The sequence below is a fragment of the Lagopus muta genome, chromosome Z (assembly GCF_023343835.1).
Source record: "Lagopus muta isolate bLagMut1 chromosome Z, bLagMut1 primary, whole genome shotgun sequence".
NCBI classification, from domain to species: Eukaryota; Metazoa; Chordata; class Aves; order Galliformes; family Phasianidae; genus Lagopus; species Lagopus muta.
In genome coordinates, this window is record NC_064472.1 from 17,484,186 (window position 1) to 17,556,274 (window position 72,089).

The following is a 72,089-nucleotide window of genomic DNA, read 5'->3' on the forward strand; positions in this document are numbered from 1 at the left end:
TGGTAAACATTCAGAGGAAATTGTCAGGAATGGTGGTCTAATCAGATGAAATGATGTGCCCTACTATTTGAGAGCTCAGGTTCCTCACAGTACAGATAGGAACTCTTATTGATTGCTTTTACCTCCTACTGAATTTTCTAGATCTTCCTTGTTCCTGAACCTGATGGCACATAGGCAGCCTGCGTCCTTGTGCTAAGTCAAGGACATAAGTGTCTCCCAGCATTGGTTTCTTCATAGGACAGAGGCCACAGCATTTGATCCCACATCTTCCCATGTGGATGAGAACCAAGAATCAGGTGTTCTTGAAGGCAAATGACCATATAGGACAAGGATATCCTGGAAGGGCCTGCAAGCAGGAATAGAAGGTAGGCTTTGCAGCCTAGGACACAGCTAGATTGAACTGCATTGTGCAGGGGTGTGTAGCAGTTCTGTGCAGTGCTGGCCTCACTATTTTCCAGCTTCAGTTTCTCCCATTGCAGGGAACATAGCTGAGCACTCAAATGAGTTCTGGGTGAGACTCCAGTGTGAAATCAATGTGAGCTGCCAATTTCTCAGGAGGTCACTGTAGACTTTCCTTTATCTGAACAGAAGGGCTTCCTAGCTGCTCAGCATCTGAAATAAACATGAATGTTACTGCATTAAAAATAGCAGATGCCAGTTTCAGATATGTTGTATGTAAAGTAAAATCCAGGAAGATGCACTGATTAGTGTACAATGAGAACCAGATTTCCTTTCAGAGATTATATCGTTGCGTAGTCTGGACTCTTAAGGTCATCTCCATCTGGGAAGTGGTATAATTCAATTAGAAAATTCACTTTGGCCTAAGACCTCATTTATCTCTTGGAATTAGTGCAATAAATCACAGATTTGTGAGCAACAGTACAAGACAGTTTTTCTGTCCTCCACCTTTCTCACTGATCAGCCTGACAAGGGTGCATCTGTCTCCAAGATCTGGCATTGATCTTTGTTCTCCTAGAGATCTGGCTGCAAGAGTGGGAGTAGGAGCCAAGTAGATGATGTAGAAATAACACCAAGTAGGAAACAACTAATTTCCATGCAATTGGAAATGCATGTGCAGAGAGCAACCATGTGTAATGTGGAAATGTGTTTGTGAATATTTCAGTCACCCTTCTTAATCTGAGTTTCTTACTGGCAGTGGGCCTCTGCTGAACAGTAGTGTCATGGAAGCTGAGCTTAGTATTCAAGATCAGTTGAAAAAGTACAGCAATGCAAGTTTTCTGCCAGTTCTAATAAGAGCTTAGCAGTTAAGCATGGAATTCTCTACACACATTACATTTTGGCAGTGAAGCAATTGTTTTGTAGAGAAATTCAGGAAAGTGGAATTATTCAGCAAAGCACCTCTATAGCAAGCACATTTTCTCCTTCAGGGACTCCACAAGAGGCAACTCAATTGGATTTTGGTTTGGGAGTACCCTTACGGCCACATTCTCTTGTTATGGCTAAGATTACCTGCTTTGAGGGTGGCATTCAACATCCATCTAGGCATATATAAAATACCAGCTCACAGATAGAGTCCTGAATAGACTCAGGTGAGTGAAAACAGCTTAGAAAGGAAATAAGACTGAAATTAGTGAGAAGCAAGTCAGAAGATATATTGTAAGTATTGGTAAACTCATAAGGACCATGAAGAGATCTGTAGTTAGACTGCTCTCTCTTATATATTATATATTACTTGTGGATTTCTTCACAATAAGATCTTATGTATGCAGAAATATGTAGATATATTTAAGGAGTGACTGAACAAATTCACAGAAGAGAAAAGCATCACAGGTTATGTTTGAATAATTCTTTGTCTCTGGATATCCACAGATTTTTGGGCCCCAGGGGAAAATGTTATATATGCATCCTTTCTTGATTTACCTTTTCAGTAGTCATTCAATATGGGCCACCAGTGGACACAAAATAATGCCATAAATGGACCTCTGTGCCAGTATGATGCATATTACATATCTCTGTTCTTAAACTGCAGTTACATTGGTCTTCTGGAATTATCCTACCCTTCACAGATGAGCATATCGTAAGTGCACTCACTGTTGAAGAGTGCATCTTAGTAAATCGGTGCTAATTCGGAAGAAATTGGAAGAATTTTTTATGCTGCCACTGGGAACAACGCTCTCAAGGGTTTTAAAACTGTCACCCAAGTGATAATCTTCACATTAGCACTGACTGCCATATATGAGACATTTTTTTTAATAAATGAGGCTGTTTACTCAGAAGGAAACATGTCTAGACTAAGAAAAGCCTTGTGAATCTTTGCAATAAATGTAATGGCTGGGCATACTTATGTTCAAATTGCACTCCTTGCTTTGTCAATTTGTGTACTGCTTGGAAATCAATATGCCACTCTGTCTAGATAAAAGCTAAGTGCAGATAATGGATTAATCAGATTATTGAGCTGTAATGACAATGTCCCAAGAGAGCACAGATGCATAAAGATGCATGTAAGATTTTGGACTGCCCAGCAACAACTGAAAATACTTTTATCTTTAATATGCACACTGTGATATTTTTTAACGCATTAATTCAGAATATGGTTTAAAGTGGTGTTTGCAGTGAGTGAACACTCTTTGTTTGGTCTAGTTTTGGTTTTTTTTGAACATTGAGGAAGATAAATAACATCCCTCTATATCATTCAGTGTATGAAAATCCCAGCCTTCCCGAATTAGCACTTTGTTTTCACAGTTATATGACAATACGCATTCTTTTCCTTATTTTAAGTAATTCAGATACTGTATTCTGCAAATGAGCAAGTGCGTTCTGCAGATGAAACCACAGACGTCATTTAAAAGCATGTTCCAATACTGTTGTCTTGTTTATCATTTTTAATTTATGATCAGTGGACTCTTCTGTGAGATTCACAAACAGAAAAGCAAGCCAATAGGCAGCAGGCTTAGATTCTCTCTAAATGAGCTGCAAGTCCGCTTGGAAAGATGGGAGGTCTGCAAATCAGAAAATCTAGTAGGATCAAATTGTACTATCTCAGATGTAGCTTAGTAAATGCTTTATTTGCTCCAAAAGCAGAGTCAGTTTTGTACCAGGCGCCAAGGAAGTGACTTACTCGCTATTTCAATACTACTGCAACTACAGAGTAGCAGGAAGTGTTGCACTGTGCTTTTGTTAAACATTGCTCAATATAGAAAGCTGCATATGGAAATTGATTCCTTCCTCATGTTTTAGCTGTTAATGCATAAAACAGTGCAAACATTAATGACCTAACGTCTGGACAAGGAAATTTCATGCTCTCTCACTTCTTTCTTTCAGTTTGGAACTCATGGGTTTTCTTGTTCACACTGCCTTGAAATATCATAACAAGTAGAAGAAAGAAAAATAAATTCAGGCAGCCAGTATAACATATAGCATCTTCTGTTTACAGCCTCTGACATACCTGATATATGCACAGCCAAAATCTAAGCCTTGATAAATGTGAAAGCACGTTGAATAATAATTAAAATTTTTTTAAAAATTATGAATAATTCATAAGGAGAGGAATTCCCATATTGGTCAGATGAATTATGCACAATGAATAATTCATCCAACTCCATTAAATAATTCTACATCATTGAATCCCCTATTCCCAGCTGCCCAGACGTCTCCTTTAAAATCATGGTCACTCTGGAATAATGTGTGGTATTAGCTTTGAATATTTAAACCGTATTTTTAAACTTCTAAGTTTAATGACTAAGGACAGAATAGGCCAGTATGGGACCAGGAACTGCATGTATGTTGGCCAGGCTATTTCCACTGAAGTGAAATAATATTAATTCCCCAGGATGTGGAGAATTGTCTGACGTTCTTCATTTTCAAGCATAGGTGCTCATTTCTATTACCAGAACTATTAGATCATACTACAGATGTATCTGATCAATCAGTTCAGTTCTAGTCAACTAAAAGACAAACCTCTTTGTTTCTACAGGAAACTATCTGTTTTTCTCTGCCTGCGTACAATTACACTGGAAGTAGTGCCAGAGTAATGCTTTTGCTTTTGTTTTGGTGATGATGATGGTGGTGTGGGGAGAGCAGGTTAATGAGCACCTTGCTAGGAAAATGAATTTAGTGCAGACAGCCTCAGCCGCACTTGCAATATGTGGCAACTGATAGGACTTGACGTGTATACTGTCAGATGAACAACTGACCCCAAGGATTATGACATTTCATTTAAAAATATATCAGACCAAAGCAAGTAGGTTAGTAAGCAGTTCCTGTTTGCAAGCACAGGAGTCTTTTCAACCTTACTCAGCAATCTGTGTCAGACACTGGATGTCTGTGGTCATAATATCAAATTCCTGTTTATTTTCAGTGACTCAGCTGTTTCACTTTTTTTTTCTACTCTAAAAAAAACAAATCATTTCACAGGCCTCATTTTCTTTAGATATTGTATTTGTCATGAGATACAGAGCACAAGTCAATTCTTGTGTTCCTCGCTCCTCAGGTCATGATAACCCCTGATTCTTTTCTATCTCTTTCACTCTTTAGAATATACCTGAAACTGGGCTTAATTCTCAAATGTAAAAAAGTGCAAAAGCCATTTCTTTTTTGTATAATGCAAGAACTGCATGTGAGAAGTAAGCATTTAGTTCAACGTCTTCTAAAGGGAGTCTAAACAGTACATGGGAACATATGCATTTTTTGTAGGATTGGCTAACACAGCACATTTTAGTAAGATATGTATAACTGCAAAGCCACTGGGATTATATATTCTCTTCCTCTGTCACTTGCAGCCCTGTTCAAGCACTTTCTTAGTGTCTTTTGCAATGTGAATAGTCTTTTTTTTCTCTCTCTCTTTTTTTTTTCCAATAAATGGAGTCATGGCCTAGTTTTATAAGAGGACATGTCCCTGGGGAATTTATTCACCAGAAGGAGATGAGGCTATTGTTTGCTGGGCCTTGGCAATACCAAACAAGTAGATGATACAGCTTTGAGCCACAGGGCTCTGCTGTTTCTGTGTCATCCAGAGTAGATCTCCACTGCAGAGGAGACTTTTCAGAGAGGCTTAAGAATTTGCAGCTTACATTCTTACTTGAATACTAAGTCAAGGAACTTAGGTTTGTTGAAAAAGTTATGTGAAGGGGTTTTGTCTCCTGTTATGCTGTGTACTGCAGCTAATACTGCACTGAAACACAAGGCAAACATTTTGCTAATTAGGACAGTGCCATAGGTTGTTCTTTGCCACTGGCACTCAGTGTTTTTAGATCATCAGAATCATCCTCAGTAAGGTTTTGGTTCAAGACAACAAGCTGACTCCCTGTAATTCCTAGACAGTCAGTTTTCCTTGTCAGTTTCCTAGGCTACCAACCTTTCCCAGAGAAGTGAGTGACCCAACTGTGGGCATCGTACTTGGGAAGGCAGGAGAGGTTAATAGAACATGGGCTCTCCTATGAGATTTGGCTCCTGTGCCAAGTAAAGATCTCTGCCACATTTGATTTACTTGCACAGGTGCAACTACTAAGCTGAGCTCTTACTTGATTTCTATAATTGTGATCTTCAGATTTTGACTATATCAAAATATGGTGTCACTGTGGTGAATGATGACTATGAATGATATATTATGGCTTTTAAATCTACTCCAGAGATTTGCAGTACAGCCAGTTAGACCCAATCACTGTACTACCTTGCTCTCTACACATCTCCTGACCTAAAATTGGGTCAAATTTGACTTTTCCATCTTTCATCTGAAGCTGACACAAATGATGTGAGACTTCCTTCCTTCCTTCCTTCCTTCCTTCCTTCCTTCCTTCCTTCCTTCCTTCCTTCCTTCCTTCCTTCCTTCCTTCCTTCCTTCCTTCCTTCCTTCCTTCCTTCCTTCCTTCCTTCCTTCCTTCCTTCCTTCCTTCCTTCCTTCCTTCCTTCCTTCCTTCCTTCCTTCCTTCCTTCCTTCCTTCCTTCCTTCCTTCCTTCCTTCCTTCCTTTCTTCCTTCCTTCCTTTCTTTCTTTCTTCTTTCTTTCTTTCTTTCTTTCTTTCTTTCTTTCTTTCTTTCTTCCTTTCTTCCTTTCTTCCTTTCTTCCTTTCTTCCTTTCTTCCTTTCTTCCTTTCCTTTCTTCCTTTCTTCCTTTCTTCCTTTCTTCCTTTCTTCCTTTCTTTCTTTCTTTCTTTCTTTCTTTCTTTCTTTCTTTCTTTCTTTCTTTCTTTCTTTCTTTCTTTCTTTCTTTCTTTCTTTCTTTCTTTCTTTCTTTCTTTCTTTCTTTCTCCACCTGAACCAATAACAGCATATGCTGATCTCAGGAGCTTCAGCACACAGCTTTATGGGCAGCTAGGACAGGAAAATGGAACTTGCCTTTGGAAAAAAATAAATAGAAGCATTGTCGTATGCTTGTACTTTTGGAATGAAAAGTAAAACTCATTTTTCCTGCATGGGAAGAGAGAACAAATGCAGCATGAACCAATGAAGCCAATTCTGATGATCTTTTATGAGTGGCCTGCATGTACAAATGAATCATTCTTACTAAAACTGGCAGGTTAGTTACTGGTTTTTCAAATTTTGCTGTTCAGCTCTTCAGGCACAATTGTGGCAAATGTTTTTTTAACAACCTGCTATTGTCAGAACACAGCAAAGAGGTGCAGGTTTTAGAAACAGGGAATGACATGACAATAGGCCTTTTTGGTCATTATCTCTTTGATCAACAAGGGTCCTCTAAATACAAATAAGTTTTAACATTTTAAAAACAGAAAAGGAATACCTCACCCTTTAGGGGTTATTTAAGCAGCTGGGAAAATTTCTTGTCACGATCATTTCCAGTCTCATTTCTTTCCCCTCTGTGTTTCCCTTACGTTCTTTAACCCCACTTCCAGTAATGGAAAAATAAAACTGAGAAGAAGAGGTGCCTGTGAAACAACCAGGAAAGCAAAACACCATGTGGGTGGAAGATGGAGGGAATCCATGACAGTGGATTCATCTTGCAGTCTGTAGCCTGCTCTTTTCAGACTGCTCAGCAAGAGGCCACGTTGCCCAACCTAGCTCATTTCAATGCAAGAAAAACTATGACTATCGCAAGCAGGAAATGTTGACATCATAGAATTATTAAGAAAACCTGAATGTTAGTCATTCTCCAGGCCAACCACATCAGAGGCAAGGTCACACAAGCATTATTCAGGCAAATGCCAACTGCTCTTTTGTCTTGGCAAGACTGACAATCAGACACTGACTTTCTGTTGATATATTAAATTAAACAACATTTTCCTTGAATGCATTGGAAGGAAGCATGTTGAGCCCATAGTGTGGTTGTATGTTGTGATTAGAGAACAGATTTACTGCAAGGAAAGTGGCATTGCAGAGAATTGTGAGGACAGATTAAGACAAGTGTGGGTATCTTCTTCCTCCAGTTGCTTTCATTTATATACGTCTAATTGAATTTAAAAGCCCAGGATGAAACATTAATCCTGCGATCAAGAATTCTTTCTTAATATAAAAAAAATTGAACAATAAAGTGTCTTTAATCCTATTCAACACTTCTGTAAATAAAATCCATCACAGAGATAGCAGTAACAGGATGCATGGAGGACTGAATAAATGAGGATTTTGTGGCATGAACCAAGGAGAGCAAAGGAAGAGTGAGCTGCTTGTTATGGGGAGGATAAACAATGCAAGAAGAGAAAAGAAAAAAGGCATTAGCAGATGTGCAGACTTACAGGGCTTTGGTGTCATGAGTGGGCCCTTCCATTTGTGGTGGGAAAGGAGAGGGAGAGCGTTGCCACAGGCTGTGGGACCACCCGTGTGTGGCACAGTGGTGTGCTCCTGAGCAGAGCTGCAAAGGCCAAGCAGCTCAGCCTCCAGCTCTGCCTTTGCCTCCAGTCCTTGCAAAACATCCTGCAGGGACCTCTGCTTTCTGATCATTTTCATTCTCACTCATATGTAACCCTATTAACAACAACTCATTTTCCATCATCTCCACTTTCTCAAGACAGGAATATGGCTGATTTTCATCACATTATACAAAATAAAGATCTCTAAGAGCCTTTTAAGGAAGTTAACCTACAATGCTTCTGACAGTTTAGTGGAGGTGAAGTTGAAGATTCTTGCTCAGAGATGAAAAAAATGGAGGCAAAGAGAAGATAAGCGTTTATTTAGTCACTATTTTTTTGGCATCTTCATTTCTTAGGCTAATTGGTTTTTGATACATTCATATTTAGGTCTTGGTGCGAGTAAATGGTCCCTCCACTAGTACACCTTATCTGAAGACATGGATGAAATCAGTAACTGTTAGAAGTCAGAGTTTCTAACATGTAGATCTTCTGTCTAACTTGCACTTATTACCTATTTCCTACATTTCAGAGCAAGTGTTCACATAGGAACCAACGAGCCAGATATTCCAGCCCTTGTATTTAAACTAAGAAAATGTTTGGCTTTTATACTGAACTAAAATGTGAGGAGTATACCATCAAAATCTGAGTTTCTTCCCTTTTGTTCCTGCATGCTGCTAAGCTGGAGTCCTTGAATAAAAATATTCCTTTTATTTAATAAAGGACATTAGTACATGAACTTCATCTGAAATAAGTGTGAATGAAATAAAAGCTTATGTTTTTCCATAAAAACAAGTCACCAGTATTTTCTAGGTAACTAAAGGGGTATTTGTCATGATGCAGAGATCACAGACAGGACTAGCCACAAGCGTGTCATTCAGTATTAGCTGTGATGTTGAGAGAGGAAAGTCAATCTGCCTTTCACATTTTAAAGCTAAAGGTCAGATTTGAAACATTTTCAGTTATTAGTAAAGTTAAGGTTCTTGGCCTCAAAATATAAACACTCTGCTCTGAATATATATGCCAAAGTATACAGTTCTGTGCAATCCAAGCTCTTCAGTATGTTGAAAAATAGCCCAGTTGGGATTGCTTATCTTTATAATTGAACAGCAAACAGGTTCCTTCTGGATAGTATTACTATCAAATGACTCTGAAAAGCAAAGACTACTGAATTACTGAATCTAATTTAAATTCTACTCTTAGAAAATGTAGAAAACTCACTACAAATCTGTTCCTGCTAAATATATTTTTTGCTCTTAATTTGTGATTTAAGCTTTAAAATAATTATCTCATTGTTTTCACCCTGACAGTTCAGCTATCACAGTTAAAAATAGCAGTGAATAGGAATACTTGAACTTTAAAAAAAAATTCTGTTTTCCTTTTATTTTGTCTCTTTTAATATGAAAGTGCATTTATTTCCAGGCAAGGAATCTTAGAACAGGCACACAGCACCTGTTATGTGAGGCTCAATATTAGAAATACAGCAATACCAAAAAGATTGTGGACACTCAAGTCACTTCTGTTTGCAAACAAAATAAATCAAACAGAAATCCTCCATAGTTTAATGGTCTAAAAAAAATTAAATTAACCCCTTTCATTATGGAAAGGTTACTAAGACTGCATGTGCCTCAGAGATTATGGCCTTTTTACCAATTACTCTGGTAATTGTCAATGATATGGACACCTGTTCTCCGGACACACAGCTCAGACCACCATGTTCATTTCATCTGGGACACTAAACAGCAACCAGATGGCTGCTGATTTAAGTCTTCTAGGAATTTGAACCTGAAATGGGAAACTGTTCTCAGTTTCCCAAAAAAATGAGCTGCATACATATGGTGAAATTCCAGAACAAAAGAGCTACGTTTTCCTCCTGAGATTTCCTTGCTTCACTCTCTAAGGTAACATAGTAACGACATCAACATCAGTCCTACTAACAATAAATAAACTCTTTCCAGAATAAATGCAAATGTCGTTATGAAAAGGAGCATAAATTTCTTCTGTATATGTGTGCTGAAACAACTGAAGTGCATCCACACGGGGCAGAAGGAGAAGTATGTCATGTTGGACTTCGGCACAATGCATAGGCTGCACTTGGCTCTTTCAGTACAAGTATAAGTTAACAAAAGGCTAGCTAGTATTAGGCAACCCTTCCCTTTCTGCTTTTTCCTTCTACACTTTTAATCTTCAAATTAAAGCCTTACTAGATGGAAAAAAACTTCAGGGATTACAATGACTGGATGCACTGTGGCTGATATTTAAAATCTAAGGCAACTTCGATAGGCACCAAAATCTCGAGAAGAATATGTATATAACTGCTAAATTCAAAGATGTAATGAGCATACTGCTCCTTCAATGACTTCAGGGGACTTGAGGCAAGTGTTAGCCTGTCAGAGCAAAATGTGAGTTAGGCCAGAGCCCAATGAAAAGCTGCACTTTTGACCTATTGCTTCAGATACACTTCACCAATACATTCAGATAGGCAGTTCCCATCATCCCTGGACATAGAGGCTGAAGATGATCAGGATGGACGAAAGTGCAGGGTCAGGAAGGAGGGATGTGTTTGGGCATTAGACATGCCAAATTTTTAACTTCCCCTTCCTAAGACAGATGAGGTAGGCACAATGTCTTTGCTGGATTGCTGGTATACTTTTTCTACCTTACCACAAGGGTATTTTTGTTCTGATTCCCATTATTTCTACTCTTAATTTCTTCAATCAACTCCAAATTTTACTGTGGGTTTATTTATTTATTTTTGGTAGCATAGCCTGCGGTCACAAATCTCTTCTCCAGAATTGTAACCACTCGGCCATCACCAAGGCAGACCTCAGACATCTTTTCCTGTGAAAAAGTAAAACCAAAAATTAATAGTCTTCAGAGATATAGGTTTGATTTTCTCAAGTATATCCTCCCACCAAATCACTTCTATTTAGGTTTCTTTTCTACTTATATTGCTTTTCCAAACATGCATATCAGCAGTAGGAAAACTGCTCCTTTTTGCCCCCCTTGATGCATCATTGGGATAACACTTCATCCTTAAGCCACTTGGATGTTCTTCTGCTCATAAGACCAACAGTTATCCTTGTCTTTGATCTAATGAGTAGCGTTTCAGACCAGGTTTTCTGCTGTCATCTGCAGTCATTTGCACTTTCTGATCTATGTCACTGCTTTCCAGAAAGCAAACTTTACTCTGACTTACAGTCCTCCTTCATATACCATTGTGGTTATAGGTTATTCAGAAATGTAGTCTCTCATTACTGCTGAAGTGCAGCAAAGGATGCCAAAAGAAAAGGAGTAGAAAACAAAATCAGCAAACAAAAACATCCTAAAAGTATATATATATATATATATATATATCATAAAGAGGATGGTGAGGAGGAACTGCAAAAGCATGCTAACAGAGTTTATTTTTGACAATCACAAAACACATTTTAAAGCTTTATTCCTTACTCTTTAGCTACCTTTTAAACACAATTTTAGCAGATTGTTTCCATGTAGCTGAGTTACACAACTCAATCTTTCAACATATACAACACTTGAAAACTTCTTTGTATTCCCAAATTGTTCTTTCCTTTTAGCCTGGTTGTGTAAGGGAACAACCCCTGTGCAACTGTACCATCTGCTTGCCTTCTACCCCAAAGTCAGCGATACAGCCAACTGCTACATCCAACTTCATAAGGGATGCAAGGTCTGTAAGACTTGACATTCTTACAAGTTCTGTGAAAGCTGGCAGCTGGAAAGAGGAAAGAAGCCCAATTCAGTGTCTCCAGATGAGGGAAAGACAAGCACAATCCTGCATCTTCTCTGTTTGAAGAAAGAGCAGCTATCTGAGCAGTGCATACACATTTTTTTGGCTGTTTTGTTAAGGCACACAGTGATGAAACTGCGTAAGATGTGTATGAAGGAGCTGAAGGTGAACCTGAGGAAGAAGGGGCTAAAACACAGCTCCATAGGAAATTAGGTCTCATCTGTCATGCTGATAATCTTATTTCAGTGATTCCCTTTAAGGATAAGACTACCTTTTTCACAAAGACAAGGAAAGGAACATACTGATACTCTTAGCCACAGTGTCAGATCACCAGTGGTTTTAGCTAGATAACAAACAATGAAAAGGCATATCAACACAGGTGAGAAAATGGAAAACCCCTTGAGATTCCACAAAACTCAATGAAGAGGTGTCGGCATTATAATGATACTGTCATGGTTTTATGATTTTCGGTTATCCCACATCATAACATCACGTAATGCACTGGGGGTTTGACTGCTGATGCTCAAGTTCTGGGTGCCTGCCTGGAGGAGAAGAAGAACTACATTCCCCAGGGGGCTTTGCAGAACTCCCAGCAAGGTCACTTGATGTTCTCTTCTTCGCCTGCACTTCTTCACCTGCTCTTCTCCGTCTGCTCTTCTCTGTCTCTTTCTCTTCATTGGCTCAACTGGACTGCACTTCTCACCTCAGCCTTGTGGTGAAGCCTATCCACCTTTCGGACATTCTCTCTCTCATTATATTTTGATTTATTAGCTTCAATTCCATTATATCACATTATTTTGCTGATACTATATTTAGTAAATTAGTTTGTTTCACTCAGATCATTGCTGCTGTTCTCAATTATTTTGGGGTCCCCTGTTCCCTTTTCCGGAGGCGCGGATCTGAGGATCCCTCCGCCCTGCTAGTCACAAACTGGGTCGAACCAGCCCGTGAACTGTTGACAGACACACTTTTTGTGCCACTTTGTCACATCTCACACAATTGTTACCATACACAAAACTGGCTATGTATTGCACATAAAATATTTGAGCCAATGCAATTTCATGCCAGCTTCCTGTTAAATACTGTTCTCAGTATGCTTGAAAAGGGGCCTTTCTTTCCATCTCTGTGCTTAGCAGTGTTGTTTGCCGTTCATTTGTAGCTTAGATATACAGCTGTTTCTATCACTTTCAGATTAATAAACAGGTTCTGAAATACTGTGACATTAGAAAACTGACAACGAGTCATTAAGGATATTGAAGATAAACCTAGCACCCTTTTAATATTACTTCTGCACTCAGAAAAACAGTTTCTATTAAGATAGAGTTGCAGCAGTGCCAGGCAGTGTCTGAGAAGGCTGTCTCTTCCATTTTTTAAAAACAGGCCAAAATACACTCATATTTTCTTTTAAGGTGGGCCCAGGGCAGCTCAAAACCAGCATGGATTATACAAAACAGTGTGGTTTTTTGCATTGTACACATCTGAGAATCTGCTCGGGTAGATTCACATCTGCTGCCAGCTGAGCAATTTTACTGGGTGTTAGAATAACATTAGGAGCTGGTGCAGCAATGGGAAAACAACATGTCAAGAAAGAAGCAAGCATAGCTGAATGTAACTCATTAAAACTGGAAAACAAAGTAAGCATTGTCACAAAAGCAATGGGAAAACATGTCTGTTGAGTAGCTGCTGGGTAACAGCAAAACGTCAGAAGAATGGCTTTACTTGAGACTGTCATGATATGATTTCTGTGAGACTGTTTATCTGAAAACAGAAAACAAAAACATCAAAAGCTGTAAAACAATGGGTAAAAAAGCCCCTGTCGTTAACATCTAAGGGCAGTTCTCTGGAGAGGAAAATTTATGCACAGCCTTTGTCAGAGCAGATTTGAATGCTCAGACACCAGCACTCCGGGAGTCAGTGGCAGTATATAACGTATTAAAAATAAAATCTGCTAGCTAGTCGGTTTGCAGGAGGTGGGGGGTCACACCTTTCCCAGTCAGAGATGAAGGCAATTTAAACTCAGATTTCCCTAATGATATATGAGTGCCCCACACAATAAACGTATGGAAAATCATCCTTATCTGGCAGAGCTTTGCAAATACAGTGGCAACTTGGGTTTTTTTTAACCCTGCCAACGTGCTGGCTGGAGCGGAGGTCCAAGATTTTGCTTTCTCTTCAGCTGCTGCATTTATATTGCCACTGGCAGAAATAGGGTTGTTAACAGATTTGGGAATGTGTTATTGTTGCCTAGTCCCATTGTCACTGCTGCACTGGTGGTTAAACTTGGCAGAATTATGCAAAACTCAGGTCACTTTCTATGCTGAATTGCCAGTCCTGGCCCCAGCCCAAGGCATGTCCAAGGGCCAGCAGTGTGAGGATGGCCTCCAGCCATCTGGATGTGGCCCACCTGTGTGCAGCGCTGAGGTCTTCATGTGGGTCACTCTCTGTTGGGTGACAACTAGGCAGGTGTACTGACACCCAAGTCCTTCTTTGTGATTTACCTCCGTATGAAAGCACTTGCTAGATGTTCCTCCTCTCTGTTTCTGTCTGTGGCTAACAGGAAGCAGGTGCCAGTAGCACTCACACCTCACACCTGCTACACCTCTGTGACAGATCTCTCTGAGCTGAGAACCCAGCGAGGTTACTTCCAGCCAGTCAGTCCCAGCTGGCTGTGTAGCTGTGTACCTTTCATATACTCATGTCATCTCCAAAGCACTCAAGAGTCCTGTGGTTTTGCCCTGAACATGTGAGAAATCAAATATAAATTACCTTCATGAGGTACTTGCTAGATCCACCTTCGGCATTTCTTAGGCTTGTCTTTTCAGTGTGGACACCAAAGCCCATTTCCAGCCCCAGTTGCCCTTGATTCCTACAGGAGGGCAGTCAGTCACAGCAGAATTGGCTTTTTGGAAAACACACGTACACACACACAAACAAACAAAAAAAAAGCCCAAGAGGAAGTTAAATGTCTCACAGGAACTGGGTAAGTCTGCGTTTCATAGAGAACTGCCCTCTGGTCACAGCTGTCAGCCTGAGAATTCCCCAGCAGGGCGAAAGTGGTGGTCTACAAAACCAGAGCAAAGGAGCTCTGCACTATGGCCCATCCAGCACCTCCACAGAAGAGGGCTGCTCCCGGGAGCTGAGGAGAGGCAGAGAGGTCTCCAGGAAGGCTTGACATAGAGCTATTAAATGTCTGAGGTGTGCCAGGACCGAGGTGTGCCAGGACCTAGGTGTGCTGCGGCCATGCTGGGGTTGGGGGAGCACTGCTTCCTGGCAGTGGCAATACAACAGGAACATCCTCAACCCACCATTTTATATTTCGAGCATCTTGGGAAACCACAGAAATGGACATAGGGTATAGTGTGTCTCTAAATGTAACTTGTAGATTCGGACTAGAGTAGGCCACAGCTCAGGACAGTGGTGACCAGTAGTTACTAACCCACAAATCTCGTGAGGCATGGACAGAAGCACAGGGCTGAGGCCAGATCCTGTATTCGAAAGTGAGGACCAACAAGCAGACCTCCCAGAATCCCAGGAATCAGAATGAAGGGGAAGGACTAAATGATCCTAAAGTCTACAACCAGGGGAAAGGTGATTTAGAATCAGAAAACACTGATACTTAAGTTGCAGCATTCCTAACAGAGTATAGGGCCTTGGTTGCATATGCCTGACTGATTAAGAGGTGCTATGAAGCAAGTAACTCATCTTCCAGCTGATTTATAACACTTCTGCTTACTTTGCCCCTGATCTTAGTTCTAGCACTGATTTTTAATTGTTTTATGAAGCCATGTGTAAATGAGAATGTTCCTCAACCTACTTCCATTGTTTTCCAGAGGCTAAGCTCAGGTCCATCTTTATTTGTGTTAGTTGTGTGCTCTGAGGCAGAACCATGTCACCATTCTTTCACATACCTTTAAGCATTTGCAACTAACTAGAGTTACCATTAATCATTAATTGTGATTACAGTCAGAACCTCAGGCAAGTTCACAGAATCACAGAACGGCCAGGGTTGGAAGGGACCTCAAGGTTCATGAATCTCCAACCCCTCTGCCTCATGCAGGGCCACCAACCTCCCCATTTAATTCCAGACCAGGCTGCCCAAGGCACCATCCAATCTGGCCTTGAACACCTCCAGGGACAGGGCATCCACAACCTCTCTGGGCAGCCTGTTCCAGCACCTCACCACTCTCTCTGTAAAGAATTTTCCCCTGATATCCAACCTAAATCTTCCCTCCCTCAACTTAAAACCATTTCCCCTTATCCTGCCCCTTCACCCTGCTCCCTTCTGCAGTTTGACCAAGAGAGTAAGAACATGGTAGCTCTGTTTTTAAGGCAATATTCATGCCAGCAGGCTTTAACATCTCTGTTATTTCCTGGCTAAATCTGCTCAGCAAGACTGGGCAATGGTTATATAACGAAGAATCTTTGTGATTTGATCTGATTTATCCCCACCACTGGACTTCTTGACAGCCAGCCATCTTCTAAGTCTACATTCAGTATGTTCATGCCATAGCAAGTTTAATTCTACTGAATCTCCTACCAGCTGTGAAGAAATGCACAAAAAAAAAAGCCAATTGAACTTCTCTCCTTGTATGGCAAGAGAACTTGTCATCTCACTTCTTGTTCTTCTGGCAGAGAGGAGACTTCTTTAAACCATGTGGCATGTCATAATCATGTGGCACTTCTACATCACTTCTGCCTTTCAAAGAAGCAAGTTTGCTTCTAAATGACCTTGTGTGGTTTTCATGTATTTCTGTCTACCCCAGTGAACGTGTCTCCGTCCTGTCCTCCTGGCTCCCCCCACATTAACCAACATCTTCCCCAGTACTTCCTGATAGCAAAGCAGCTCTCCTGGAGACTTTGCATATCTGAAATCAACTTTGTACATTTCTCTGACCTACTTATTTAACCTCATTTATACATATTTGAACCTGTATATGATACGTGCACTTTTGATATCTCTGATTATTTTAAAATTCTGTCTAGAATCTCATTCAGACACATTTTCCTGTACTATACACGAAAATTGCTATGTAATGAGTTTGGTAAGTCACATGCTATAAACTACACCACTGACTTATTCTGAGCTGTTTGCTTGTGCTCTTTCAGAAAGTTCTGACGCTCAGTTATATGCCATAACAATGCTCAGTTTTGATTTTCCCCCAGTGTTGGAGATCTGATGCTCTTCCCTCTGCGTGGCCTTGAAAACATGATGCAGCTAAAACTTCAGTCTGCAAACAACTTCATGTTTAGGCAGTGGTTACCAGCATGTACAAAGCATTACTGCAAAAATAACCAAGAAGCAAAACTGGAAATGAGGAATTGAGCATGCAAAGCAAGTATTTCACCATACCACGTTTCCCTACAAACAGATGTGAAACTATAGATTGCAATGAAAGAACATTCTGGTCCAGGACTGGATTTGGGGTAGGCAGGCTCTGGCAGAAACGACTATTTGAAACAAGTGAAGATAAACAGTTTCTGCTGAGTATGCCAGAACAATTATTTTTAGCATCTTTAATAATATTCACAGAAAGTATTTCACTATAACATCAAAAGGGTAGGCTTGAAAAAAAAAATGGTGCAGACAGGATGTATGCCTGTAGCTTAGCACACTGCAGTAATTCACTGCTGGACTTGGTCTAGGAGGTCTTAATAGGCTGCTGCAACGAATGTTGTAGCTGGGACTTACGGGTTTCTGTGTCAAGATGCTGTGTCATGGCCCAGGGGAAGCTGCTCCCTTGCTGCCACCAGAATTTCTGACATTTCAAGCTACAGAAACAACAACAGACCATCCCAGTTCTGATTAAAGACAGATCAAAATCCGGTTAAAGAAATCATTTAGTGCAATACGGGGTAATATTATCTTAATTTATTATCCTGAAATTGGGAAGCAGTTTTAGCATGCAACAGATAGAATTTTAAACTGCATGGCTCCTCACAGAGCCAGCCAAATGCACACTGCCTTATTCTCTAAGGCAAGCATAAGGTGCTTACATTTTTACCGTATCTGGGGCACACAATTAATACTAAAACAGCTCTGTAATTCAGCATGACTGTTGCACACGGCTGACAGGTATCAAGAGGCTTGTTCTACTGCCTTTTGGAACAGGGACAAAACAGCACTAATATATTAACATTTAAGAAACTGGTACTTCAAGATATTCTAAGCATGTGTAGTGAAATGACATAAAACTTCTTTAAACCCACCCATTGCAGTGCTGTTTCAGAAAACTCAAATCACAGAATCACACAGGTTGGAGAGGAGCTCAAGAGATCAGAGTCTGATCCCCCTGCAATAGCTGGTCCCCTACAGCATGTCACACAGGCAGGCATCCAGATGGGTCTTGAATCATCTCCATAGAATGAAACTTCACAAACTCTCTGGGAAACCTGTTCTAGTTTTCCATCACCCTTATGATAAATTTCTTCTGCATGGTAGTATGGAACTTCCTATGTCCGAGTTTTAGGTCATTACTCCTTGTCCTATTGCTACACATCTCCAAGAAGAACCTGGCCTCACCCATTTGCTTCCCACCTCCCTTTAGATATTTATAAACATTAATCAGATTCCCTTTCAGTCTTCTTATCTCCAAGCTGAACAGACCCAGGTTGCTCAGCCTGTACTCACACGAGAAATGCTCCAGGCCCTCTATCATCTTTGAGGTCCTCTACTGGACTCCTTCTGGGATATCCATCTTTTCTGAACTGGGAAGCCCAGACATGGACAAGGTACTCCAGATGTGTCCTCCCCAAGGCAGAGCAGAGTGAGAGGTTCACTTCCCTTAACTTGTTAGCCACTCTTTTTAATGTACCTCAGGATATCTTCTTGGCCACCAGGACACACTGCTGGATCATGGCCAACCTGTTGTCCATCTGGAAACCCAGGTTCTCCTCTGCAGAGCTCCTCTCCAGCAGCTCAGCCCCTGCCCTTTACTGATGAATGTGGTTATTCCTTCCCAGGTGCAAGACTCTACACTTGCTCTGATAAACCTCATCAGGTTCCAATCTGCCCAACTCTGCAGTATGTGCAGGTCTTGTTGAATGGTAGCACTGTCTGCCAGAGTGTCAGTCATTCCTCCCAGCTTTGCATCATCAGCAAACTTGCTGAAGGTGGACTCTACTCATCTCTTCATCCAGGTCACTGGTGAAGATCAGACTCAGCAATGACTGCTGGGGAACACCACTACTTACAGGCCTCCAAACGGACTCTGTACCTCTGATGACCACACTCTGAGCTCTGTCAGTCAACCAGTTCTCAATCCACCTCACCATACATACATCTATCCCACACTTTCTAAGTTTCATAATAAGAATGCTGTGGGAGACGGTGTCCACACTTTGATGAAGTCAAGATACACAACATCCACTGCTCATCCCCACCTTCTCAGCTGCTGAGGACATCACAGAATGTTTTCTCACAGCACAATTTCTCCTTGGTGTATCTATGTTGACTACTCCTGATAATCTTCTTGTCTTCTGATTGCTTGGCAATGGCATGCAGAACAAGCTGTCCCACTGCCTTATAGGAATGGAGGGGAGACTGACTGGCCTGAAATGAATCAATGTTAATGTTACTTTCATGCCCATGTTGAACACAGCCCAGAGGACACGTGATGAGGTAAGATAAGATAAACCATTCTCTGACAGAGGCTATTCTGCCTTGTCCAGTGGAAAAGCTTACATTACATTAAGGCACTCTTTTTTTTTTTTTTTAATAGGACTCTGGTTACGATACTAAAGTAAAATCCACATGTAATTATCAATTATAATATTAAAGAGAGCATTTTATACAAAACCCAGCAATCAGTGATACAATATACTTCTCCACAGAGAGTTCTCATCCAAAAGTTCAATAGTATGGCAAGTATTATGGCACGGTTGTGTAACAGCAGCACTGGGAGAGCAAACTAAATGCTGGTATACATCACAATCAGGCCTTTAGGTTTTTACTAAAGAAAAAATTAACACTTTAGAAACAGCCCTGTTCTTAAAACACAGCTCATAGTGCTCATTCTACTTGAAGTAAACTTCTGTTGTCAGGCAAGAGCAATTCTGAAAGAAAAAGAAAGTTCAAAAAAAGAAAAAAAAAGAGTTTAGTTCATTATGCTTACACAAAAACTCAGCCATCTCCTCTGTATTTTTCTATTATTTCTTGCTCAGAGAATACAAATACAGATATGCAAAGGGTCCATCCAGTTTTCAAGTTCTAATCGCATTACTGTTTTTTTTATTCACTTGATAATATGTTGTGGCTTCATTTTTTACCATTACCACCACTGCAGTAGCCCTATCTTCCATCTCTATGGCACAACAAGCACAGCCACCTCCTTACCTGTCTTTACAATGATACATAGTTTAAAAAGTCTCTTAGGCACATATTTCATCTCTTTTTTTTTTTTCAGCTTGTCTACACTGTGGACTCCAGTAACAATATTTTGATACCGCACTAAAAGCATGTAACTTCATTCCATGGTAGGTGTAACTTCATTCTGGAGTATGACACTTCTTTTTCTGTTGACAGGAGGGTCTCAACCATAGGGAAATGTGAGACATGCTTCTTTAAGTGTCATGGAACTACTGGATTATAACTCTTAATTATTGTTTTTTATTATTGGAGTGGAGCCTTGGAGTAGATACAAAGGAATTGAGTTCCTGCTACTGGCTAAATGGCACCGGAGGAAGGGTATTGCAAGTGCTCTGCTGACAGCTGGAATCTGGAAGAAGTTGCTGTTTGCTTGGTGATAGCAAATAAGGTCTCAGGAAGTGGCAGGAGACTACAACTGCACCTCCACAAAGATGCTAGGGTGTCCCTGCAATGGCTGACAGCACCACCTCTTTGCTGACAGTTTCTAAAATAGTAGCAAAGGTTTTTTGTTTTTGTTTTTAACTAGAAAGGCCTATACTGCATGCTTGTAAAGTCCATCTGGGACATCTCAAATCCCAGGCTTTTACACTGATGGTAGAAGGTGACCTCAAGCCTGCTCACAGTGGCATCAAGGAAAAATGGCAAATTTTCCTTGATGGCAAGTATTGGCAAGTAAAGACAAAAGATGGCAAGTAAAACAAAAACTGCATAATATGCTTCAAATACATTTTAGTTTGAGCATATGAAGGATTCATATCTCTCCACTAACTGAAACAGTTGAAAATGTTGCCTGCATATTTTCCACTGACACTGACCTGGCAGCAGGCTCCAAACAGTGTACTGCTTTAAAATGTTTCTAACTGGGCATGCTACTCAAGTATTTAGCTCCTGGGACATAGCAGTAACAGAGATTTAGTCTGGCCCTTCTCACTGGTAAACATTTCCCTCAACTGAAATATGTAAATGCCAGAAACGCAATCAATCAACAGCAGAAAAAGACAACCAAAATGAAGAACTGTGAAATTAATAGCACCAAGGACCTATACATCCATGCTACAAAAGCAAAAACAGCAGTAATTTGGATAAAACAAAATATTATTCCAGTGTTAATAATAATAATGCAGCAGTGAGACATTTACAGACAGTGTTTTTACAGAGAAGCTACCTAAAAGGTCATACAAAAATATATGAGAAGTTCATTGGTGATTTTGTCCTCTGAAGTCAGTAAGAATTTAGCTGTTGTTTTCAGTGGAAGAAAGAATGGACCTTAACAGGAGACCGCACACCACTATTCATTTTCATAAATGGAAAAACATTAATCACAAAAACATTATCCTTACAGAGAAATAACTGCACATTTTGCTATGACTAAGTATGTACTATGAGTAAGATAATTAAGAGTACATAGTACCTGTCAGAGAGCATAAGGCACACAAGACTTGCATTCTGGGAGATGAATGGTAAATTGTGAACCTTCAGAAGGGAGTATGTTTTTAGTCACAGTATTCAGTCAGTAGCTCCACCACACAAAGTAGTTTGCAGCAAAGGATTTGATGATACCATCATCTGCTTGGACTCACAGATCACAAAGAGAGCTGCTCTTGCTTCACTGAAGGCAGAACTTAGCCCTTAGTAAGAAACAGGAAATTTGATACGTTCTTCCAGACATAAACTAAGCCTGAAAATAATTCGGCAGGCAGGTTGACTGGCAGAGGCACAATTTTTGCCATGTGGATTAGAGGCCATGGATACATTTTACCAGTCTGCAGATATTGAGGCTACACTCCAGCAACAAATTAGGAAAACACAAAACAAACAATAAAAAAAAAGCCACCTCCCAGTAAGCATTTTATTGGAACCTTTACTTACTGCTACTGTCATAGAATTACTGCTGAAATGAATGCCAGATTTCAAGCTCACTGATCCAGATGAATACCTGGCAAAATAATTACAGCTTTGTTTCTTTATTATTGGCCTTTGAACAGCCTTTGGGTCAAAATGACATTATCAAGATTAGCACCTTGATATCTACTTGTAAAAACAGTTTCAAGTTCTTAAAATAGAAGTACCAGTTCAGGAAAGAACACAGGATTTTACCGCAAACTTAGTTCTTCAAAAAATAATAATGTTAAAATAGATATAATCCATGACAGTACATTTTAGTTTACCCCTGTCATGGAAAATAAAAAATACTGCACACACAGACTGCACTAAAAATCTGAGGACAAGTTCTGCATCTGATCAGGTGGGAAAACTCAATTCATGGCCACTGTAATCAGTAAGACTATTTCACAGCTATGTGGGTTTCACCTAACAAACAATGCACCATTTGACCTATTATAAATTATCATAATAAAGAATTGTGTGTCAGTAAGGTACACTCTCCTTCCAAATTACATCAGTTGGCATGACCAAAACTGGCCATGAACTACACCCAGTACTGACTGCGCTTCAAAGTTGGGTTTGTTTTTCGACAATACTGGATCATTTCAGGATCTAGGTTTAACCAGCTATTTTGCAAAGGCTGTTCTGCAGTCAGAGGAAGCATGGTAGGAAGCAGCTGTTCATGCCTTACTGCCATCAGTGCAGAGGATGTATTTCCCTCGGCTCCCTTCAGGAGAGGGGTCACTGTAACGGTGGGTACAGTCAGACTCCGTTCCAGACAATGACCTGGACTGCTGAGGACTACATCTGTTTGATTTTTGACAAGGGGTTTTGCCTTCTCTTTCTTCTGACACATTAGCAAAATGCATACAGAAATAACAACAATAATGAGTAACACAGACACCAGGACCAGGGGTATAATGATGTACAAATGATTGCTGCTTTCACCAGCTTGCTCTCTGGAGCTCATGGCATTAACCTGATCTGTGGTCTCAGTCCCTGCAGATCCCCTTGTTCCCACTGCAAGATTTAGCAATGGACCTTCCTCCAGTTGATTTCCCCAGCGTTTCCGACCTACCCACACGTCTGGGACAATCTTCTTTGGTGCTACAGTAGGTACTTCATCACGGGAGTAAACTAGCACCCTGTCATTAGAGGTAGTTGGAATCTTTAAAGTGGTCATACTGGTTATGAAAGGCACTTCAGCTGTGAAATTCTGCACAAGAGGAGGACTGTATGGCACTATGGAATACTCAAAATGGCCAACAGCAGGCTGCACATCATCTGCTCTGAGCACAAATGTGAATGAATCATTTAATAGATCAATGCCTGTCATATTTGTATCTATGTCAAGAAGCACAACACCTCCATCAATATCAGTTTGGGTGAATGTCTGAATATCTTCAAACACTGCATCATTCACAAACCTTTTTTTTACAATCCTCCCATGAGCTGGGGGCACTATAACTTCAAATCTAGGATTACTGTTTGTTAAATTGGCTAGCTCAGAAGCATCCAGGTCATTGCTTTTGAGTTTATAAACTGCTTGATTTGAAATTTGCATGTCAGACACAACTTGCACTAAAGGCTTCATTGTGATGTTCAGCACTTGTTCTGTTAGATTACTTTCTGCGGTGAATATCATAAACATCAGTACTTCTCTAAACACAGTGAAATTTGACAAGTGGTAAGAAAGTCTTCCCAAGTTCAAATCTGTCTGCTCAAATTTAGTAACCGGCTCATTTTCAATCATCAGGTGCCCATACTTGAGGGGTTGAGTTAATTCATACATGACATTAGTGCTTTTTCCATTTGTGACAGCTGAAAGCTGTGTGTTAGTAATAGTGACAGATGTCTGACCCTGTGGAAGTGCAACATCCGTAAGGTTGACCAGAACAAGAGTAATTGGTACAACTTCAAGACTGAAAAGTTTGTATAAGGGACGATGTTTACCATCAGTCACACTGAAATAAAACACCCCAGAAGAAGAACTTCCATCCTGTACAAACCAAACCCCACCACTGTCAATATCAGCTTGTGTGAAATCCTGTATAGAGATACTCAGATTGCTCTTCATTGCTAAATAACCATTATTGGGGTTGCTAACAATGGAATATTTGAGCTCTGCTGGCGTGTTGTCTAAGTCTTCAACTTTCAGATTCTCCGACCCCAGCATTGACACATCTCCCTGCAGGACTTTCAGGTGCAGCCTTTTAGTCTTCAGTTCTGGTGGTTGATCATTCACTGGAATAATAGTGATATTAAACATCTCTTCTAAAACTTCACCATGGGGCTTTGTTGCAGACTTGGTCTTTAGGTTTAACCAAACAGCAAAAGTGAAATTGTCCATAAGTGATTCAGAATTATCATGCACATACACAATTCCAAATTTGTTCAGTATGTGTTGTGAGAAATTAGGTTTTTCTTTTGTAACATTTCTTTCTCCAACAATTATTATACCATGGTGGGGTAAAGACACAACTTGGTACCAGACTTCATACATGGAGCGTTGTACTTCAGGTAGCTTAATCAATAGATTTGAAGCATCTAAATGTGTTTTGTTGATTAATATTCTACCTCCTTCCTGGACTACAGTACCTAGCAGAAAGGAAAAGAGAGTCTTAGAAACTCAGTATTCTGAAGTTGTGGTGTTTCTGAAATTAGATTTGTGTTTCAAAAATTGATAATGCTCAAAAAAGAGAACATGGAAACAAATATTTTTCTTTCATGGCATCCTTGATTTCCATATGCCATAGCTAGATATATATTATAACTAATCTTAAAAGAGATCTATCCATAACTAACAGAGTTTTCTATAGAGCATCATTAAAGAAATATTAGTATCTCAAAGTTCTAGGTATTGCTTTCCTTATCTCTACCAAAATGGAAAATATCCACTATAGAAGCAGGAAGAACTGAATAAAGGTGGCTAATCACATTTTTAAAGATGCGGAGATGCACCTACTTTCTAGACTATCCCCTGTGATTAAAATATTCTGGTCATTTGATACTGAAGAAAAATTTCCCTTTGATTTTTCATATGTGCTCATTGGAAGCCTAACAGATCTTACTCCATTACTGTGGAGAGCCAAACAGTATGTTATTTTTACCTGTATTTGAAAGAAGACGACTGTTCCAATCATGCCTGGGAATTTCATATGAAATGACAATATGGAATATCTGAGGGTCTAAAGCTGATGGTGGAGAAGAGACAGTAAATGTAAAGAAATCTTCTGCACTCCAGTCAGCTGACTCTGCCTTTGAGTGCTCATACATGATCACACCTTCATTCACCTGTTTTTGGGGTAAAGAGAGCCAAAGATAAAAAAGGAGAATGATTTTAAATACAGAGTAAATAAAGAGTAAAGACAAAGCACACAAAAATGATATTAAAATGATAGGTTACTTCAAAACAATTTTTCAAAGCTTGGCGGTATGACTTCGAGATAAAGAAAGCAAGTTCATGTAGCAAGAATAGGCACAATATGTTTCTGATAAATTCAGTGGTATTTATCAACTGTTAATCTTCCTACATATTTTTAAATCCAAAACCATGCTAATATCTGCACTACTAAGAAAATGAAACTGGTGAGCATTGCCTTGTTTATCTCTGCAATGACTTCAAATATAATAAAGAAATTATGGACTTCTGCAAAATGAAAATACTTGCAAACTATCATAGACAGTACTGATAGAGGAAAAACAACGCTTCTATTCAAAACTACTGTGCTATTCTAGTGTGTTTAATGCACTAGAATTTTTAATTTTAATTTTTTGTTTAATTTTCTTATTTTCTTTCTGCAAAACAACTATCCTTGAAAAATTCCACTGGAAATGCAATTTTTTTTTCTTTTTCTTTTTTTGGCAAAGAGACAGTAAGCCACATAGAACATGGCAGAGTTCAGCACCACAACAAAAGTGCTAACTTCTTTTTATAATCTACCTATAATTTTTAGAAGCAAAATTCTAAGTTCCACAAGAAAGAGTTACGTAAATGAAAATGCAAACAAAGAAACTACATCAAAATACTTTTCATTTCAAATCAGATTAACAAGCTTTGAAACAAGAAACTGGAATTCTTATGCTCTGTGCAATGCAAAATGTATAATGCCTGCAGCGTCAATGTCATTTTTTCACTGACATTATGGCTATAGCTTGCTAGACGGTAAGTTTATTTTGGATCTCTTTTCTTCCCCTAATAGCAGGATACCACAGTCTCTGCCAGAATAAATAGCGATCCCATTAAGATACCTTCATTTTACCTGCAATGAATCACTTAGCTCTACTTGTTTGAAGTGAAAACGGCAATACAAAGACCCCCAACAGAAAATAGGGAGAAGAGAAGAACACAAATTATTAAGCTCAAATCCTTACACATCTTACAAAGTTCAAGGCAAAGTTAGCTATACATTAGTAAGAACTAAAGTTATAGAGAAGTGGCATGTTCTGCCACGGCACCATCCCATAGACATATGTAGATATTGTTATGTGTAGGGAAAGAGATTAAAATGTCATTCTTAGCTGAAAGATTTTCTGACATGCTTAACTGTTTCACTTAATGCTCATAAGTATCATCCGCTTTAGGAACTGAAGAGAATGGTATCATTAGCCAGCTCACCTCTCTCATAATTTAAGAAAAAACTCAGCTCATAGTTATTGCAGTAAGAACAATAATGATGAGATTAGAACACAGTTTTCACAGAATCACAGAATCACAGAATTGTAGGGGTTGGAAGGGACCTCCAGAGATCATCGAGTCCAACCCCCCTGCCAAAGCAGGTTCCCTACAGCAGGTCGCACAGGTAGGCATCCAGGCAGGTCTTGAACATCTCCAGAGAAGGAGACTCCACCACCTCCCTGGGCAGCCTGTTCCAGTGCTCCGTCACCCTCACTGTAAAGAAGTTCTTGCGCATGTTTGTGCGGAACTTCCTATGCTCCCGTTTCCAGCCATTTCCCCTTGTCCTGTCTCCACTCACCACTGAAAAGAGTCCAGCCTCGCCATTCTGCCCCCCACACCTTAGATATTTATAGACCTGGATCAGGTCCCCTCTCAGTCTCCTTTTCTCAAGGCTGAACAGACCCATTTCACTCAGCCTTTCCTCATAGGGGAGATGCTCCAGGCCCTTCACCATCTTCGTGGCCCTCCGCTGGACTCTTTCCAAGAGATCCCTGTCTTTTTTGTACTGGGGAGCCCAGAACTGGACGCAGTACTCCAGATGAGGTCTTACCAGGGCAGAGTAGAGGGGGAGGATCACCTCCTTTGACCTGCTGGCCACGCTCTTTTTAATGCACCCCAGGATGCCATTGGCCTTTTTGGCCACAAGGGCACACTGCTGGCTCATGGCCAACCTGTCATCCACCAGGACACCCAGGTTCCTCTCCGCAGAGCTCCCCTCCAGCAGGTCATCCCCCAACCTGTACTGGTGCATGGAATTATTCCTCCCCAGATGCAAGACTCTACACTTGCTTTTGTTAAACCTCATCCGGTTTTTTTCTGCCCAGCTCTCCAGCCTATCCAGGTCTTGCTGAATGGCAACACAGCCTTCAGGCGTGTCAGCCAATCCTCCCAACTTCGTATCATCGGCAAACTTGCTGAGGGTGAGAAAATATCTTCAATTTGATTTATACAGTTCAGGCGGAGATACATTCCACCACAGTCCTTGGTTAGGTTGTTCCAAAGTTTATTTTATTGAATAAAAGTGCCGGTCTTTTTTCTGTTTTGTTGGTCATGCTTCACTTTCCAACCAATAGATTTTCTCAATCCTTCATTTAATTCTTTTAAAATCTGTGAATGTAGATTAAGACCAAATTGCTTCTTAATTTTTCCCACAGTAAAGTCATACACTGAGGTCCTTTTACCTCCACAATAAGATTTTCTGAGAAAATCTTACTGTGTGCAGAGCACACAGTTAGACTCTGCAAACAGACATAACCAATTTCTTTTTCAGCTGCAGAATGTTTTCCATCAAGTTACATGAGCTGCCACCTTTTTCATCATTCGAGTATGAGAGCCTGTATCACAGTTAACATTCTCTAAACACTTAATATCACAGCCAATCAAGTCAGTAAAAGTCTTCTTGGGGACACCCATGAGAACTGTGCACAGCTGAAATGAATCTGATACTTGGAGTTTTCATACAGCACGAGGCTACTCCTGCTGCCAAAAACTAAAGGATTCCAACCTCTCACTGCTGGTTAATGGCACCAGAACAGCTCTTCTTGAAAAATATTGTTACAAGCAAAACAGTGGAAATTGCCAAGACTTTGCTAGTATTCAACGAGAGGGAGGAAAAGGCTCCTCTTGCATTCATTACTACATGCCAGATATTTAATGACACAGCAAATGTGGGCAATCACATTGATGGGTCACATATGTCTGGTTACTAAACAAATATAAATCTACCAGACAAAGAAAAAACAATTGGGATGCCCTTCGAAATAACAATCTACTGCTGAAATACCCATTATAACGTAAATGCTTACCATAGACTGTGTAAAACTGAGGATTTCCTGAGTGGTATTATCAGAGCTTGTTCTGATCAGCCTTCCAAGTTTGGGGGAAACTAGAATCATAAAAGTTATAGTTCTGTTTCCTGCACTGGTCACATCACTGGTTACAGCTTTCAGATCATGTTGTGAAATAGGTTTCCTGGAACCTAAAAACCATCAATTAAAAGTTACTTAGATTTGCAACAGCAGTTTTTCAGAAAGGGTACAAACCACTCTCTCATCTGCTTACTCTGCTTAGCATTTTAATAGTGCTTTGTAAGATCAGCAAGTTTACCCCATTTTTGATTACTTCCAGATAACGCAACTCTTCCATGACATTTTCAATAAAAGCACATCAGTATGAAGTACCTTTGTTTTACAGAAATGAAAGAAAGTACATTTCTCTTCAGCATATGCAATTGCTAAATACTAACTTCTGTAAAAGCAATATGAACAAAGGAGTAGAACTTGTATAAGAAGTGCTGTCCTTGTATTACACATCTAGAAATAAATTCAAACTATAGCTGAAGTCAGTATTGGCAACGTATTTGGTAACTGCAGGTGCCCACAAAAGGGCCAGTAATTTGGCTGAGAAGTCTTAACACAGTGAATCTTCTAGTGAACACAGATAACCAAAACCATGAAGATTAAACCACATTTTAAGAATGTGAAACATGATTTTTATTAGATGAAACTGAAAAATAAATACTGAATGAAACAAATTAGGAAAGACACAGAAATAATGGTCTAAACTGAAATAAACTATTATTCATATGGATGGACAACTGAGGAGTCCTTTCAGTACACAGAACTGCACTAACCAGTACCTTCTGGCTTAAAGATTATAGAGAGCTTCCTGGAATCTAATCAAATCAGGACAATTTCTGACAGATGTGACAAAGCCAAACCTAAAAAAAGAAAAGCCAAACCTTCTAAAAGAAAAGAAAAAAGCCTGTTTCAGCACTTTTTTTTTAATTTAATGATACAGTTTCCTGATGGTATACACTCAGCAAACTGAATCTGATGTTTAGTGATACTTTGGGAAGAGCAATAGATTTTCATAATCCTGCTCCTCCTGCCCCCATTTCTGCCTTTCTTTTTATGTCTTGTTTTTTTCTTGAGCATCATGCTCCAAGTAGCAATGCAGCATTTCAAAAGTAGCAACAGAAATCCTTCAGGTTTGCATTAACAATCCATCCCCACCATAAATTTACCTTCCGTTTACAGAGGAATAACACAAAATCTTTCTCCTATTATATTCAGATGGGAAAACATAGTAATCAAACCAAAGAATGGGAATCTTTTGCAAGCTGTTCATAACATCGGGGTTCTACTTGTTTATGCATAGTTGTGCTGTGGTTCAAAATCACATCTACTTTGGAATACAGTTGTTATAACAAAATGAACAAAAAGAGCTTCTGGCTCTTTTGCCCTTTTTACCTTCTCATTTCTCTGTGTAACAGTGTCGCTTAGAAAAGTGAAGCAGTCTCTCAGAACTAGAAAAATTCTCTCACTGTCTAATTGAAGAAAACTCCCTTCTTCTCTCTACTATCCTTCTTCCTCTTTTGCAAAGCAGACTTACAGGGAAGCAGAAGCATGTGTTGAGTCTATGGCAGATGTGATCACGAATGTAGAACAGAGAACAAAAGTTCATCAGACCACGTGTATCTATAAACAGTTATTTCTCAACAACCTCATTAATGTAAATCAGGCCCTGGCACCATAAAAAATTAAGACAGACTAACTTCCAAACATGATTACACTGTGATGTGTTGCGATTATTTCTGTTTTTCACAAAATCCGTGTTCCTTCCCAAAAGACCTGACCTCACTCAGGAGCCAGGACTTGATCACAAGGAGCTTCTTTGCACGGCAGAGGCCAAAATACCATTCAGGGCCACAGACTCTGAGTCTCTCGCACTCTCCTGTGAAATGAGATCCTGCTCAAACACAACCTTCTGAGTGTGGTCAACACACATAATGAAAGTGGATGAATGCTTTTCTTTTGACTTTTTCTGGCAGTTGCGGCAGTTTTGCTGGGGCCCAACCCCTTGACAGGGAGAAGACTGGTTATTTGCCAGCCAACAGACTGGCTAAAGGATAGGGAAGTGCAATCACAGCTTGCCTGCTTCCAGCACAAGGGCATGCAGTTTGCAGAATGACCACCACCCAAACTATGCAGAAAGGAGAGACTGGATGCACGATTCAGAGTAGGGCCAAGCTAATCCATACAAGCAGAACATAACAGCATAAAACTGTTGTCACTATCTAGTGATTTTGGTGTCTGTTTTTAATGCCAGTATTTTGAATCAGGAAACTACTCTGTACGATCATTTTCCAGTCACTGCTGAACAGTTATGGACCATTTTGTCTACTGGTTGGCTTATACAGCTATGTTTACAAATACCTACAATACTTCTTCTCTAATAGCAACTCATCTAATTCCATCTTCAATTAGTTGCTTCCTTGAAGAGAGCAAACATTCATGTTCTAGATACCTAGCACACATAAGAAAAGCTCATGTATCCATCACACCATGTGTTAAGCACACTGAACAAAATGAGCTGCTGTTGGACACAAAAAAATCCATAAACTCAACAAACAATTTTGCTATATTCAATGCAAAAGAAAACAGCAGTACACGTTTTTATGAAACTGCAGAAAAATATGCTTGAAAGAATACTTCATACCTAGTCGTTCAGACATGGCAAATTCTTCACAATATATTCCAGATTTAACTTCCTAGAGGGAAGATTCTTCAAGTTGTCTCAACAGTAACACTTCCCTCACTGCTATAAAACATAATAAAGCACCGGCTATTGTTTTTATGTGTGTGGGTTAAATGTCTGGCACCATCACTGATTTAACTATCGTACCACAATGAACAAGTACAACTGAAACCTGTAAAATTCCAGAATGTTTTTAAAACATATCATGGAGAGAACAGGCAAAAGCTAGCAATACTTTTTAGCACCAAACAAGAATCTTTGCTAACTCAAAGCAAGCAACAATTCAGTAGAAGTTGGAAGGTTAGATGAATACAGCTTGCAGTACTGAAAGAAATATTCTACTTTCCAAGGTGCAGAACTGATAGAAAGTCTAGAAACTATTCTACAGAAGTATCAGACATACTTTTGTTATAATTATCTATGGCTTAAGACAGAATTCCTGTTAAGCCCTGTGCCTAAGGCAACCTTACACCTCAAAATCACAGATTAATAAACCTTTTAAGTGGGTTTATTTGAATTCCATTTATATTGATTGAAGAAGATCATGCTGCTACAATCTCATTTTTGTTGCCCATGTTTAAGCAGCTTTCTTTTCAAGTGTTTGTTTATACAGCTTACATTTATGAAGTCTTAGAAACTGAAGTGCTTCTCTTCTGTAGTGAATTAATAAAACAAAAAGATACAGATAAATATCTACAGTGCTTTCCTAGCTCCCTGTCTCTCTCTGGCCATGTTCAGAGGAAAAAAAAAAAGGTAGTGCAAACAAGAAGCAGGATGCAACAAAACTCAACAAGCGATTACCCTTCCCAGTGCAAAGGAGGAAATGGCACTGGTGAGACCTTTTTAACTCCTGCACCAGTATACTTTAATTAAAAATAGTCCTCTCCTCAGCTGCTGACCCAGTTAACTGCAAATGCACAAATACAAATCAAAGTTGTTCAGTCCTTCTTATCCATCCTTTATTCTGTGCCGTCCTCCATAACTCTGTTAAAAAAGTAAGAAAGTGAACTAGCAGTATGATGAGATTAAGCATCCAATGGATACGTACTTCATTGCTTACTTGCCATGCAAAAATCACTATTGTGACCAATGGTTCTATGTCTGGGTGGAGGCTAGTCACAAGTCATGTCCCCCCAGGGTCAGTCTTTGCACAGGTGCTCTTCAGCTTCGTCATCAATGACAAAGAAAATGGAATTGCATGCACCCTCAGCAAGTTTGCAGACGATACCAAGCTGAGTTGTGCAGTCAGTACACTGGAGGGAAGAGAAGCCATCCAGAGGGACCTGAACAGGCGAAGAAGTGGGCCCATGAAAACCTGATGAGGTTCGAGGCCAAGTGCAAAGTACTGCACTTAGGCCAGAGCAATCCTATGTACTTATACAGACTGTGGTGAGATCTCCTTGAGAGCAGCCCTGTGGAGAAGGACTTGGGGGTTCTGGTGGATGAAAAGCCGGACATGAGCCAGCAGTGTGCTTGCAGCCCGGAAGGCCAACTGTGTTCTGGACTGCATTAAAAAAGGGGTGGCGAGCAGGGAGAGGCAGGTGATTGTTCCCTTCTACTCAGCTCTTGTGAGGCCCCATCTGCAGAACTGCATCCAGGCCTGGGGCCCACAGTACAGGAAGGACGTGGAGCTCTTAGAGCGGGTCCAGAGCAGGGCCACTAAGATGATCAGAGGGCTGGAGCACCTCTACTATGAAGAAAGGTTGAGGGAACTGGGCCTGTTTAGCTTGGAGAAGAGAAGGTACCAGGGAGACCTCATTGTGGCTTTCCAATACTTGAAGGGAGTGTATAACAGGAAGGGGAACAACCGTTTACATGGTAAGACATGGAGAAATAGTTTTAAACTGAAACAAGGGAGATTTAGGGTAGCTATTAGGAAGAAGCTTTTCACTCACAGGGTGGTGATGCATTGGAACAGACTGCCCAAATAGGCTGTGAGTGCCCCACCCAGGATACATTCAAGGCCAGGCTGGATGTGGATCTGGGCAGCCTGGTCTATTGGTTCGCGACCCTGCCCACAGCATGAGATTGAAACTAGATGGTCTTAGAGGTCCTTTTCAACCCAGGCCATTCTATGATGATTCTATGATGATGATGATGAATATTAGTTAAGAAAGCCTGAATGCTCTAATCAGCATGCTGCACCTCTAACTCTTTGAATATATTATAGTGCTTTTAAACTGAACTACTCTCAATGAGGAATGTTCAGAGCTTAGGCTGACAGTGTTATTGTCACCTAGTGCCTTATGTGTTTTACTGCCAAATTACATCACCCCAAGCACTACTCACATCAAAAATTTAAAGACCATACAAACAATAAATGCTGTTGAGACAATGTAGCTGTTCTTTTAAAAAGCAGACAGATGCATGTTTCCAAGTATAGATATCTATATTTTAGTCAGCTGGCAATCTGGCAAATAACAGCATACATTGCTACCTGTGCAATTTTTTTAAGTGCACAAAATAATGATAAGCTGTTAAAAACAGACCTGGAAAGACTCTGAGTCCATTGTTCACTTCAAGGCTAATGACCAGAGACCGAGCTGTGATGCTAAAAATCTGCCGTGGTGAAAAGTTCAAGCCATCTGTTACCTGAAAGTTGAAGCCTCCAGACATTGCCCCTGTAGATAACAAAAACATAAATTTATAATATTTTTCTGTTTTTTGTTAAACATACAAATACATACACTGGACACCTTTCTATTTCATCTTAGGAGGTACCGGGGCATTTAAGAAGCCATTTTGTCACAAAAGTAATTTTAAGAGAAAAGCTACTAGAACATTCTTTCATTTTTTATTTATATTTAAAGGACTGGACCAAATCACAGATTGCTTTTTTTCTTTGCTCTCCTTCAGTTTTGCTGAAGAGGATATCTTGCCACAGCTTAAATTATTTCAGATTATATGTGTACTCATAATAAATGCACATCTTTTTCTTTAATCTTAGGACCCATGTGTAGTTTGGCCACAAAGCAAAAATACATCCAGGAGACCAAGTGGATTCATGAAGAAACACAGTTTTCAAAACTGACTTATTAAGGTATACGGTGCTTCCTGAGGCTGGCTTTGACAGTGTCCAGATTGTTTAATTAGGTACAAAAAAGAGAATGAAAAATGAAAACATTAATTGTTCAAAACACTTAAAATTGCTCTTTTACTTTGCCTAATTTTGCTGTGAGATTGCTACATGAATATATATGGTGAAAGCAGGATGTTGTCATGTACTTCACTTAAAGACCAGTGCTCCTTGCCTAGCAATAAATTAACATATCAAAAGAATCGAATGTGGGTTCTAAGATTATAGCTAACAGTTCCCTTAGGCAATGCTCCCACATCTGGACAGGCACAGAAGCAGCTCTGGAGGTTAACCAGGTTAACCAGGTTATATTGCTTCTTATTTTAAAAGCTTTTATGCTCTGACATTTCCTTACAATAAATACACACAAGCAGTTGCACATTTTCAGATGCACTGAAGAACCAGCCACTTGCTTCAAGTTAGGAGAAAAAGGCTTACTTAGCTTCACTTGATTTTTTGGACAATGCAGAGCAACTCTGTGATTGATATGATCTGACACTTTGACAGTGTCAAGAACAGAACTAAATCCTGAAGCGCTGCTTAGGTATTATTTTATCACAATTGTTAAAGAGATAACTGATCAGAGGTGATAAAAAGGATATCAGAAACAGAGTTGTAAAAATTGTGCTGAGGAGACAAAGGCTGACAAAAGGTCACTTCAGTTCTTTCTTAAAGAATAATTAACTGTGGATCCATACTGCAAAAGCTGGGAAGGGTGCACCCTGGAATGAAAAGAGGGCAGAAAAGGGAAGGAATTCTTACACTGAAGGAGGAGTACAGAAAAGGAAAGATCTGATCTGGTTCTGCATTTATAAAACAGACAAAATTTAAAGGGTGGATATAAGAGCAAAGTGGCAGACTTGCAACTCACAGCACAGAATAAGCAGCTTAATGTAATTCACAGGACTGAACAAAGATGAAGGAAAAGCTTTATGAAGATTGATGTTAGAGACATAAAAACAATGCATGGTAGTACTTCATTTGTACTACAAAACACTTCAAGAACAAAGCACTAGTGCTATGTGCAGATGCAAAAGCCCAGTGACAGCTGGAGCAATATGTCTCACTGGGTAGAAGAACTGCCTCAGCCAAGAAGATGCTGCTCTTCCTTCCCCCTGGGAAGGTTCACAGTGAGTGGGAAAAGCAGAAGACAGTATGTGGAGAACATGAAATGAGGTATTTGCCAGGAGGAGCCAAAGCTAGTACGCAGCAGAAAACTGAAGAGAAAGGACAAAGCAGCTGAAGAGGAGAGTAAGAGACATTGTGACAGCAAGAGATGAGAAGGTCCAAGGCAAGGCTGGGAGAAAGATGAGCGCAGCAAGGACATTTCCAGCAACAGTCCAAGATGAAGGAAGAAAATTATTTTCTTCCTAGATGAAGGAGGAAAGCCTGAAGAAATAAAAAAACTGCAATGTCAAGAGTACTTTCTGAAACACTGGAGGTAATGATATAGCCAGAGCAGCTGCAAGAGCTGATGCATGACCTGGGCAAATTTGCATTTCAAATCTACTGCACATCCCACATTCCCATCACTAAAAAAAAAATTGAATTTGCTATTCTTTTTGCTTTTATTAATCAAGATAACTTCCAAAGGCTACAGATGTGCATTTGCCACTTCAGGAACAGAATGAATTAATTTCCTCACGTTCAGACTACCATCTTCCTACCACCATCAGGGTTTTTACATATCAAGTCTCCCTTGGAACAACTTGAACAGCTGGGCTCGCTTTTGCTATGTTCTTGACCTTTCACCTCCTGCCTAAATTATTTGAGTAGGATACCAACAGCTCAACAACAGCTGCTTGTAAAGCAACTTCAGCAACACTTATGTACTCTGCAAGGTACTTCTCTGAAAGTCAGAGTGCTTTAACCTGCACCAAGCCTCATGGAGTCACAGCACAGATCTGGAGTGACTGATGAAAACAAGCAAGCCCTGGAAGGAATTCCAGCTCACTCCAGGGGCTGGTGAGACAATCCTGTACCTCCTCTATCTCCTTCCCCATCATTCAACTTGTTTACCCTTATTAAGCATCTCCTTTCTTCTCTTTTCAGCTAATGCAATATGATAACAGAGGTGGAGCAGGAACACAGCAGCTTCTGTCCTATAAAAGCCCCAGCCCTTCTTCAGAACCTCACAGAGATGTTCACTCCCAGAGCTTCTTGGTGCTGCTAATTAAGGGCCCTGGAGGCTGCTGTGACTCCCTGTTTTACTGTCTACACAATACTTTTTTCTGTAGAAGCAGCAAAAATCTGTGTTTCTCACTACTGGTCAAAAGAGTCAATGGTTATAGCAGAATTTCTTCACAGCCATGTTCATCTCACCCATGTAAGTCACAACTTCATTGCCCAGAGCTTTTTAGGAGCATGACCATACTGTGACAGGTATCTGAGAGACTGCTAGTACATGAATAACCCAGCACTGTCAAAAGATTTTTAAAAGACTCTCAATGACAATGGTCAAAAACATCAACTACATATCTCTGAAAGCTGCATGGCATTATTACCCTTCTGTAAACCGTGCATTCAGTAAGACAGCTGCTAATAGTCTTCTCACAGAACACCACTCATGAGCACTCATTTAAGTGGTCATAAGGACAGTTTCCTGTCTAGATAGTTAAGACCATTTATCACATAACCAGCACTCTGAGATTTTTGTGACATTACAAAGAGATCCTCATACAGTTACAAATGCAAATACACTGAACACGAGCAATATATTGGTAACAGGTGGTATGGTAACATACCATTGTGTACAAATACCAGCTGCCCTTCAATTATATGAGCCTGAGTAAAACTAAGGATGCTCTTGTTTGGAGAAGACTTCAGAGCCAAGTACCCATTGCTGGGTGATGTAATTGAATAAATCAGGTCTGATGGTGAGGAGTCCTTATCTTCTGCACAGAGGTCATCATCAGTTATTTCTGTGACTGAACCCACCCAAACCTAGAAAAACAAACATAAAATTAAAAAAAAATTTAAAAGAAAGAAAATACATGCAAATAAACCTCATAAAAAAGAAAGACAAAAAAAAAAAAAAAGGGAAAAAGAGATTTCTGCTGTATAGCACTAGCAGCTAAAACAGGTTTCCCATCTGTCTAAATTTCTTATCATGGACTCTAATGGTTAAAGCCGGCACGTGGTTTTCAAAAAACAAGACCATGAAATAACACAAACAAAACACACCCAACATGGGTTTGAATTTTAGAGGGCTAAAGTGTAAGATCTCTATTTGTCAGGCCCTACCCAAACTCCTACCAACAGAGCAAACTTGTATTTTGATAACTGAGTCAAGGAGCTCCCTTCCAACACATACACATGAATATTACTGTCATGTAATTGAAAGCAGGCACAGCATTCAATATGCTCTACTTTCAACTAGCAGAAAAGAAAAAAAGAAAATGGCCTGAGGACAGCACAGTCTCTAATATAAATGGAAGACTTGTCACTGCATTATTTCATTTTAACAAACTCCATTAAAGCCCCGTTTTCAGTGTACCCAACAACCCACAGAGATGCTCAGAGCAGAGACAGAGGAGGGAAACATGCCCTCAGCAGCTGCCTAGCACTTTGCAAGTCACATACAAACAAAATAAGCAATGTATTTGATGCTACAAAACCTACTACTTCTTTCTGAAAAATCTTTTATTTTGTTTTTTGTTTTTTTCAGCTTAATATCTGCACATTCTGCCAGATCATTTTTTGATTAGAAAGAACTGTTATCTTGGCTTCATTCACATCTTGGTAGGTAATTTCTTGATTAAGAATTACAGACTTTACTCTTCACCTTTTCTGTAGTCAGAACTACAGACAAAAGTACTAACAAAGAATAATACAAATTTATCTCAACATTAAGAAAAATCTCCAAATATTCAATATATCAATGTCAGTTCTTTCCATGTAGTCTGTATCACAGAATATAACCTATAAGCTGTAGACATCAAAAGACTTATCTTGAGATTCAAAACATATTCTGCACCATTCCCTTCTGTCTTCCCAGGGCCCCAGCACACATAAGAAGTGTCTGGTAGCAGCATTATATCAAGTGGTTTAAGATAAAATGTGATCCCTGAAAAAAAGGCATTTTACTTCTGCCAGAAACAAAAATCATCGATCAGATTTTTCCTTAACTATCACTATCGGAAATCTCGAATGTTTTTTTAAAGCCACTGGGAATTTTGCCATGACACTTAAATAACAGAAAGACTGCAGCCTAGGCTTTGTCACAAAATCCATGCCACAGAAAAAAGAGATAAAATTGAATGATATGTGTTTTCTAATGAGGAAAATGAGTTTGAAGTTGTGTTACATTTTGTAATAAAAACTTGCAAATAGGAAATTGCTATTTTCTCTGTTGAAACGTCTATTTCTTTGCATTAGTATCTAAGTTTGATAAAAGATATCACCTATGAACACAAGATGATAACTAAGCAAAGGCTGACCTATGAAGCATCACTAAGTGAGTACATCAGTGCCACTGGTTTCATATCAAAATACTTAATTCCCATCAGTAACACTGTTTCAGATTATTCTGCACAGTAAATAAGAAGTCACATAGAGAATACACAAACACATTAGAAAGAACTGTGCGAAAACTATCATGTGTGACTCAGGCTAAATGTCTGTAAGTTTTAAAAAAATCTCTTAATAAAAGAAAAATTCAGCTTCTTTTTCTATAAAAAGGCAGTATTTATTTCTGTTGTTCCTGTACACTGTCACACAATGCTTTTTAAAGTACTGTAAATGCCGATTCCCCCGTGACCTGTAATATGATCCTCAGGGAATGAAAGGAGATACAAAGCTAAACAGGGCTGTAGGAAGTGGACACTCAGAGCACTGCAAATACTATGCAGGTACAGCTTATTTTCCACATCTGGAATCAAGTCTTCCCTAAGGAACACCATGAAAACTGTATCCAAATTTCCAGGAGGTACACAAATTTTGCACTTGCCCAACACATTCCAAAAGCATGGTCCAAAAAAAAGTCCAAGACTTTGTCCATTCTGCTCCGCTTAAAAGCATTTAGCTGATCACCTCTTCTTTGTGTGTTGTGTATTCATGTATAAATTCAAAGATATTTTAATACTCTGGTAAATTAATGCTTTAGAGAAAAAAAATATCACTGTTTCAATTTTGTTTAAATAAAATTAACTGGCCCTCTTGTGGCAATAAGGATGCACTCATTTCAAAGCAACTGATAAACACTCCTAAAGATATATAAAACAAACAAACAAACATACAACCTCCCAAAATTTTAGAAAATTATGTGCTACAGTACAGTTTCCAAGTACATTAATCTCTTCAGCATATATTGTTCTAATAAAAAAAGTTATAAAGTGCAAGGATCACTAGCATGCATTACTAAAGCTCTCACTGTAATAAAATTTCCCAATCTCATTCGTTATGTTAATGTAAATATCTCAGCAGGTAATAAATTCTCAGTCAAGGGGAAAAAAACAACAACAAAAAAAAACAAAACAAAAAACTTCCATCACTTTAGCTTCCTGAAGAAAATCGTAAAGCAACCCCAAAAATACTTGGTTGTTCATCTTCCTGAAGCTCCTCCCACTGTGTTCAGAACTTCAATATAAGAAACAGACACTGCTGTTTGAATAATATGTGAAGGATGCTCCAGAAATAAGGGAACTGGTGCTGAAAGACTCATTCAGCTTGTATAAACATGCTCTCTTCATGCATTTAGGCAAGTCCCATCACAAAGGCCAAAACTAGGTAACACCACTGACCATGTCACTCAGCTCTTCACAGAAGCTACCTTCAATAGCAGGTGCTATATGGAAACCTACTTTTTACACTGTTCGATTGTTCTTTCCAGCTCCCTTTATACTATGATCTTCAAAATTTCTGAGATGCTAAACTTCAATTCAAATGGTCCTGCTAGATTTTAGTTTTCACAATACTGGTCGCAGATCTTATACTTCTGTACATTTTCAACTTTCAAAATACATACAGTAAAAGAGCTATTGCCTTTTCAAAAGCAACACACAGTTTATTCCTCAACATTCATCACTAGCAATGTCCTTGACAAGCACAGACTGCTTGGCTCAATTGGACATCAGGCCAGCTATACTACATAGGAATGCCTAGCTCATCTCAATATTTAGGCAGCTTATGATAAATCCATTTTCTCCTACTTATTTGGGATGTGCTAAGTTCCTTTGAAGAAGAATCATGTTAGTGTATTTCTCCCAGTATGTAACTTGACTGTCACCACACTGTATGTGTGTATTCATGACAAAATCAAAGCTTAGTTGTCAGCAGCAGTTTAGACATGGTGAGCAGAACCACAGGATACAAAGGCAATATCGTGGCTTTCAGCTTGCAAACTGCCTGCACTGCAAAAAAAGATCAACTCTGGCTAGGTTCAGCTGCATTATCATTGTTCTTGGGAAGCCAGGACTTAACAGCCATTTTTAGAAAAAAGCCATTTGCTGCACTGCGGTGCACTGTGCTGGTTCATTTCTCAGAGCAGAATGCAGCTCTAAGCCTGTACTGCACACAGAGAGCTATCAAACTGGGCACACATCTCTTGTATGCTACTAGCAAACATCACCATACGCTGTGCTGATGTCTGTAGAGTACCTCTGTGATTAATTTAACCATGTAAGATTTTACTCTATTACTTGAATGCTTGTGAAGACAGTTCTTCCTTCTATTGGCAATATTTGGAAGTGACAGGGTGCTCTGTGTTGTGCATATCTGCAGATTATCACAAACAAGTTGCAACCACTGGGAAGATGCTCAGCATCACTACTATCACTGCTTTAAAAAAACATCTTTTCTTGTGTGAAAAGGCAATATGCACAACCTAAGGCTGTGGTCATCTCCAAGTAATTTATTCTCCCTTGGCAGCACAAATCAGATACATAAAATTAAATGCATTTTTAGATGCCACCAACTTGTAAAGTACATTACACAGCACCAGAAACAACACCCATTATCTACTTTCAAATCTATTCTGAAATGTGTTTTCCGTTGTAATGGCCTCTCCGCAGGTCTACTCTAACCACAAGTTGTTAGCTAAACCTTACTCATTAAATTCTGTTTCTTGTAGCCATATTTGCCGGGTCCCACAGAGGAAGCCTTTAAACACTGAGGGCTTTTTGTGTATATGGGGACATGCAAACTGGTTTTGTTACTGGGTGCAACAATAACACAAATAAATAATAGAAGGAAAAAGAAGGGAAGGACAGACAGTACAGAAGGAAGTGAGAAAGGGAAAAAGGGAGAGAGAGAAAAAGATCTGAAAAAGTTCTGAAGTGACAGAAGTGACTTTTTTCAAGAGTGAAATGTTAAAAAGCCAACCATTAAGACAAAAAAAAGGAAGCATCACTCAGCAATTTTAAACTTTCCTTTAGGAATTGACAAGGTGGGAGGGACTACATTTTTTTCATCACAGTAACACAGAGTAATAACTTCTGTGTCTGCAGCAATATCTTGGTGACCTACCAGCCTAGATTTTCACAAACTGTGTTTTATTATTCTGTTAGGAACTTTAAAATGCCCGAGAAAGCTTTAGAAGGGGAACATTCTGCTTTTGTATCAGAAATGACCCAAAATGTAGTGATGCACAAGTGAGAATGCTGCTCTTTTCTGTCCTGTCCCAGTGTGGGATCAAGATAAGAACAAGAAGTAGCTTACACATTAGCAGGTCTGACCTCAGTATATTTAATAGCAAGAACCAAGGCTGCACAAAGGCAACAGTAAGACATTTGCACTCTTATCATCACTACTCTTGGTATTTTTCTAAGCCATGTTTACTAACAGCCCTGAAGACATCCTAGTGAAGAACATTATGATACAGCAGTGTTACGAGTATGAGCTGTCTACCCCAATCAATCTGTTAATGAAAATATAATAAATGATATCAGGTTAGAAATCAACATTTAAAAATTACGACAAACATACCTGAAGAATTCTGTTAACTTTTATAACAGGAGCTTCATCATTTACTGCGGTAACTGTTACAAACATTGTTTGAGGCAAGCTTTGTTTCTGTAATTCAGTGTTATTTACTATAAAGGTAAAATTGTCCATTAGTTCCTCACTGCCATCGTGAACATAGTAGATTAATTCTTGTTCCACCTGAAAAATATAACAACCTAAAAAACTAAATATGCTGAAAGAAAATGAATATGACATTAAAAAACTTGTAAACCTAGAGAAATCCTCTGGATTACCTTAACTTTTTATGACTCCAAAAGAATTAATTTATGGTCATATCTAATCTGTATCTCTACCCTTGTTCTACCCACAACAGCAAATTTTACAGCTCTATACCTCTAGCCAGCCACGTTGCCAGTCTTGGCATTCTCCCTTCAGCCTAAAGAGAAAATAGTGGGATTCACTCCCACTGTACTTACAATATTTCCTGGGAGCTACAGATGGAAAAAAAATGAGTATTAGTAGATGGTGACTTAACATACAATTTTCCTTTTTAGAACAAACAAACTGAAAATTAGCTTTTCACCCATAAATTTACTCTCCATGAGCAAACACATAATTTAAAAAAAAAAAAAAAATTGTTTCCACATCTCTCCTTGTTCAATTTACACATTATTTCAGCTGGTCAGCTTTTCTCAAGATATCCCTAAGAGTGCAAGGGGCTCGTCAGTCACTTGTGACTATAATACACTGCTTTGTTTGACCAGTGGCACTCAAGAAGTGATGTGGTTGACCATAAAAAGCAGCCACCCTTTTCTGAACACCAAATGACCAGCAGCAATATCTCTGTTACAAAGCCCAAAGCTCAAACTCCTGCATCTCAACTTCTCTCACTAAATCCTCCCACTCCAGACAAAAATTAGCATTTAACAACACGGACAAAGAACTAATCATGATAATGAATCTAAATGCATTACCTGTTTTTTGGTAAATCTGTTTAACTTTATTCCAGGAGCATTAGAATCTTCAAAATATCCATGCTTTGGCTGGTCAACTAAAATAATCTCACAGCTGAGTCCTGCAAAGTGTCTACTAGAAATTTTTAGATCATCTTCCACGAGGGCTTTTGAGCTACCTTCAACTACTGTGAAGTTCTTTACTTCCAAGGGAATCATTTTGGGAATAATGTCAACTGAGATTTCTATTCCATTCACGGTTTGGACACCATTGGTCACATCCAGAGAAAAATAGTCACTTAATTGGTCAGAAACTGTCTGCACATACTGAACTTTGCCCTCATCAACATCTTGCTGTGTGAAGGTCAGAACTGGCTTTTGTTCAGCACCAAGATAACTCTCATCTGATGAAAACATCCGAATGTATCCATGTAATGGAAGCTGCCTTACTGTGAACACAATCTCATATGGAGAACTGTTTTCATGGGCAACCTTAAATTGAAAAACACACCGCAGAATTATTAAACAGAAATATGAGAAATTATTTAATTCTCTTGTTCTGAATTTGTCAGTTTTAACCAGAGGATCATCAACCTAATTAATTGGCATTCCTTGTCTGGGGTACAGGTATATCTGCAGATTTTTAGTACACAGTAGTTCTTGAAATAGGCATGCATTAGATGGCATGGGATTGTATTGTAACTGTGAATATTCTCTGTAAATTTTGAAAGAACACACTCTGGAATTAGCTAATTGAGCAAGAGCTGTAGAGTCCTGCTTGAAACAAGGACTTACAGTCAACACAGCAGCGTGCTGCAGCAGCCCCCTCGTGGTGGTTATCGTAAGGCTACAAGTAGACAATAGGGAGCGTAAATTAGTGTTAACAAATGAGATAACACTCACGTTTGTGACTTGATGCTTTTAAAATATTGGATCAGTATTACCTGAACTAGCTCCCAATTGAATGAAAAGAAATCTTTTCTTCCCTGGGATATACCACTAGCTTAAATCAGGATGATACATGAAAATAGATACAAAAATGTCTCACAACTAAAACAAATACACAAGTGAAGATATTAACCTTTTCAAGCACCAATACCTAACAGTGCCAAAGCCTACAGTCAGTCCTTCTGTTTCTTTAACATAACTGGTTTTCTTTCCTAGCAGTGGTAGTCTGCTAGTGTCAGACTCTCTCCAGAATGTGAAAACCGAAAAGAGCTAAAGAAGAGAAAAAAATTTGGTGAAAGAGACTGCAGATTCTGCAATATCTGAAAAAGCACAGAAGAAAACTTGCTACTAGAGTGGAGAAATGGCCAATACAGTTTACTAGCAATTCAGTTAACTCACTTGCAGTTTTCCTTTACTGATCTTAACTGTTTTTCCTTCTTCAACTAAGAGACTGTTACTGTTCACAATCCTTGGTGGCCACTGATGACCTTCCAAATACATGCGAACATGCACAGCAGAATCAAGATGGATGTTTTTAGCATAGACTGTAAAGTTAAACATGTCAATAAGGTTGTTGCTGTCATCATGCCTGTAGGTCACGTACCCCCTTATCAGATCAAGCTGTGTGAAGGAGTCCATCACTAAACTATTTACATATATTTTTCCATATTTTGGGAAAGTGGTTATCTGAAATGTAATCTCATGATCATTTCTGATGTCTTGGTTTGTACTAGCACTTAGGTTAGCTGTTGTAACAATTTCCTCTTTTCCTTTTTGAACCAACAGGCCTGTGTTATTTGCCAACCTAAGATAAGGATCAGTGGCATTAACTTCTAGAAGGAAAGATGTGTAATGTTTGCCATCTGTCACAAAGAGCACAAAACGCCCAAAATCTGCACCATGGTGTATAAACAAGACTTGCTTTTGCTCCAGGTCTGCTTGCTTGAATTGATAGAGTCTGTGCAATGAATCATTTGTTAGCACCAAATCCCCATTCGAAATGCCACGTCTTGTGTATAGCAGCTGCCCATCTTCAAAATCAGAATCAGGATCGTGATAACAAAGATCTGACAAAGTCAATAATCGTTGTCCATTTCTCACAATGTTGAATACTTTATCAACAACACGTACTGGTTTTTCATCATTCTTCAGCTGGACGGAAATGTTGAATCTAATTTCTACTGAGGAAGGTCCTACTTCAGGATCAAAGATTGCACTCTCCCTTGATTCTTCATTGGAAACTCTCACAAGAAATTCATCAAACACTGTTTCAGAATCATCATGAACGTACATAAGACGCTTAGCAGTTATATCTTTATTAGTGAAAGTGGTGAGATTGCCATTACTCTCAAATGAATCTGAAGAATTAATGAGTTTTAATTTCCCATGTTTAGGAAACTTTAAAACTGTATATTGCAAAGTTTTATTATCCAGTGTTTGCACAAACAATTTTGAGTTTGTTATTAATTCTCCTTCACCTTCAGTAACAGTTAAGCCATTGTTAATTAAAATTATGTTTCTAAAATCTGATTTGATGTAGATTTCAAAGTCAAAGATATTTGATTCCAGATACTTTGTAGAGATGAGGAATTTAAATGAATCATGATTGTCTTCACAATAGTTGCTCATTAACTGATATGCCACTTTTTGATCAGCAATATCTTTCTGGCTAAAGACTGAATATTCTTTCAAAGACTGGTCATTAAGCAGTATATCTCCACTCTTTGGTAAGGACAGCAATTTAAAGTGAAGCTCATCTTCAGGTACTTCTTGACCCATAAGCACAGCAAAAAGATTATCTGAATTCAAGTATTTCTTTTTTGATTTTTCGATTTCTAGAGGAGCATATTTCAATAAACGGTACCTTAACCATTTCACTTGGACTGGAAACACATACTCTTCACTGATTCTGTTTCCTATGCTAACTTTGAATTTAAATTGGTCAGTAATATTTTCCCGTTGAACTTCCTTAAAAGTGCCACAGTATCGCACACGGCTGCGCTGAATGGAGCGCTGAGAGAAAGAGCTGACTTGCTTCCATTCCCCCCTTGAATGCTGCCTTTGAACTTCCCCATACTGGGGTGCAACTGTGATCTCATATTGAATCTCCAGCTCTTGTAGGTCGGCATTTGTTTCAACTGTCAGATGCTTGGATGTGATTAGAGCTGTAGCACCCTGGACAAGTTTTATTCCTGAGTTGCTAACAACTCTGTATTCCAAAGGAATTGCCATGACGCGTAACACAACAGTATTGCTCACTTTCTCACCATCGTTTGCTCTCAGAACAATTCTTGAGTTCCTGACGCCTGTGTGGACAAAGAAAACATAGCCTTTTTGTAAGTCCTCATTAGAAAAAGTAGTAATAGCCTTTCCAGGATGCTTTGAATTTTCTAAATATCCTGCATTTGCATTAAGATTTCCAAGAACTGAAAGACTGAGGTCCAGAGGATCTGTATCATTATCTAATACTTTTATCAAGTCACTAGTCAAACGTTTCTTTGAGTTTTCTATCAAAAGCAGTAAGTTTCCCTCAGCAAGTGTGATCTCAGGAGCATCATTTACTGGAGTGATGATAATGCTAAACATATACTCATCATTTCTTTGCAAATATGGAGGCGCAGTCTTTCTATTGTTTGCAGAAACTGAGAAATTAAAATAATCATAAGTATCTTCAGAGCCACCATGGATGTACAGAATCTTCCCTTGCCACACATCCTGCAAAGTAAACATATTTACCTCCAGCACTGGTTCAACATCTAGTTTCAAGTTACCACGTGATGGCGGTTCCTTTATTTCGAAAAGAATTTGTGACAGATTAATTCCTAATTTCTGAAAGTCTAAATTAACTTGAATATGTTTAGATTCAAGTGAGGCTTTTCCACCTTCTTGAACAAGCAGGTTACTCAGAACTAAAAAGTGGTTTTCATCTTCCTTTCCCAGAGAGACAAAGTCTTCAGGGGAAAGGGCAAGTGTTGGGGCTGCTTTTACAGTAGGATATTTTACAGCCATCTCCAAAGAAAGATTTGTATTAAAAGCATTTTCCGTTTCACATCCAGCTGAAATATCCTTTGTTACTTGAACATTCTTCAGCGATTTCTTTTCTGAATTGACTTTCAGGTCTCTCAAGCAACCTTTGAAGGACCTTCCTCTGCCATGCTTCCCAGATGCACCAGACATACCAGACATAGAGGTTAGCCCTAACTTAATCACTTCTGATCGTTTACTGTCATCTACGCCACCTACAAAGAGAGACCCGTTCAGAAGCAGCAGCTCGTTTTGAGGAGGGAATGATTTTTTAACAGTTTCTTTATCCAATGTCAGTTGTAAATATTCTGCAGTAAATTTCAGCTTAATATAATGCCAATGACTGTCATTGACTGACCTAAGAGAGGAAAGGTGGGTTCTACTTTTATGCTTTTCAAAATAGGCTTTAATCAATCCATCTTCCACTTCCATTGCAATGAAATCTCCTTCTTGTCCGGGATGATAAAGCAGCAAGCCACGTGCAGCTGATGTTTGCATTGCAAATTCCAAGATTCCCTCACCATCAACATTCCATAATGGGAAAGAAACATAGGATCTGGAACTAAAAAAACTGATGGGTTCATCTTCACCTGCAAAGAATTCATCGCTGCATCCCATTGAAACTTCATGGACTTTTTTAAAGCTGGAAGATCTCAGGGGCATCAGAATGTTTAGCTGATTAAATAACACATCATCAATACATCCTCGAAAGCTGGGCAGTCCCCTAGCAAGGTAAGGAACATCAAGTTCTGTAGTACCACCAAGGTAGAATCCATGATCAATATTTAATTCATAGAGAAATCCAGGCATTTTTGCAGTAGTCCTATCATTTTTATCAATTAACAATGTGACATTATCACGTTCATGATGCAGTTCAACCAAGTGCCAAGCTAAATCATTCAGATGAGATTTTTGCCAAGATCGCAATATTCGTTCTCCCATGCCAAAGTTAATTCTCAACTGCAAGAAAAAATTAAAAATACATCAAAATCCAAAGTAATTTTTTTTACAATCATATATTCATAGAGACTTGCTAGGTTCATTTTCATTAATTTTCATATTAAGCATACCATTCATAAAATATAATTTAAAAAAAAGAAGTCGCATTAAATATTTGTGTAGGTTCACTTGACATCACAAGTCTGACTTGTCTAATTGAAGAAATGGGAATGGACTGCTCTCTAATTTTGCTAGAACCAACAACTGAGAATCCAGGTGACAGCATTGTTTGAAGAACACGCCTTGCAGAAAAGTTATTATTTGGACCCCAACATTTTTTAAGATGGTAATATCATTAAATCTGAAATTTTACCTCATTGAACCTCATGCCTTGAACAGAGTGATTTTGATTTTACGACTTTCTAGAGATCTAGGAAGCTTCTAAATAAGTAGCTTCTTAATAACTATCATTGTAAGAAACATATAATTTAATTGAAAATTTCAAAAAAATGTTATGTTTCATTTCCATTTTTTAAACATAAACTTTGAGAACTGTTACTGACAATAGCTTAAAGAAAAACTCAACAGCAGAGGCTATAGTTACAAATCATACCTGCAGATTTCCTGACTGTAACTCTATCAAACAATAACCTTTCTTCCCAGCTGCAAGAAAGAGCAATCCATGTGGCTTGCTTGTTAAAAACCGTAACTGTAAGGTTGTCTGACAGGACGCTTCTGCCATCTTCAATGCCACAAAACTATCACCATAAAATGACACTAAAAGAAAGAAAACAAGCATGAAATTTAGTTACACACATAAATTCTCTTTTTCTCATTTGTATCTAAACGTATATAAAAAAAACATATATAAATGAGAGTTAATACTTGTCTTGGTTTAAGATGACAGTTTCCTTATAGTATCTGGTATGTAGTGTTTTGGCTTTAAGAGAGAAACAGTGTTGACAGATTTTAGCTTTTGCTGAGCAGCACTGCACAGTGCCAAAAGTTTCAGATTCTCATACTGTCCTGCCAGCAAGGGGTCTGTGGGTGAACAGCGAGTTCGAAGAGGACAGAACTAGGAGAGATGACCTACACTGGCAAAAGGGATATTCCACACTATATGGTGCCATGCTGAACTATAAAAGTGAGGGGAGTTAGCTAGGGTGAGAAATCTCTGCTTGAGGACTGTCTGGGCGCTGGTCAGTGGGTGGTGAGCAAATATAGAAAATACACTGTGCCTCACTTGTTCTGTATATTCTTTATTATCATCTCTTCTAATTCAGTCTTATTAAACTGTCTTTATCTCAACCCATAGGTTCTACTTCATTTTTTTCTGATTCTCTTCTGCATCCCAGTTGGAGGGAGGGAAGAGAGCAGACACTGCTGCCAACTGGCTAAATCACAACATGAACAGAAATATATCTTAGATATCAAATTCATCCTGTCATTGGATAAGAGCTCAATGGCCATATCAGTTTGGACAAGAAATGAACATAGCCCATTGGCTATCTCCAATTGTAGTCAAACAATATCATAAGAATGCACAAGTATATTTAACAACTTCCTTCAAATACACTCCTACTCTGCAATTCTTTTTGATTTCAGTCTTCTCTGGAGGTTACCACAGTTGGGCTGTTTTTGAATTGTCAAAGTATTTCTCTCTGAAGTACTTATCTAGTTTCTCTTTGGGTACATGTAAGCATATTCATCTATAATAAGTTCTCCTACATCTCTGCCAGAGACCTCCTCTGTCATCTTGGGTAAGAAGACTTGCAGGTCTCTGGCACCCTGCAGAAACATATTCTTTCACATTTTCTTGTCGCTTACTTTTCCAGGCTCAAGAGTCCTACCTATTCTGTTGGTTCCTTTATGCAACCATCAACCAACCCTGATGCCCTGTAGCCCAATAGCTCAGTTTTGTACACATCTCCTTCAGTTCTTCACTCTCTGAAGGAGAAAACAACTGTAACAACAGCAAACTTCTTCATTCAACTGCTCTCTGCCTTTACCACCTTCTCTATTACTATACTGAGCAGCACAAATTGCAAGACAAACTCTGTAGAACTCTTCTGCTAACAATCTCTCTTTCCTCACAAAAATAAAAAGGGATTTCAGCTTGAGAATCTTCCTAGTTAACAGTAAACATCATACTGTTTAGCTTCTCTGCCACAGTCATGCTCTTTCCAAGTGCTTTTTATTAACCACCTCTTATTTATTAACCACTTAACTTAATTAAGTGGATACGTAGATCCTATACAGGATTTTTGTTCTTGATATATACACAAAAATATCAATATATATATATAGATATACTATATCTAGTAATAACTTTGATAGCTGACCTTTGACCTGATTTTTTTCAGGCCTGCCCATTTACACATTAGATCTGTGAGGGCCTATGATGTCTTCAGCAGCACTAGGACACAATCACTTTAAAATGCCAGTAGTTATATATTTAGTTTGCATCTTTCAGCTTCATGTAAGACAGCTTTCTCGTTTTAACACAGATCTTTTTAAATTTAAGCATAACTGCAGAGAACATCTTAGCTGAAATCGTTTCTGTTTCCACATTAACTCCCATCCTGCTGAATTTGATAACACTTTAGTGACTCTTAGAAAAAACATGCAACTTCAACTCAGATTCCAGACTCAATTCTGCAAGTTTCAGACTATCAAATCAGAGGCCTCGTTAACCAGTTGTTTGATGAAAGAATTGCTAACATTAGTATTCTAAAATTTTGCTATAGAAGATTTTAGTGGCTTTCTTAAGAACAAGATTTCTGCAAACCCCAGAGCCAAAAACAAAGTAATAGTATGTTATATTCAGTACCCATAGAAACAGAGGGATTTTTACATTATTGAGGTACACACACTTCTTGCAAAGGAAGAGTCACTACTGTGTGTAAAAAAAATGGTTTTAAATTAAAAAAAAAAAAAAAAAAAAAAAAAAAAAAAAAAAAAAGCTTTCATCAAATAGCTCTAGTAAACCTAGCAGGTATTCCACAAAATCCATACAGCAATAAAACAAAGGCTGTTTTTTTATATAGAAATGTTGCTATTATATGTTGCTATAATAAAGAAAATAGATTAAAAAATAGTACTAGGATACAGAACCACATACAGTATAAATGAGAACCTCTCACTGATGAGACAGAAAATAGCTTAAGTGTTCATAAGTGTTACATTACGGAGAACACGAATTGTAGTAATGGCTAGGTATGTTACTCTTCCTACAGACGAAATGTAGGTCACTGATGGTATCCTGCTGTGCTTTGGAGTCAATGACACAGGTAAGGAAGAGAAGTCCTCAGATGTCTATCTCAGCAAATGAAGCATTCAGATACTGTCTTCCTGAATGTCATAGGAAGTATACCCTAGCTTTCTGAAACAATTTGTGTTAATCAAAAATTGATTAACTTCCTTCAGCTACTGCAGTAACATTAGAACGGAAATATAATAGAATGAGTACAAGAAGGATCCACCCAGAGATGCTGCCACTCACCCTACTGAGGTTCACTTTGTTGCTACTTACATTTTAGCACTCCTATGGATGGGGAAAGAAAAAGATTCACTACAGTTTTATCAGTGAGGTTCATCAGAAATTAACAAGTAAAATCCAAAGCTTTTGTGGACTTTATCATCATGAAAGTTTCATTATGATTACTCTAATACAGCCCACAGATTTCATCTAGGAATTTCTGTATCAAAACTAATGACCATGGTTGGAACTTGAAATTAACTTCTCAAGACATCAAATTTTCATTAGACTCAAGTATGCTGGATGAAAAAAACACTGGGTGTCAGGAGAAGAAATTGAGCAGAAAAACAAACTTATCCGTTACTAAATGCAATTTAAAATAACCAGAAATGAAGTTGCAGAGAGACAATATTTTTCAGTGTGCCACTGGGAAACGGTTTGGTGTTTTAAGTGGTTTTCCTATAAAACAAAAAACAAACATAAGTTAACATAAGTTTTTGCCTCCCACAGAACACATCAGAGTCACAATCCACCACTGAAGGTAGGATAGGAAACTCAATATCAGGCAGTGATCCAGTACTAAATGAGATCTTGTGCCAAAACCACCTACTGCGCTTTGGCATGCTTTCTGCTTCAGTACTCATCAAAATAAGCAGCATGTTATTACAACACAGGAATCAAGTTCCTATAAAGCTGACTCTTTCAGGATGATTTTAGAATGATTTCTGGCTGAAACCAAATTTTAACTGTCATGCCACCATGTTAGAAAAGGGGACATTTGCTCCCTTGATAATGGAATATGTGAGTTTAACATATCACAGAGTGAACAATTCCTTTGGATTTCCTGAGTAGACGATCAATTTTACAATGTCAATCTATGCCCCAAAGGAAAAAGATGGGTGGAAGGAGACAAGAATAAGATCTAGGTCAATTATAATTTTGTCTTTGTGCACATTTATACGTAGAGTAGAAATGAACAGAACAGGTTGGGGCTACAAAGTTCATCACGTCCAACTGCCTGACAACTCCAAGGCTAACCAGAAGTTAAAGCACATTGTTATCCAAATCTTATTTCCCAAGAGGCATTACCCAAATGCCTCATAAACAATGACAGGCATAGGGCACCAACCTTCTCCCCAGGAAGCCTACTGCTGTGTTTGACCACCCTTCCTACAAAACATTTCTTCCAATGTCCAGGTCTGAACCTCCTCCACTGCAGCCTTGTGCAGCTTTATGCTGTTCCTGCAGTCTTGCCAGGAAATGCTGGCTTCTATCAACATAAATACATAAAGCCAGAAAACGTGGTCATCCATTTAAAGATCTGATTTACCAGTTAATTTGCATTCCTTAACTCTTTTCCTTCTCCACTAGAGCCAACTTCCAACACTGATTAGAAACACCACACTCAGGCTATAAGTCCTTTCTAATATTTTCATCATAACAAATTGCACTTACATGTAAATTTCAAATCTTCAAACCAGGTGAGAAAGAAGTAGCCTTCAGAATAACAGAGCAAAGAAATCGCTCTGTTATCTAGTGGAAGCATTAGGTTAGCATTTTAACTTTTCATCCAGCATCCTTTTCCTTTGCTGTTAAAAAAATAACTGAATTCAACAAGTTGTCACACCTTCAATTGTTTACCTCTTAGCTTCTCTACTCAATATGCAAAAAACAAAAAACAACAACAACAACAAAAAACCAGAAATGCATGAAAAAGAAACCAGCCTCAAACTTGCTACACAGCTATCATAAGCTACACATGTAAATCCAAGAACAAAATCAAGATTAAAAATGTAATTGAAAAAAAGCATTATTTTTCCACATGTTTGCCAATATTTTTCATTTCAGACTAGAGCACGTTTTCTCAGCAGTGCATAAGGAAGAACTGATATTGGAATGGCAATTCCATTCACTGTAATTAACTGAAGTAGTTTGATGCAAACATCGTATCTGATCAAATTCTTTATTCACCTGTGTTGACAGGAAACAGCCAAAGCTCTGCATATCTCAACCGTTTCCTTCCTAGGATCCATTCCAAACTCTTCCTAAAGAAAGTTTTACGAACAGGCTTAGGCTTGGACCTTAACTCAGTAAGGTTTTTGTATTCATTCTATTCCTAATAGATTCTATAGAAGGGGTAAAATAAAAACCACTTTTCACTGTTTTTGAACCTGCTACTTTATCATCTAATTTTGTCACATGCTACAAAGGTAACAAGGAGCTCCAAACACAGAAAAGGTCCTCACTTGGTAGATGCTCTACACAGATCCCTCTGGTGACACTTGCAACTATACAACAACCCTTCAAGAAAATGAAATTATGTATCTTTCTCTGTGAAAAACAGAAAGCTAAAACAGAGTGCGTTTGTCCAAACAGGAGACTCAAGACAAAGCACAACAGGAATATTCATTAGTTGTGCCTGGTCAGCTATTGCCTTCAGTGTTTTCAGTAGATCTATGACGCCTCTCCAAGTCATGATGAAGGCTTCTTCCTGTCCAGCTGAGATTGCACCTTAAAGAAAGACTAGTTCCCTGCAGCTCAATCACAGAAAGGTAAATGAGACAGAAATGGGCCAGCAGAGGTGGCTCAGATAAATATTGATCTTTCAGAATGGCAGTATTTTCCTTTGTCTCTTTTGTTTCAGTGACCTTTCCATATTAAAGGGAGACTATGAAGCACATTCCACAAGAGCTCACTTAGGGGCTGCTGAGACACTGAAGCAGTGTAACTGCATCCTTCCTGCCTTCAACCCTCCATTTGAAAAGCAAACAAACACTTCTCCATACCAACACACTTCTTCTGAACTTCCACATACTTTAGGGTGCTTCAGTGAGAGACAGAGAAGATGTGGTATTTCAAGATAAAGGTTTCTACAAGGTAGAATTTCAGCATTCATGAAAGTAAAGCTAGTAGCCCCCAATTATGCAAATGTGGTAAATAATGAAAGATCCCTTTAGAATCCAAAGTGCTTCTGTTGTAACTAAGATGAAATTACTGAACAACCCAGGGAATTAGCAAAGGAGAGCAACAGTGTGGACAGCTGCAGCATGCACGCAACAGAGCACAGGAGTGCATGACGTATATGTCTTGCAGCTCTTTTTTTTTCCTTCCTCCTGGTATGGAATTGCAAATTTTAACGACAAGAGGTGATAAATTCCTAATCATCTAGAAACAGTTTGAACTGTTAGTTGTACAATGTGTAGGTTCCAACTCTTTTCTTATAAGCTACAGGAAAAACAGCATGCAACTTCAGATGTGAACATAATAAGTAGACTCTCCCCCTGGGACCTGAGGATCTGAGTGATGGAAACAAGTGTTCAGTCTTTTAATACCAAATACAAATAAATCATCATGATATTAATAACTTTTAAAAGTCTTGTTCATTTTGACTGCACAAAAAAAGTGGAGACATTAACAAGTTCTGAGGAATCCAGAGAAATTAAATGTACCTCACACAAGAAGCTTTTTACAGCTGCTCACCCTGAAAAAAAAAAAAAAAAAAGAACAGAATGAGGGACTAAAGAATATTTCTGCAACTACTGCACATGTTCTGTGTTCTGTGCTATAAATATGCCTAAAGCCGACCCAGAAACAAGCAACTTCTCTAGATGCTTTGAGATAACAGAGCTTTTCATCCACATCCAAGACTTTAATAAAGGTACAAGAAGAGATATCAGTCTTCTCTGAAGTGAATTCTTTAATGTCCACAAATACAGTTTACTTCCTTTTTTTTTTTTTTTTTTTTTTTTTTTTTAGCTTGACCATATTTTCCTTGAAGCTGGAACTAGAACTGAGCCAAACTGACTCCTTCACATGCTGCAATTATCTGTTCCAGCTGTTTCCTTTCAATCCAAGGCTGCCACGCATGCATTTAAACCACTGTGACTACAGGAGAATCCTAATATTGAAGTATATAAAAACAGGTCAGAGAAAGAGATACTGGTCTCTATCGGTATCTTATAATTATTTGAAAGTGAATCATTTAAACAAAACCCCCTGAAGTAAACATCTGAGTGGTGGGAGATAAATGCTGTGGAAATATGATGAAATGAAATGTTTGTTATATAAAAGTGTCCTAACTGAAAAGTAATTTTTTCAGGCAGAATATTTTTATATGCGTAACATGTCTTTTTGAACTTTTGGAAAGATCATTAACAACACTCTATAGTATATCAGTGATTAAAACTACTGTTTTTTCAAGACATAATACAAATAGTAAAAGCCCTGATCTTGGTGAGGCCACATCTGGAGCTTTATGCACAGTTCTGGGCTTCTCAGTTCAAAGAAGACAGGGAATTTCTAGAGAGGGTCCAGTGCAAAGCCGTAAAGATGATAAATGGCCTGGAGCATTTCCCTTATGAGGAAAGACTGAGTGATCTGGGTCTGTTCAGCCTTGAGAAAAGAAGACTCAGAAGGGATCTAATCAATGTCTACAAATACCTAAGGTGCAGGAGGTAAAGAGAAAAGGCCAGCCTCTTTTCAGCAGTGCCTGGTGAAAGGACAAGGGGAAATGGCCACAAACTGAAGCATAGGAAGTGCTGCACAAATGTGCAAAAGAACTTCTTCACAGTGAGGACGATAGAGCACTGGAACAGGCTGTCCACGGTGGACTGTGGAGCCTCCTTCTCTGGAGATATTCAAAACCCAACAGGACACTTTTCTGTGCAACTTACTATAGTGAATCTGCTTAAGCAGGGTGTTGGACTAGATGATCTCCACAGATCTCGTTCCAATCCCTATGATTCTGTGATTCTGTGAAATTGCCATTATAACAAGACATAGGTTTCATGAGTTCTCATGAGCAATATATTCTAGAAATAAAAACAATCAGCTCAAGTTATTCAAAACTTGTACAAACGAGAAGTTGGAAAAAAACAATATCTGACAGCAATTACTTTCTTAAAATAGTCTCACATTAGCTTTTTCCTTCTGAATAGCAGTGAAGAAGAATCAGTTTGGTAGCTGATTTTTCTGACATTCCAGATTGAAACCTGGCTTCACTTTAAAAAACTCTGGGTTCTGGTCCATTAGGATAGACTGAACTGGTGGACTTAAAAGAACTAACCAGAAAGCCAAGGGCTTGATGAAACGAGCAATACCTTTGTGCAGGTGTAACCTCATGCTGATAACAGCCCTGTTTTCTACAGTGAATCTCAGTGCCTCTCCTCTAGCAGGGAGATGAAAAAGTGCAATTACCAATAATAATCTGGAAAGAAAAAATAATAATAATAAACAGCAGAAAATGTATTTTCACAATTTAAAATACACTAATGTCTTCTTCATTTTATCTTGCCGCTGGATGGAACCATATTTAAAATATTGTACTTTTAACTTAGTTCTAGCTGCATCATAGATAACATTTAACTGGTGAGATTGATAAACACCATCAGAACCACCGAATATCCCAGCATTACAGTTTGCTTACAAATCTCTGTTGGAAAGCTGGTTAAAATCTTTGTTCTAAAAGGACAGTGAGCATCTAAGTTGCAGTCTCTCAGAATTCAGGTGCATTTCTTCCAAATAACCCCAATGACTAAATTCCACACAGATATCCTTTCCTTCTTTTTCTCCTTAGCAAGGTTTCCTAAATACATTGGTGGTACTATGTCTAAGAAATACAAACACATTTCATTATTAAAATGTTTGTCTTCTGCTCCATTTGAATAGTATGCAAGAATCATATACTCTAGAAGCAGTAGGGAAGTCATCTTCTGTAAAAATTCATCAGAGAAAAACAAAATATCAAACTGCACTTTGGATGACACACCTCCTCAAGACCTGAAAGTAAACGACATTCTGACAATTAGGAATGCCGTACTACACTGGGGTATGTTGGAAATGTCTCTTCACAGATCACAGAGTCTGAACTAAAGTTACACTCTTCACTGCACCCTTCTGATACTTCACATAACAGGAGTTCGATTAGCTAAGTTTTGATAATGACAACAGAAGATACAAAGCAGCAAAATGACAAGGAGTAAACACAACCAAAACTTTACTTCCATTTCTAATTCTTATTGAAGCCAGTAGCAGATGCCATCAACAGCGCACAAAGGAGTACAGGAAGAATGGACACATTAAACAACTGCCAGATTTGCTAGGAATGCCATTTACAGGTAAGATAGCCCTCATTTGGAAGTGAATTCTCACTGTTGGTTCACGCTTTCTCACTGCTAGATTTACGGTGAGATTATGTGGGCAAATCAAAAGCTAAGTATCTGTAAGTCTCTAACAGATTACAATGCACACAGTGATACGCATTCTTGTGCTACATCCACATATGCTTTACACACCAGATTTCCAGATAATGATAGTCCTATAGTTAAAGCACTGGGTACCAAAAACCATAGGTAATGTTAAGTTTTGGTTCCATCATCAAATACATCAAAGAGTTGTACAAACTACTTAACACCTAATTTCAGTTCACCATTTAAAAGAAGTTGTTAGTGCTGGTTTTTTGTTTCAGACTTCTGCAGGTTTTCCACTCCAATCTAAGACGTGTGGGACCAGGATCTGTCTCTCATGGCTATAAACAGCAACTACAATAGGAGACAAGTGCTGGATTTTAACATGCTGATCGGGTACAGATGCCAAACTACATTGGCTGTCAGAACTCAGCATGAAGAGAGCTTAGCTGAAGCATTCCATAATGCTGCACCTAGATTAGCACAAGCAGCAGGCTGCGTTTGACGCCCTACCCTGCAATTTGGAAATGCCTCTTCCAGCTATGGCTGTGCCTTGCAAAGCCTGGAATTCAAGACACTACTGTAGCAGCAGGCATGAAGTGGTCTGTCAACTTCCATAGCACTGTTTGCAAAACTGTACTAGCTGACCTCACATTACTGCCAGCACAGTAAATGACAAAACTCTTAGATCATGACATTTCTGACAATGCTACATCACTACAGAAATTCCTGTGACAATCAGATCTCCTGGATACTCATGACATTTAAGAGACATTCCTATAAGCAATATTCCCCCTACCATGTGCGTGCAGACCTTTTACCCAGAAGAGGTCATGTCATGTGGGATTAGAGAGCACGCTAAAAAAGACACTTCAATGCTTACTAGCCAATTATTAAGCACAGATATTTAAATAAAAAAACTGGATGACCAGTCCTGAATGCTGTACTCACAGCTCACATGAAGATATCGACAAACATCAAAAGTAAGCATCTGGCTATGCCGGTGCCAGCTCCAGCAGAGCAGCACACGCACCAGCAACAGAGCAGCAGCCCCTGGCAGGTTTGGAAGCCAGACGTCATAAGCTCAGATGGCTGCCAAAACCAGGTGCCCGAGCTACCGACCACGGGGACTGCTCGTTGGCAGGTAAACCAAGACGAGAAGGAATCACAGGACATTGCACGTGCCTTGGGGCTCTGTTCATGCCATATAATTACAGTCACGCTCACAACTGTTTTAAAAAAATAATAATTTTTTTTTCACGTTCTTGTTCCAAGCCTCCCAGAGCAGCGCTGGGGGCACACGCACAGTTCAGCCGCAGCTCCGAGCTCACACTCCGCTTCCCGACCCCGGCGGGGCAACCCCGCGAGGGCCGCCCTCCCCCATCCGCCCGCCCGGAGCCCCGCGGCGCCCGCCATGGCGGCAGCCCTACCTGCGAGAGCCGCCCGGTCGGCGGCCAGCAGCAGCGCCAGCACTGCTAACAGCGGGGCGCGGAGCCCGCCCGCCATGCCGCCGCCCAAGAGGGGGGCGAGGCCTTGGGGAGCCGGGGTCCCGCCGCGGAGCTCCCCGCCCTCCCCTCAGCGATCGCCGCTTCCCCCCGTCCCGCCTCCCCGCTCGCAGCGCCGTGAGGGGGGCGGCTCCGCGCCGGCACAGCCCGGCCCGGCCTTCTCGGTGGCTGTGGCCGGGGCCGGAGCTGCCGAGTCGGAGAGCCGGGCCGTACCCCGCGTGTTCCGAAATGGGCCGTGTTTCGGAGCGAGAGGCGCCCTGACATTTATTTCGGTAGTTTTCTTCCCCAGCTCGTGCCTGGGACACATCGCAAGCCTTCCCATCCTTCGTGCCCGGCCCTCGGCTGGGCCTGGGCTGTCCCGGCTGAGCGCGCACAGAGGCACCACGCAGGTTTTCCCGCCTTCGGCAGCTGCTCACCGTTTTCACAGCCTGCTGTATCGCCGTGTCACTCCAGCTGGAAGAAGCCACAGGGCGGTCTGCACTCCCGAATGCAATGTTGTCTGCAGACGTAAATGACAGAATAGTTAAGGTTGGAAAAGACCTCTAAGATCAAGTCAACCCGTCACCATCATGCCCACTAACCGTGTCCCTCAGTGTCACATCTACACGTTCCCTGAACATCTCCAGGGACGGTGACTCCTCCGCTTCCCCGGGCAGCTTGCTCCAATGTGTTACCACTCTTTCCGAAAAGAGATTTTTCCTAATATCCAACCTGAACCACCGCTGGTGCAGCTTCAGACTGTTACCTGTAGTCCTATCACAAGTTATCTGTGAAAAAAGGCCAATCCCCAGGTTGCCAAACCTCGTTTCAGGTAGTTGTAGAGAGCAATATGGTTTTCCATGAGTCCCCTCCAAGCTAAACAATACCAGTTCCCTCAGCTGCTGCTCATAAGACTGGTGCTCCAGTCCCCTCCATCAGTTTCTTTGCCCAATAGGATTCTGGAATGGACATACAACAGAAACTAAACAGCACATCATAGTGCCTTTAAGTTCTCTTTAGAGAGTAGAAGGAGGTTTCAGTACTCTACATATGTTCTACTTCTGACTTTTAAATACCATTGCTGTTTATAGTTGTAAAATAAAATGTCTTTTTATCTATTACTTTCTTGATTATTTTTTTAACCAAATACAGTCTGTATCTATAGTGATAATTCTTGCACAAAAAGTACTTTGCATGAGGATGTAAAACATGTTTTCTTTTAGAATAAATATGTAATAGATAGAGGAAATATTAGGAGCACACAGTGAGGTGGTCTATAACCTGTACAGAACCTAAACTAAACAAAGGGATTTCTGCTTTTTTGTCTTATCAGTCTCCGTACTTGAAAACATAAGGTTTCTGGGTTTTTTTGTGTTTTTTTTTTAAGAGCATGCTTGAACTACTCATGCATGAACCACTCATCATAGTTCAAATATGCAGACATACCCTCAGTCACATACATTATCCATGCCAAGATTTGCCTTGCAGTCATAAAATTTTCTCTGATATGATCAACTGGCAGACGCTTCTTAATGTGTCTCAACAGGTCAGTTATTTTTTTAACTTGTTACTCCCCTTACACATGGAACTGGAATTCTAGAGCTGTAAACTTACACTAAATAAGCAGAATAAGTAACGTGGATAATATTTGATAGCAGCAGAAATTTTAAAAAAATTGTGATGGAATAAGAATCTTTTCTGGGTCAGCTGTCTGGTTCTTCTCTTCCTTTGAGGTTTGTAACCATCATTTAGCCTATTTAGAAAATCATTTGTATTTCCCTTAGCAACTTTTGGCAAGCTTTGCTGTCTTCATAGTTTTGAAATAATGTACGTAGTGTGGAGAGCCATGTCTAGCGCTGAATCACAGGGAGTGATCTTCACTCAGATACTGCTGAACAGCTTTATTCAGGATCTCAAAGGCAGAGACCTGATAAACTTCATTCTCTTCAGGTCAGCACTCTAAGGAGGCTTGTGCAAACCTAGAGAAGGAGTTGTAGAAAAGTATCAGGAGAATCTAGGATGTGAACAAGAGGGGCAAAGAAATGACTCAGTATGGAATAACTTGCCATGTAAATCTGAGACTGAAAAAGCAGACCTTCAGGTGGCAGTGAAACTTTGCTGCTGAGGGAAAGCGTTGGGAAAAAATTGCCTTTGCACTGACCGTGTGTTGCACAAGTACAACTCAACGTATCCTCAATTAGGAATATTTTCTTTCTCTAACCATGTTAGAAGAAAGGTAGAGTTGAGAAAGATATCTGGTTAAAAGACAGGAGGCAGGCAAATGGGAGTATCTCGTATATACGGAAGTGTAGAACGCCATTATTTTTAAACACTTCGTGATTCATGTTGTAGGATGCAGTATGTTATCTTATGTTTATTTTAAGGTATATAAATCTTAAAATCTATTCTACCTGGCAGCTACACTCATATAGCCAAAAAGATGTAATCAGTAAATATTTTATTTGTAATTATAGTGAGTAACTCAGCAGTCACTGAGTGTTTTCCTTAAGTAAAAAATTTTTACTATGCACATTTTGAAATTGCTTCTCAGTCAAAGAAGGGCAATCTACTGTGACATGTGAGAAGTGACTGACAAAGCTGTGTTATTCAGCCTGGGGAAGAGAGGGCTCAGAGGGAATCTCATCGATGAGTATAAACAAATAATGGGAGTGTCTGCGGAAGAGAGAGCCAATATCCAGAGAAAGGATGAGGCATTGTGAACAAACCAAAATACTGGGAATTCCATTTAAACACAGAAAACTTTCTCACACTGAGGGTGGTCAAGTGCTGGAACAGATTGCCCGGAAAGGCTCTGTCCTTGCTGATATTTAAAATTTGACAGGACGCAGCCCTGAACAACCTGCTGCAACCCTCAATTAAGAAGAATAATTTGATAAGGTAATCTCCAGAGATGCCTTCCAATTTCCACTCTCCTGTGATGCTGTGATTCAGATAAGTGTCTTTATGGTCATGCAAAACCAATGTGAATAGACTTCTGACAAGAGAAGATAGATCACATTTTGACAGGAGTCTAAGTAGTCTATATCTTTATGCTACAGTTTCACAATCATCCAGAAATTCCCAAATCTGAGTCCTACTTGCTTTCAGCAAGAGTTAGATTTTTTAAGAAATGTAAAGCTGAATTTTTCTTTGATTTCCAAGGAGATTTGTTTTTTGTTCAGTTTGTTGTGGTTTTTGTTGTTTTTTTAAATCATCCTTGTCATTTATTACTCAAGGATTTCTTGTGTCCTCAAAGCATGGCAGGACTTGTTCCCTAAACAAAAATGCTGGTTATGTGGTCAGACAGACAGAATTCCAGTCTGTAAAATGTTCTGTTTTCTGTTCTTTCTTTATCCTCTGTAGGATTATTCCTCTAAGCCAGTTGAATACCTAGCAGTCTTGACCTGTTCTGAGTAATTCAGTGAAAATGTGAAAAATTGTCCAGCTGGTTAACAGACTCTTTCCTATTAATAATGAAGATCTGCTTACTGGCACGTGACAAAGCAAAATGCATGATATTACTGAACTCTGGAATGCTCTATGCATCAGGTTTTTTGTTTTTGTTTTTGTTTTTGTTTTTCTATTGAATTTGGTTGAATAAAGGTTTTAGAAACAAAAAAAGAATTTCATTCTGTACCAGAAACAACTTAAGAACTTAGTTTCTATTCACTTTTCAGACAACCCTCTTTAAAAATTGCTGCTGTGACTCTTTAATAATTGCTGCTGTATATAGGGTTCCTATATACTTTCAACAAATTTCAAAAGCCAGAACTGTCCACATGTTTTCAAAAAGCTTATATCAGACTTTTCAGGGTGGGGTTAAGTTTTAGTGAAATCCCTGTAGAGCGTGAGTAACACCCAGAAGAGGTGTATTGATTACTCAGAGGAAAAGACCAAACACTGGCTACAATCAGTCAAGACACTTCATATGCTAATAACATAAAGATCTCCAACTATATAGAAGAAATTGACAGCATTTGGGCAAAGCAGTGGTAAATGAACATTTATTTCATTAAAATGACACATTTCAATTGTAATTTTAAGTTTACGCTGTAGCCGATGACAAACATTTAGCTTGGATCTTCTGAGTGAATAGTTAACATAGTGAGCACGTTTATGCATCTGAGACGCAAATAAGAAATTATTGATGTATGCTCTGTAGTCATCAAAAACAAACATGAAACTCTCAACAGTCCATGAACGAGATTCCCACAGAGTCTGTCTGTAAGGACACTAGAGGGAGTCCTGAGTCTGCAAAATAATCTTAATTCTGCAACAATTCTTTAAAGTAAATAGTGCCCTACAGATGAAAATATTGTTAAAGTACAGTTTCTGGGAAAAATGAAGAGGTCATTCAGTTCAAGCGGAATCAAAAGGTATTCAAATTCTAAATTCCAGGCTTCCAGTGATTCATTTAGCAACCCAAGTAAATTTTAAAAATACTTAATTAATAAGGACTTTATTTTCTTCAAAATATGATATTCAAAAGTGATATTTAATGTCACCATTCAAAATAAAGTATAATATATTTTAGATTTCTGTTCTGTCAATTTAAATAACCAGAGCTCCACTCTACAAAATCGGTGCTCTTCTTGTGATTCATCATTGAATCCTTCAAGGCTAGATCATGTATGTTTTCCAGCTGGACAACTGAATTCTTATTTACCTTGAAGATCAGGTTAATTATTTGCAATAAAGATTTGTTTTGAAGTGGTGCATAGGTGAGTTGGAATCATAAGTTACTGTGGGGTTCTAGTCCATACATGCTCCTAAACCACTTCAGCAATTTTGAAAATTCTGGTTTTGGTATCTGAAAGAGAAATTTCTGTGTGTACCCAGAACAGGCAACACTCAGTATCTCAGAATTAAGGTTTATTTTTTCTAATGGATTGCTTGAAGCAAGGCAAGGCAATCTGCTCTGTACAAAGGTGGAGGCTGATCTTGGTCTTTCTTCACCTTGGTGGTCCTTATCCTAAACCATGATTTGCTGGCTTTCTTCATGTATTCTCCTTACAGTCCTTGCCCCTTCAAGGGACATTGCAGAGTGACTGCTCAGCTCTTACTCCTCTCCTTATTTTTTATGAGCTCTATTAGAGAGATTTAAATTAGAGAGATTTAAATTTAAAATTTTTAAATTTTTAAATTAAAAAAAAGAGAGGAAGAGGCTTGGCTGTTGGAAGACCTGAAGGAGGAATAAGTGAGATGGCATTGGTAGGTAGAAGTGCCGTTTTCCTACACAGTTTTGGTGTGCCACTGAGAAGGAACTTCTGAATGGTAGTCCTCCCTGTGCTGTTCATGTGGTCAGCCCAAAGCAGATCCCCAGTGTTACCATGGCAGGAGGAAAATCACAGCCATCTAGGGGGCCAGATATTGTGTTTTCTGACTGAATTTATCCATGGGGTAAAGGCCTAGGCATTCTGCTAGGCACCTTCACAGGGCAGCAGCACAAGGACTCGCTCAGGACTTCTGTGGAAACGAAGTTCTTAGGTTTTAGTGAAAATATAATAACCTCATTTTATGGCATGGCTGATAAGATGTCTACATAGGGATCAAACACTGCAACAGCCCATTTGCAAGTACTGAAATTAAGACATTTTCATACTGCTCATCTTTTGAGTTTTATTTTTCTAATACACTTTGCTTCAATGGTTTTATTCATCTTTTTGGCTTTTGCTGGCTTTTTATGCACTTGCTTTTGATCAGTAACTCTTTGCTACTGATTGTTTTTTGTAACTCAAACACCTGGTAGACTCTTACTCTCTAGGAAGATTGTTTATGCTCATCCATACTCACCTGCTTTTCCCATTTGCTGTGCAAACAATCCTGATTTTTCCAATAATGGTAAGATATCTTTCGTTCACCAAGTAAATCCTGCCTTTGTTGTCACTGTTGTTATCCTGGCTGAGCTTCTGATACCTTTGCATGTGCTGCTTTTAACATCATTAAAAGTGAGCAATGTATGTAGAGATATCTTGCTCTCATATTGACTCTCAAAAATATCCTTTTGCCTATTTTAAAAGATGCATTTGCAAATGCATTTTATACAGCTTTTCTTTTGAAATTACCTATCAAATTGCAGCTGTAGTAAGTTCACACCACTGCTATGCAGAAAGCTGTCACTTCCTGTAAATCAATATCCTCTGTTGAAAGTAGCTTTTACATCTGTATTGGATTCCTGTCTAGCATCAATCTTACACAAGTGCTGCTGGGCTTGCTAAATTATCTCTGGCTGATGGTAGGTATTTTCACAGTCCTCATGATTTTGATTGCTTTGCTCTTTTTAAAACATTTGTATTAGAAGAAATGAGAGCCACTCTTTTTTTTCTGTTGCTATGGGTACAGAATAATGTTGGCTGTGGGCTCTTAACAACATGGGATGGAAGGGACCACCTGAATCATTAAATCCCACTCACAGCTACTGCAGACATTACCTCATGTAATAATCTCTGTTTTTCATTTACTGAGCTTTGTCTTAAAAACATTCATACGGCTTCGTCTCATCCTTGTCCCTCCCCAGTTCCCCCTTTGAAAAACTGTCCCTAAACATCTTTATCCTAATGATTTGGAAACTTCCGATTTTCAGCTAAAGTTCCTTATGGACTGATAACTCATTTGTGCCAACACTACTTTTTAACCAAAATAATCAACAGCTTCTGGGTGTTGAGCTTTTTCCTCACTGTATTTGTAGAGAGCAGTATTTTCTCTCTCTGCCTGGCTGACCAAGCGTAGCTCACCTGGCCTCCTCACAAAAATCAGGCTATCCATACCCTCACTGTTCTTTTCAGCCTTCTCTGCTCCTCTTCTAATTTAAAGATATCTTTCTGAAACGTGAGTGAGCAGAATGATACACAACAGACCAGACCTGGTTGCAGAAAGGCTCTATCTCACAACTCCCTCTTCGCCTTTGGAAGGTCTATCTTTGTGTTACTCTATGGACAAGTCTGTCAAATTTAGTGGTGGTTCATTTGCCTCAAACATGGCAAAGGAGGAGACAACTGCAACAGCTGGCACATGAGATGGCTGTCAGCACCCAGAGACTCCACCTTTCCCTCTGTGTGCTGCCTGACAGCTGCCTCTCAATGCCAGAGCCTGATAGAACTGCCAGATTTGTGCCATGCTTCCCACACTGGATGTGTGTAGCACGCCATGACTGGTGCTGGCCTCCTTCCAAAGTAGGACTTACCAGCTTTGTTCCAGCAACCTGGAGCATACACAATTCATTATGTGTGTTGTTGTGCCTCTTTATTCCTTAACATTTAGGTATAATTTATTTCACATGCATTTCAAAACTGTATTGTTTGAATTCTGCTGTATCTAAACATGTTGCCTGGCAGTTTTTTCTTGAGGAATTTTTTGCCAGCTCTCTTCTTTCACTTCATCATCACTTATTTGCCTTAGTTGCTGAAATGCTGGTAGGCAGTTTGGAAACCATTGCAGACCAATGGCATAGGAAATAAGTCTGATGAGATAATGAAGTAGTGAAATAGGCTGAAATGAGGTATATTGAGCTGAGTTGTAGCATGGACAATAAAGCTGCATCTGTATTTTGAATATGTTGGGAATATGTTTCTACAATGATAAAAATGATTAATTTTTATATATGTTGTGCAGGTTGTGAGCATGGAAGAGAACGCTTGAAGACTGCACATGGTAGTTTGGTGCTGAGGTGCTTGGCAGCACTGCATTGGAAGAGAAGACCTGGGAAAGTACATCAGGGACTTTGGCTGAGAAGGAAAAACAAAAGAAAAAATCAAAAAGAAAATAAAAACTAGCACTCCTGATGAAGTAGATGCTACGAACTCTGTGATGTATAACCAGCATCCAGAAAATTCGAATGTAGTACTCATAAAAACATGGAAATATGGCAGGTCTTGGAGTGACATGCTCACCAGCAAATGCTGCTTCCTCACAGCTGGAGTTTTAGCAGAATTGATGAACAAGTCCTTCTGCAGCCGGCTAGTCATCCAAACATGTTTCCCAGTGTTTCCCACCTAGATCAGTTTCTTATAGAAGGAATAACATAACTGATTTGATTTTTAATCCCCCAGTTTCCTTAAGAAGGAGAACAACTGTTTAAATCTACCTCTTAACACTTTAGGCATGTTTGACTCATCCTATCTGGCAGATCCCTCACTGCCCTAATAAACCTGGTATGAACACTTTGTTCTGGTGTGTGGTATTTCAACTCTGAGATTACATTTTGGAACCAGCCTGGTTATTGTATCCCACTCCAATGTCCAAACCCACTGAATTAGAGCCAGTTACTCTGCACTGTTACTACTGAGGAATGTTTTAGTGGTCTGGGTGTCCCTGTGGGAGCTGAAAGAGAGAGAAAATCATACTCTCAAACTAGCTATGAGCTATGAGCTATGCTTTTGGACAAACAAAGATTTTCCAATCTGATGTCAGTGATACACACTCCATTTTAGTGCTATAGGTAGTATACCTGTAGATTCATATGGGATTTACTGGACTCTTTCTCTCTTCCCTATCTTCTGAATAAGCAGTCCACAAACCTAATAGTTGTCCACCCCAGTGTCAGTGCATGTAGTTCTGCAACTACTACATGCCCTCCCTGCTATTCAGACAGGAGCTGCATCTGCTCCCCACACTGGTAACTCTGTTGCTCTGTGTATCATTCAGCTGTGTCTGATCACATGCTATTTCTGTGCATCTGCTTTAGACTGACCACTGATGAAAGCTTGTTCCCTTGATACTATTCAACTAGAAGAGTAGCTGCCATAGCCAAATTATTCATCTTTGTTCATCAAAGGACTGCTAATGCAAAAAGAAATATGAGTTCAAGTTGTGGCTGATCAGAGATGGTTGTAGGACATATTTGCATTACCATTAAGTGGAAAGTACATACCAAATATTATGAGATTTATATTCTCCTTCCATTTTTCATGGTCTTTTCAGATCTATGTGGTCCTGCTATTCTTCAACTAGTCCTTCAGTATTCTATTAAGGTGGGGGTTTCTTTTTTCTTCTGTAGTTTAAGAATTATAGTTCTCATCTGAGAAGACTTTCCCACACTTTCCTACTGTACCCAACTCTCCAGCAGTATTATCAGCATAAGTAAAACCTGTGCTCTTGTTTTAAATGAGTAATCTAAATTTGCCATGACACAGTGAGTGCTACAAATGATCTTTCCAGCCAGAGCAGCCTACTGATATGGTAGCAGATGCAGCAGTTAGGCCTGGAGACCCACCATCACTCTGGACTGCAGAGGCCTAGGTCTGGAGTGGACCTGAGTTCCTGGTGAGAGCAGTAACAGGGTCAGAAAAGTTACTGCCAGAATTGCACCCTGATCTGCATTGAGGCAGCTTTAAATTTATGTCCAGTCCCTGAGACACTGCAGGAGTCAGAAGAAACTAGAGATGAGATGTTTCACGAAGGGAGAGAGCCTGGGTGATGGTGGTCAGTCCAACATCTATTAAGAGCCAGGAAGGTCTGGAAAGGATTGTAGAGGACAGATACAAGAACAAAGAGAAGATTGTTGACAGACAGGGAAAAGCAAAATAACTTTTTAAGAAATGCATAAAGTGAAAAAGAGCAAATAGGAAAGAATTCCTTCCTTTCTTGTACCTATGGTCCTGTCCGCCTTGTAGGCACAGGGCATATGTGTGGCTGAGATACACACACCAAAAAGAAGAAAGAAGAGAATGAATTACAGAAGAGACTTCACCAATCATTTATTTCTACTGTCCCTTAGTATTTTCTGTAAAGCTTAGGTGATCCAGAGAGCTTATAATTGCTTCATAGCCAGACCCCAGAGTTCCTAGCAGCAGCTTTTTCCCTCTTCGAAAGCAGGGATAGTGTCCTTTATAATCTCCATAAAATATTGTTTTCTGAGGATCTATAGTGGTATTCTTTGTGTAGGAGAATACTTTTTACTGTAACTTATTCCAGTTATGCTTCTTCTTCAAATACTTTAATTTTTAGGCACAGCATGTCTGGTTTATTTTGGCTTCGTTACTTTTTTTACCCAGAATACTAGGAAAATAGACATGCATCTCCATTGCATTCTGCTCAGGTCTGTGTTCAGAGCACACAGCTGTGCAATTTTCTGGAGATAATGTTGCTTCTTCTGGCAGGGTTAATTTTGTGCTGTCAGTGAGACTTCTTTGAGGCAGACATCAACCAGAATGTCTCAAAACTAGAAAAGAGTTTGCTTTCCCAGTATTAGTCCCTGTTTTCCCATTAATGGTGGCAGAGTTCAGCCAAATCTAACACGATCCCTGCAAGGACATCTCAAGTCTGCCTTGTTGTGTGGGTGTTTCCAAAGGAACAGCTGGCCCATGGAGACTTCCTGACTCCCTCCTCACTGATTCTCGTGTGGCACCACTGAATCCAGTCAAATTCCAGCCTTTGAAAACAGCTGACAGTGAGAGCAGTATCTCCCCTCTCCTCCATCCTCCCACCACTGCTCTGTATTTTACCGGTCTGCATAATTTTTTCCTACCCGCTTCTGACTCCACATCAGGACTATAAAATTGATGCTCAGAAAAAAAAATGCTTGACAGACCCAGAGAGAGATCTTTGTAGCTCTTAAAGATTGGAGAATTTTGAAAAAAGCAACTAGTTCCATTCCTTTGTATGAATGCAGTTTTTCATATTCAAAAAAAACCAAACAGAATTAGTCATTTGTAGGTGACATTTGAATTGTGTTTTGTTGCAGACAGTCATTTTTTCCTCAAATGTAATGTGGGGGATTTAAAAAACAAACAAACAAACAAACAAACACGTGATTCAATGAAAATAATTAGAATTAGGAAAGGGAATTCTATTGGATAGTAGTGATCCAAGGCTTTTTGACTTCACAGATATCTGCTGCTTAGACCAGAATCCATCAGTTGTAAAAATGTACTTATCATTTCGTTTTACTCACTAAGGTAGTTTTAGTCCTCCATTTGATAGCCAAAAGGGGCTTTTGCTAGTAGTTGGGGGCTGTATTTTGCAACAGTTCTCCAAGTGTGCTGTGATTTCAAAAATAGACCCACTGAGAGCATTTATTTCTCTGATATATAATCCTCCTTATAAGATAGTTCCACATCTGTGTAGTATTTCTCAAGAGAAAAGAGAAATAAAGGGGGAAATGTACTTACTCTATTGTTCATCTCCTCTGTCAGCACCACCTCCTAGGACCTGATGGTGATTTCCTTAGCATTTCCAGTACTTTTTCCCCTAAGTGTTGAGCATCTTGCATATCCTTCCAGCTCCAAAACGAACTGCTGTGTGGTGAGTTGTTTTCAAAACCCAGGCAGCCTGTTCACCTGCTGAGAGAATGGAGTTATGAGTGCACACATCTAAACCAATGGGCTTGACGTCTTGAAACTTAATATCCCCTTGCTGCTGATGGTTTGGATGGCCAGACTAAGCAATTATGGTATTTTGGCTGTTCAACATTTCTCTCATATGTTAATTTTCAGTGGAAAAAACTTGTAGTGAAAGGTCATAATTTGCCAAAGAAATCACAAAGTCATCTGTTGTTTCTGCTTGTAAAATCAAAGGGTAACTGGTAATCAGCTAGTAAGGACAGGCACGTGCCAGCTCTGATGTGGCAGCCACCAAAGCAATATCCGGCAAATAAGACTTTGGAGGATTGAATGGGGATGCTCTGGAGACCATTAAGGCTCATGAGTAAGAGTGAATAAATTAATCATTAAAATCTGAACACAACAGTCATTTGTTTTTCCATGGAGAACTTGTGCATCAGACTAAGAGTATGCCAAACCCAGCTGAGATAGAAATTGCTTTTGTTCTGCTTCACTGAATGCAGCATTGCTGATTTATGCCATCCAAGCATCTGAGTTGGTGTTGCCACATGTTACCATGGTGAGAAAGATTTTATCCAAGGAGATAATTGGAAAATTTAGTGTGCTGGGGTTATTATTATTTTTTCTTGTACTACTAAATCATGTTAAAAACAACAGTAAGGGTAACGTAAAGAAGAGGTACCAAAATACAATATTTTGTCAGTAATTTTTACAAATTTGCATATTGTTGAGATACAGCCACAGCAAGTTGGTGCGTTTCACCACATTTGTCTGAAAATATTTTGGTATGTTCCAAAGTTCCAGTTGGTATGTTTTGGTATGTTCCAGTTACTTGAAGTTACATAGCACACTTGGTAAAAGATCAAAATCTTAAGGTATTATATACCATTAATTTGCCAACATCTACATGATTAATTTCTAATTTTTCTGATGACTCATTCCCTCTTCTACTCATCTTGGCTTCTACAAATGTAAATCATAAAATATATGAAGACCTTTCCAATTCTCAGGACCGTTTCAATACCAAGGTGATGTTCATTAAGTGTATTAGGAAATTCATGGGAAGCATGCAAGACAGTCATATTGTTCTTACAATGCTGGAGAATAAAGCTTAGGATGAAATAGTCTTCCTTTGTTTCTGATTTTCTGAAAAATTCTATAAACAGTCAGTGAAGTAGTTGGCATTAATATATTTGTCCCTTCAAAAAATGCTTGTGGAATAGAATCACAGATCAATGAATCATAGAGTCAAACAACCATAGAATGGCTTGGGTTGAAAAGGACCACAATGATCATCTAGTGAGGTCTACCTGCAACCTTCTTTTCTACAAGCTAAACACACCCATATGGCATGAACTATCTCAGATTACATTTAGGGGGATAAATTAAAAAAAAAAAAAAAAACAAAGGCAAAATATTTTGAGTCTGCCTTGAAAAAAAGAAGTGCAAGCGTGGTGAAAAAAACTTCACCTGCTTATGGGCGTAAGGTTGTTGAAGGATTTCACTTAGACACTGAGCAGAAAAGTATGCCCATTTTATTTTCCACAGCAGTGCTGATTTTTTTTTTTTTTTCTCAAAGACAGGAAGGATAAGAGTCAACTTCAACACTCTTCTAATTGCATTAAGGTGAACTTGACATTAAGCATGCCTTTTAGCTTTGGGTTTTGATCACAACCAATAATCAACTGGAAGAATACCTTTAAAAATTCAAAAACCAAAAATAACAACTCTGTAGCTGGCACCACCTCCCCTTTCCATCCAGCTATGGAAAGCACTTCCCTTCCTCTCTTTCTCCTCTTATCCAGCCGTGTCCTCTACCAAACCCCACGACTGGGTCTGGAAGCACACAGG

The 72,089-nt window shown here is 39.3% G+C and overlaps 1 protein-coding gene across 1 annotated transcript; it reads right to left on the reverse strand.

Annotated features, from left to right (window-relative positions):
• Positions 1–14,460: 14,460 nt before the first annotated feature.
• On the reverse strand, positions 14,461–59,244 carry LOC125686776 (chondroitin sulfate proteoglycan 4-like). The gene is given in 13 exon segments (XM_048931196.1): positions 14,461–24,351; positions 24,864–25,047; positions 28,237–28,409; positions 33,460–33,591; positions 36,791–36,989; positions 41,970–42,146; positions 42,923–43,393; positions 44,249–47,833; positions 48,426–48,589; positions 58,906–58,998; positions 59,001–59,082; positions 59,085–59,166; positions 59,168–59,244. Coding segments are annotated over 13 exon segments (7,473 nt in total). The 3' UTR covers positions 14,461–22,297.
• Positions 59,245–72,089: the final 12,845 nt, after the last annotated feature.